General features: G+C 40.7%; 2 protein-coding genes across 4 annotated transcripts; both read left to right on the forward strand.

Annotated features, from left to right (window-relative positions):
• The first annotated feature begins 15,134 nt into the window (after nucleotides 1–15,134).
• Nucleotides 15,135–49,716, forward strand: nkd1 (NKD inhibitor of WNT signaling pathway 1). Its single transcript, XM_085448314.1, has 10 exons — nucleotides 15,135–15,373; nucleotides 15,496–15,528; nucleotides 15,758–15,897; nucleotides 36,094–36,151; nucleotides 40,553–40,656; nucleotides 40,782–40,877; nucleotides 42,509–42,656; nucleotides 43,511–43,592; nucleotides 44,043–44,170; nucleotides 45,541–49,716. Exons 1-10 carry the CDS (start codon nucleotides 15,349–15,351, stop codon nucleotides 46,071–46,073), a joined length of 1,347 nt encoding a protein of 448 aa, XP_085304440.1. The 5' UTR covers nucleotides 15,135–15,348; the 3' UTR covers nucleotides 46,074–49,716.
• Nucleotides 49,717–60,008: 10,292 nt separating this feature from the next.
• On the forward strand, nucleotides 60,009–65,914 carry nod2 (nucleotide-binding oligomerization domain containing 2). Of its 3 annotated transcripts, none has more exons than XM_085448419.1 (12): nucleotides 60,009–60,099; nucleotides 60,397–60,956; nucleotides 61,253–61,306; nucleotides 61,442–61,568; nucleotides 61,824–63,597; nucleotides 63,747–63,830; nucleotides 63,914–63,997; nucleotides 64,077–64,160; nucleotides 64,235–64,318; nucleotides 64,456–64,539; nucleotides 64,653–64,736; nucleotides 64,854–65,914. In XM_085448419.1, exons 2-12 carry the CDS (start codon nucleotides 60,471–60,473, stop codon nucleotides 64,924–64,926), a joined length of 3,018 nt encoding a protein of 1,005 aa, XP_085304545.1. In that variant the 5' UTR covers nucleotides 60,009–60,099; nucleotides 60,397–60,470; the 3' UTR covers nucleotides 64,927–65,914. The 3 variants fall into 3 exon arrangements, with proteins under 3 accessions (XP_085304545.1, XP_085304617.1, XP_085304658.1); XM_085448491.1 differs by having other exon boundaries at nucleotides 60,009–60,095; XM_085448532.1 differs by lacking the exon at nucleotides 61,253–61,306 and having other exon boundaries at nucleotides 60,010–60,099.
• Nucleotides 65,915–67,941: the final 2,027 nt, after the last annotated feature.

The raw sequence follows: 67,941 nt of genomic DNA on the forward strand, positions 1-67,941 counted from the left end.
TACAATAGCTGCGGTGCTTTATTTGAAATCTACAGCTGCAAAGAGCAAACAGAACTGAAATGTGTCTGCTTAAAAAGTGCTCATGTTTTCAAGTTATATTAGCAATACATATTTGTCTGTATTAGAAAACACAAACCTATATTTTTTCTTATGTTTTCTTTACTACTCACATGTATACATTGCATACATGTGCACTTGAATGATAAATGACAGAAGCGATATCTGTTACTTTATCAGAGGATTTACTGAAATCATCTTTCGTCTCAGTTCATTAGCAGAGGTAATTTCTGTTTTAACCTAGGCCGTGCTAATTCCAGCCTGGCCTTTGGTACATGCAAGGCAGCCCTTTAAAGATGGCTTTCTTTTGAAGCCTGCTGGTCGAGCTGTTCAAAGCTGCAGCTGTTTTTGGTGGCGTTTGACAGCTTTAATTGATGTTTATTTTGGCATCGAGTTTCATTCCTTTCATGCAAATGTCCTGCATGCAGCGAAATGGGTCAGGGCAGCACTAGGTGGGCACAGTTTGTGTGTACTAGGATAAGAGCAAAGTGCTCAACGAATTTACATTTTAGATCACAGAATCTCAACAAGCAGGGCACTACAAAAAGCAGTTACACTAAAGCTTAAAATGGGAAAAAAAAGCTTCACGAGTCTCTTTGATTAGATAATAGATGGTGAAAACATTGTGCAGCATATTAATATGTCTTGTGTTGCAAAGAAGCATTTTGCTTAGTTTCCAATACCATAAAGAGACCATAATTTCCATCATGGAAAGAAGAATCTATCTCATTAACACTACCCCAAAGATGCTTTTAATTAAGGATTTAAAAAAAAAAGGTTTATACACATTTGGTATCTGTGTGAATGCCTTGACTGTGTTTCGTAGTGGTGCTGATGCCAGTTGGCCCACCTGCAGATCTGCAAAGAATTGCCCACCTTTACTTAATACATGTATCTGCCCCAAACCCATCCCCTTAACCCCCTCCTCATCGCTCAGTCCTTTTCTCTACACCATGGCTGACATCACTCTGGAGGCACGCAGGGGCCTCCTCATCTGCTCCCAATTACAGCCTTGCAAACTTTGCAGTGGAAAAGACTTCAAACTGTGTTGAAACCAAGAGGAACAACCAGAGACATTGAGCAAACAAACCAGTGATGAGGTCTGCCACGTCAAGGTGTGGCTCTGTGTGCGATCTTCCAATGACAAAATGCTTTAAATTAAGGTGCTGCCAGGTCTTAGAAGATAATATTAGAGGCAATATTATGGGGATGTAGATGTGGACATGTAGATGTTCTGATGAAGGGGGAAAGATCTGTGTGAGCAGTAGTTAAACAAGAAAGAACAGAATATGAATAGGACATTGTTTGTTTTCCCATTCCATCTGAATTTGCGTGAGAGCAAATAATGTGACTGGCTGTATCTGGGGTTGTCCTGAGGTCAGAAATGGCCTTTTCATATTTGTTGCTTTTTTATCCTCACAGATTGATCCTTGGGCTGTTTCTCCGATTTTCAAAGCATTTAACTTTGATAGATGGAGGGAGATTTGTACTTTGTACTGAGAAAACATGCGTAATCTTGGATTAAGCTGCAATACCATTTTAAGGTCAGAGGTCTACTAGCAATAATCATGCCTCAAAGTCAGATACAGTAGAAACAACAGAGAAACCAAAGAAGCTCCTCTTTGATTCTGCTGTGCTGGAACAGACCAAGAGAAAAATACCAAGACGCGGTTGCAACAGCTAATTATTAATTATTACGCTTGTGTGTTAAGCTTTTATGTGTTTCTTCGACTTTATACACAAAAGCAATGATATTTTTTAAAGCTTAACTTTTTCTGTTTGTATTTTTTAATACTCAAAGATTTAGGTAACACCAGTGTGGAAAGTCATTGGCTAGTGTGGTGATGTAACCTATGGCAGCAGAGGACATCTGGTCTAGCCAGATTATTTGGATGGTGGATAATGGATATCCGGGCTTACAGAGATTTCCTTCTCCATGTTCTAGCCATTGTTTATAAACATAGAAGAAATTTTAAAAAGCTAAATTGTCTTCAGATGATAGCCAGTGATTTTAAGAGAGAGTTTGCATGTTCCAAAACTCTCTTTTGCTCAGCATGTCTACTGTTTAGTTGCACAACCAAAACCTGATAAAGCATAACTGGTCATAGAGTTTATACTACATGTGCATTAAAACAGAAACAAAAAAGCTTCTGCTGCCAGAAATATTTTTTCCTTGCCAAGAGATTTTGCATATTCAAATTCCTGTTAAGTTACAGCAATTGTATACATATCCCTATGTCAGACAAAAAAAAATTGCATGAATAATATTACTAAAAAAATAGCCTAAAAACTCTCTGAGATGTTAGCATGTGTTAAATCACTTGCATGTTTCCTTATGTGTTAAAAAAGGATCACTGAAAGGATTTGGTGCTTCTTTAGTCTGTAAGCCAGTGAACGTTTGAAACTTCCATACTAATAAGAGTCACTGAAATAGAGCATTATAAGGTACTTGGCACACAAATTTTTAACAGGTGATGGTGAAGGTCACTGACATTGAGAGTCTCACAGTCAGAGACTGTACTGTGACCCATACGCTTTCCAGATGTTTCCCAACATGCAAAGGGAGACAAACCTGACCCTGCTTCATCCTCCAAAACAAAGACTCATTAATAATGTAGTTGTAGAAATTAAACGAGGTTTTACCTGCATTTCAGCAGTTCAACTGAAGATGGAATCTATAAGCCATAATGGCATAATGGCAAAGTCAGAAAACAAAAACTTTTATCAACTATATTGTGAATTCAGATGCATTAAAACTCAGTATTTGATCATGGAGAGCTGGCAGATACTTCACTTATATTTAGCCTGGGGGATGGGGTCATGCTCTCTCTCTCTTCCTCTCTCTCTTTCTCTCAAATTCACTGACCCACAAAGTATTTGGATCGCTGGATGTAAAATAACGTTTGTACCAACTGTAAAGCATCATGATTTTGTTTATTTTTATCTTAAGCCAATAAACAATGTACCAATTCCAGTCCCTGCTCCTCTCTGAATTTCCTCCTGGTACCCAACTAAATAGGACAGCCTCCAGCAGAATGACATGACAAGCCTCTTTGGACCCTTCACCCCCTCTTCATTTACCTTCAACCCCACCCCCAACTTTGGAGTCAGTTGTTTGACTGCCAGACATCCAATGGGCCAGCCTTTCTCTCTCATGGGAAAAAGACTTCATTACAGAGAAGAATTGCGGCATTGTGAGTCCCCAACTGCCCCTTCTCACAGGAGAGGGTGGAGCCTGGCTGGACACTGGGGCATCATGGAGTGACCTGGCTTCAGGGGTCAGTTCACTCACTGTTTGGAAAGCATCTCACGTAACGCATCATTGAGTGATTGCCCCCTCTCCTCAATCCAGAACGCTTTCACAGCCAAACAAGCACCAGTGTACTGAGCAGCATTCCACATCTTTTGCAATACTTTATGAGTCACATGTACGTACTGAAATACTTTATCATTACCTGTGTGGCCAGTTTAGTTTCTTAGCAGAGGTGGTAAAAGCTTTAGTTTCTTTAATGACTCAAAGACTGTTTGAATTTTTTTTATTATTACATCTGAAAATGTAAATGTGAATTTAATTTTCACACTTTCAGTTTGACTTTGGCTTTACTCTTCAACATAACCCTAAAGGTATAACCTCCTCTCACGATGAAAGGAGCTTGTGGATGGTCATTTACTGCACCAGCTGCATTTGACATCTTTGATGGGTGTTTTTTTGCAGCCTAACAGCTGACCTTGATCATCACTCTGTAGGTAAGAGGACTATTTCTGTAGCCAGCTTTACTGACTGCGTATAGAAAATTTTTGCGTACTACAAAGTGAGCAGTAGTAATGCATACACCAACAGGGGACAAATAGCGGGCGAGTTAGGAAGTCTGGTTAATTTAAGAGCAGTTTATCAGCTGCTAGAGGGAGCTGCAGTTTCTTCTTCTCTGTAAAGGACACAGTCTGTATACAACATAAAATGCTCAAGCTGGTACATAGGCGTGTCTTGACAATAGAGTGACACAGAAGCTAACCAACTTCGGTGATTTCTCCTTGTGGTGAAAACTCTGGCTCAAGCCAAACTAAAAGACATTTTGGAAACAAGTAGACTTCTGCCAAAGAGAAAAAATTAAAACACAGCTGAATGTTTTTTTCTGACCTCCAGTGACATAACTTCTACCTTTTTCTCCAAGATACACAATATCAGTGCTTATCAGTATATCAGTGTCAGTATTTCCAGATTAAGCTGTACAGATGTTTAACAAACATAGGTGAGTTTGGTGTTAAACTAAGCGATCTAATCTTACCAATGTTAGAGTGCTGACATAAATAAGACAATAACCAAAGTACAGATAATACCAACTGAAAAATGTAAAAAAAAAAAGAGTTGGAACCACTGGCAACATAAGCTGGTAGCAACATTAGATTTTTGTCCCAGACAAAAAAAAATCCCATCAGAGAAGCCAATCAAAGCCGCTGCATGCCAGCATAACGGCAATGAGCCTCATTTGGATAGTAATTGGAGAAGTGACAGTATGTTGCCTGAATGATAAGTTTAATCAAACATAGAGTTAGTTTAGGCAGGGCACAGAGTGAAGCTCAGCATAATGGCTCAGCGCACAGCCTTGTACACATCTAGTTGAGTATCCTCTGTTGTGCATGCTATGTAAGCCTGCCTGTACAGCTCTAAGATACTTTGTGACCCATCTCCACCGCAGCTAAGCCCTTCATGCTGTCTTAATCAATATCATATCTGTTGTCACTGATGTATACTTGTTCTGCCTTGATGCTGCTCTCCCAGCAGGGTATGAAGGGTAGTGAGGTGTCCCATTGCTATGCTGCCAAATTATATATTACTGGAAATATCAGTCATGACTATAGTGGTTTGACTGACAAACAGTTTTTAGCTTTGTCACTGGGGGCTTTTTCCAATGGTGCTTAATTTCAAGCCCTGCTGTTCTATTTCACATAGCCAGTAGTGTGGCTATACATTCTTAATATTGTTACTCATGTTTCATGAGTGTACTTATAGTCATGTATCAAATCCGGTGATATACCCATGCATATATAAATATCCAGTGTAATTGCATATCTATTAAGACAATATTTTGTGAAAAAGCTGGGACCCTGCATTTTTTTTCTCAATACATTATTGATCAAAACTATGAATGTTGTTTTGAAAAAAGAACTCTGCTTAGACTTAAAAACTAAATGTCTAACTTTGTTCTGTCTCCACATTGTAACCATACAGTATTCTAGTTTAGAGGCTAAGACTTACAATTTAAATAGGTTTGGCTTGTGACTGAAATAGGACTATAAAAAGAATCAGTAATCTTTATTATTTATTTGTTCACTGTATTGTACAGTGGTTGAAACATTTTATGGAGATAGAAACCAACCAGTGAGGAATTAGTGTTGCTTTTATTGTTTTTCTTCTAACATTTCCTAATTGCTTTCTTGCTAAGAATCAACAGGCAGATTTCTGTGGTGTTAGCTGTGAGCCAGTTGAGAAATGTTTTATTGCTGTGGAAAATTTTTTTTAAGTACTTGCTTACAAAGCTGATGAGGCATGCCCGTTTCTGCTGACAGCACTCTGCAGCTTTTGTCTGGTTAAATGATGTGCTTTATGAGATTGTTTTTAAGTAAGGACATTAAAAAATACTTTGCTGCAAAATCCTCCTGATAGTTCTTCCATAGAGCATTTCATGTTATTGTATTATCCTCCAGCTTAATAAATTGATCATTTAGTGAATGTGAATAATTAAATGTTCATTGGACCTGTATTTACATAGCACTTATGGTTTTACTGACCCCTCAGAGCACTTTATCATTCAACTAGCACTGATGCATTGGGGGATTTGTTGGGTTCAGGATCTTCAGGATCCACTTTATCTCCTGAGCCACAGCCATGCACAAGTTTTTTAGTATTTTTAGATTGTTAATTAAGATGTTGCCATCATGTTTTGTCTTTGTCGGGAACATATTATAAAAGTCTCTAACTTCTCTAACTTTTCCTCAGTAGTAAATCTACATCTGCAAAGAAAATAATTGATTAAAAGAGGGCTTTACTCTCATTTTTATCCCCATGTGCTCATTCCTGGACACTACTGAGAAGTTTACATGACACCTTGTTCTAAATAGTCTTTATTTATATATATCCCACAGGTCCATCCATCCACTATCCAAAACAAGCTGTTTTAGATCCATTCAATTCTACTTTAATCCAGCTGCCTCTTGAAAAACAAAGGTTTGAAACAACAGTTTTAAACACTGTCTACACTCACAGCTGGAGCTGTGTGCCTGAGATGTCCATATTAAGAATATCTATCTAATATAAATGCCAACAAATAAACCAAAGACCGTATGAAAGAGAATATTTAACAGCCTGAAATCTGAACTTTTAGCTCACAAGCATTATCTTGTATAGCAGAAAAAAATGTTGAAAAAGTAAAGCATATAGGATAATCTCTTTTAAATTATTCAAAAAATAGTTTTTATTGAGATTAAACTCTCCCTTACAAGAGAGATTTTAAACACTGAAAAGAAAATCATCAGGTAGAAGCAACAGAAGAGATGCAAAAATGATAAAACAAAACAAAACAACCCCCAGTTTTTAAAGGGAGACAGTGCCTGAAACCATTTCTACCAAGCTTAGTTTGTGCATGAATATCTAAGGATTCAATTAATCATGCGCATTTAACAAGATTGAAATGAGAATAGAAGAGAGGTAGTTCAGAAGTTTAAACAATAGAGCTTCATAAATGAATAGCATGAGAAATATCAGTTTGATTACAACAACATTTGTATCAGTCCCAAAGGTACATGTATAACAGACATAAATACAATTATACGTACAATAATACTGCAATACAATACACTACAATAGAGCACCTGAGTTATTAACTTGTGTGTATTTGTACATGTGCAACATATGCTTTCTAGTGCAAAAGTGGCTATTAGTCAAGGTAAGTGTTTGGCAGAAAACTATGTGACAACCATGACAAGATGACCCTGGACTGTAAGGCCATCTAAACTTTTAATACAGAGCAATCATGTACTGCACAACGATAAACAGTGTTTAACTGTTTGAGTTTAGTTTGCACAGCACAACAATCCAAATTACAACTCAGTGGTTGGAGACTGATATGACGTGTGACTGCATATAGTTAGGAAAATATAGGCATCCACTAAATCTAACTCCATGCAGCAATTCTAATACTTTTTAAATTGTTTACAATGGAATACACAGGTGAACGACAAAATGGTCGAATTGATTGACTTTGATGGTTCCTACAGCTGTGTGGATTACCTTAATTTATTAAAAGGACCTGTGTTTGCTCCTGTGTTTCACAACACGGTACTAATGTGCAAATTTAATGACTTCTGGTGCCGTTACTGCTTCTCTCAGCAGGAGTCAGTATTTTGTTTGTCAGACTGTGTGTTTTCAACACTTGTATTACAGTGACTCAGTTCGTATTTGCAGAATTTAGAACACTGAGTTGCAGTGGTTGGATAGGGGATCTCAGTGTGAAAGGTTACAAGCCTGTGGACAGGAAGTCTTTCTGCAGAAAGAGCTTCACTGTGCCAAACCATGGGAGAAAGTGCTGCTAAATATTTGGGTATTATCCTACAACTGTTTACCTGTGTGGACCTCAGTTCTTGAGTTGAATGCTTTGAAGATGATATAACAGTCAGTGCAATTTGATCGTGGCTTCCATGATTGAACCCAAGCAGAGAGAGCAATTTCAAAGGCTGCTGAAACTTTTCAAAACACCAATGGCCTGTTAACAGCCCAGGATAATGAATTCCATAGCACCACAAGCCTCTATGTGTGGGAGACTTCGAGCTTAGCTAAATAAACCTTGTCTGACTGAGTGGCCCCACTGGTGCCCAGCCCTACGTGGACAAGAGCTGCTTGATTTCTCACAGTTCAATGGCTGGGCTCAGTCATAAGGACAGCCTCATTTAACCTAAACTTACCGTGACAACTGCTAGCAACGTCCCACAAGTCACACCTCCACTTTAGCCCCTTTTCCATTACTACCTTCTTGGATCAATGCGTATCCTGCTCGTCATTCGATGAGTCATGACAGCGTCTCGTTCACGAAAATTAAAATCTGGCAACGAGGGTCTGCTGAAAAGCCACAGACGGGCAGCAGGTATATTCTTGCCTCGACGTCCATCTTTTTTAGCGCTTGTGTCACATATTAATTACATCGTCGGACGCTCAAACGCATTGCTATGACGACAACCACACAGGTTAAGTGGTACAGGATTGTAATGTAAAACCAGTTGTTCTTAGTCGAGTAGTGGCGATCCGTGGCGATCCGTGGCGAGTTGATCTGAGGAGGTATTAATGGAAAAGGGGCTTATGTCTCTACGGATAGGTTACTGTTGGCAAGGCTTTTGTTAGTGGATCAGCTTGAGATGACAAACTGTGTCTCCAGAGGGTTCAAAGGAGTTGTGCTGGTTGAAGCTGATAGCAGAGATCACTAGCCTCTCCTGTGGTGGAAGTGACAGGCTGTGATTTTTTTTCTTCTCTCTTCATTAACTATTCACATTTGCACCTTATGTGCAGATCACCATCACCACTCGACATGAGTCCAAGGAGTTCAAAGGCAGAGTTGCTTGGAAGTGTGCGCGCCACCCCAGGAGTCGCCGGGCCTTGGACACCTGCAGAGTGGTGGGTGCTGAGAGCTTGGGCGTGTTTGGATCAGGGACTGAATTTTCCTCTGAAGATGAGGAAAAGGTTTATGGCACGCTCCCATGAGAGTGTCTCCTGCTCTTTGAAGCTCCTGTCTTGGTGGCTGCTCTTATCTTTAGGAACGGATTATTTTATCTCCTCCTGTTCCTTTCTTTTTCTTCTTCTTCATCTTCTCCTTGCTTTCCATCAAGACAGGTTTTGTATGGATCTTTTAGGAGATCTTCTCCGTACCCTTGCTCTTTCACTCCATTCATTTATATTTTCCCCCTTTCAGGGTACACCCAGCCTGCTTTCCACGACTACTACCCCCACTCTCTTCCTTTTGCTTCCTCTGTTGCACCCGACTCTCTTTCTCTTTTCCCCGTCTCCTCTATTCTAGCTTTCCAACACATGACAGACTGTGTAATTAATGAGCATCATAAACCTCTCTTTCTATTAGCTACCCATTAGTAAACCTGGCAAGCCTGTCATTTTGGACAAAAACACACAGCTCCTTCATTTGATCCCCACATCAAAGGGGGAACCCCACTGTTTTCGGCTGAATACACTAATTGTGTCCTCGTTCTGGATGGGGCTACACCCCCACCGCTTCAAAAAAGCAGCCAGTGTCTAGTACAGATAGTAAAGAGAAGTACAGAAGCAGAAAGTATTGATTATATTGGCCTAAATTTGGAGACTTTTTGACATCAGAAGAATTAGTAGTCATTCAGCGGTGCTCCTAAAAAAAAGGTCTGTTTCTGTGTGTTGCTTTGCACGCCACTTGCTCTCTTCATTGCTCGCTTTATGTAGACACATTTTACTAAAAAGAAATGTCAGCGAGCTTCAAGCCCCGTTAGAGGTGTTTTATGTGCTGCTGTTAAGATAAAAAGGAATTTTTAAGCGGGATGATAAGGATTCCCCTACTTTACACTACAAACCAATAATGTTAAGTACAGGATCAGCAGTCTTAGTATTAGAATGTGCTGTCTGCAACATGCACTTTTTCAAATTTATTGTTTCACTACCCAACACTAGGCAGCACGGTGGCATGGTGGTTAGCACTGTTGCCGCACAGCAAGAAGGTCCTGAGTTCAATTCCACCATCAGGCCGGGGTCTTTCTGTGTGGAGTTTGCATGTTCTCCCCGTGTTTGCGTGGGTTCCCTCCGGGTACTCCGGCTTCCTCCCACCGTCCAAAGACATGCAGCTTGTGGGGATAGGTTAATTGATTAATCCAAATTGTCACTAGGTGTGAATGTTTGAATGAATGTGAGTGCAAATGGTTGTCTGTCCCTGTGTGTTGGCCCTGCGACAGACTGGCAACCTGTCCAGGGTGTACCCCGCCTCTCGCCCTATGACAGCTGGGATAGGCTCCAGCGCCCCGCGTGACCCTGAAAAGGATAAGCGGAAGCGAATGGATGGATGGATGGACTACCCAATACTTATTTTTTGCATTTTGTACATTTTATGCTGCTGTAACAAAACTAGTTAGGACCAAACCAAGACTAGGAGTGTTGCTTTAAGTCTTCCAATATTTTGGATAATCTATATATAAACTACAAATGTTCCCATTAACATGTACACAACCCGTGGTTTTAATAGTAAATGTGTTTTTTGGGGGGGGTCTTCATAATTTCAAATGCAGGGAATTTGTTATCTTTTATTTTTCTTTTCAGTGCTTATTTCCAAGCTCTTAAAGAAACTTGTTGCAGTGTTGCAGTGTGTAGCTTCATGTGATTTAACACACTTTTACTCTACTTGCCTCAAAGACCAACTGACACCAAAGAGTCTAGAAATATTCAGAATCCAGGTTATTTCCATTACTTCCACCATGCAGAAAGGCGAACACATGCCAGGCTGTCGTTCCCCCCCTGCAGACCCTTTGCCTGACACATCGCATGCTGAGCCACTACAATGGGCTGAGTCACCACCACTGCAGGAATCAACACTGTACTTCAGTCTCGATTGTCTTCTGCCCTTTACAACATCCACGCCCTTTTGTTCCTCAAGATAAAGGCAACAGTCACATGTTTGAGCTTTAAGCGGCCAGCAGCTGCTCTTCTCTCCCTCTATATGCTTCACATCCCCCTCTTCACCACCAGGCAGCATTCCCTCCAGCGCTCTCTCCAGGCATCAGGCCCCTAACATTGTTACAAGGACATAAACACAGACAAACCATTAGATGCCCCTGAATTTAGCTGCCTCAATACCCCCCATTATGCTTGTTTCCTTGGAGAATGCCCAGTTTTATGATGGAATGAGCCAGAGCTGACCACCAAGGTAGGTGCTCCCCTAGGCAAATAAATACTTACATCAATCAGACAGGTGTCTAGAGAATTTAGCTTTGTTCTTATGAAGCATTTTTTTGCTATAATGGAAAAACAGAGCAATAATCAAGGGACTGGTTTCAACTCCATTTGACAAATGCCTCAATAGAAGCGAAATATTTACTCCATTTATTCTCTGATTTGATTGTGTGTCAGGCAAAAAATAAACTGTACCCCTGATAATGGGGATTGATTGGAGGTTTGGGGGTTCACGTTCAGGAGATGGCTCTAAATCCCCCCTCCACCTCCTCCTCTCTCACAGGCATCAAAGGGAAAGCTAGGAAATAGGGCCTGCAAAGCCATCTCTCCGTTGGCCTCTTCAAAGGACAGGAAGTGTGTCAGAGGGACAGGCCTTCTTTTCCACCGAATTCAGACGAGTTGCTATAATAACACGTTCATCTGTGTCTGTGGCAGACTAGTTCAAAGGGGAGTCTGATTCCTCTTAGTACAACACGTGACGATGGAGTCATGATGCGGAAAACATTGTGCATGTGGACCAGCCTAAGGACATGTGTCTACTGTACAGCCACATCCTGAAAGATGTGTCCTTCCTTAAAAATCGGGTCTGAGGCAGGATTAGAGTTTTGATATTAACAACTCTCCTCCAGGCAGAGGTGGTTATTACCTGCTTAACTACACAAGTTATAACTTCTTAAACTCCCATGCTGGTTAGACTTCAGTGAAAGTTAAACCTGTGAATGTAGAATATGTGGCTGATATTCGTCTCCGGTATATTTAAACCATACAAAACATCTAGTCTGATCACGTCTGTATGTTTCAGTGGGAGTGGAGATTGCCACAAAAGTATCAAAACTTTTGTGAAATTTGTGACAGATGGAATCGCAGGTGGCTTTCTAAAACTGTAAATCGGCAATGCTGAGCATTTGAAAGCTTCATTACATTTTGCATTTTACAAGCAAGTTTTTTGAGGCCCTTTCTCAAAAATGTAACGCTATCAACAACTGTGCTTTTTAAATGGGAATAGTCCTCAGGTGAATACAGTGGGATAAAGATCACATAAAATATGCACAAAAATGAAAATCAGCTTGGCTTCTAATTTAAACAAATAAACAACAGTCTGTAGGCTGCCAGCATGTGTGCTTCACATACTGGCAGCTAGGGCTGGGCGATATGACCCAAAATTCATATCTCGATATTTTTTAGCTGGATGGCGATATAAGATATATATCTCGATATATTTTTTTTAAGCCATAAAGTAAGAACAAAAAGAGAGTTCTAAGTCAAAGCTGTGTCCCAGATGTCACACAGGCACTTTTATTAACATACAGCACAGATGTACATGAAAAATTACTCAAAATTAAATTATGAGCATTCATTAAATAATAATGCTCCATAAATAAAAGAAAACAAGGTTGTTTTTGTGCTAAACAAAGAGCTCACAATTGTGCAGTCAAAATGTAAACTAAAAGACGCTGAGCGTAATAACAAAGACAGATTTCACAGCTGCTCTGTTCCCAAGTTTTACTGTGTGACTGATAGCCTGGAGTTTGAAATCCGCTTCATAACCACGTCTCTTACAGGTGCCATTTATGGTCCTTATACACACACAATACGGTAATATTACGTTGATGCACAGTACATATCACTCCGCGAAGCTCTTCGGTAGCCGTAATGCGCCGACAATCTATCAAGCGGTGCAGCTCCGTAGCTTACCAAAGTCGTACTCAAACATTTTTGACAGATTGCTGAGCGCCGTGTACTACATAAAATCAGTTCGCGGCCATCAAGCACAACCAGAATTCATACATAAGGCGCGCTATCAACTTTTGAGAGAATGAAAGGATTTTAGGGTTAGCGCTGTTAGCGCGGTTAGCTCGTTAGCATGTTTAGCTCGTTAGCACGTTGACGCCGTCCAGCCCCACGCATGGGGAGATGCGCAGTAACTCGTTAACGGAGATTTGCCGTGTCCGTCTTGTCGCTGCCTGCACGTGAAGCGATGGGGTAGGAGGGGGAGTTGTCTTCAGTGAAGGCGAGGCGGAGTAACGTTGTGTAGAGACAAAAGTGGACGAAAGAGAGGCAAACTTGCGGCTCCACAACTATAATTATAACGTAACATAGACTATATCGATATAAAGGATATTGTCACATCTTATATCTCGTATAAAAATATATCGATATGTTTTAAAAACTCGATATATCGCCCAGCTCTACTGGCAGCCTGTATGCTGGAGGCACACGGGTAAAGGCAATATGTAAACATAAAAACACAGTGTTGACTTCTTGACAGCAGGACCCAGTGATAGTATAGGAGTGATTAGCAGCACTGTAACAACATGGATTTGCATCCAAGGACATCAAATATTAAAATTGTCCTAAAATTGAACAAAGACTTCTGTTTTAAGATTTAAAGGGAGAGGAAAAAATTTCCATGACACAGAAACGACAAAAGAAGACTAAATTTAGACATCCAGCTCTAGGAAAACCATGCCAGCATTTTGCTGTTTGATTGAAAACGCACATGAAACATTACCTTTTATGCAATTCTCACGACCTGCGTTCAGGTGACAGTCCTCAGAAAACTTATGATTCAAATCCTCCTGTTATTTATAATATGTGTTTAAATGTGATGTGAAGTGTCAGGTGAAACATTTGTTCATAAAACCTAGCTACACCAAATAAAGGACACATGACTGATCGGATTAATTCAAATCAAAAAGGACATAATGGTTTGACTGAATTGAGAACTTAATACTTTAATTAGTTTTTTGTACAGTGTGAGTTCTTTGAGATTAAATCATACAAGAATCTGACGAAGAAAATGTTGTACAAGTGATAGGAAAAGATTTCTTTTATCTATTTCTTGAACCAAACACTCTAAAAAAATTCCACTTCACATAATGGATCAGGTTGGATTTGATGTGTTTCAGACCAAAAGAACACTGTGATTGAGCACTAATTGTAATGCTGCTAAAATTGGTGCCAAAAAATAAATAAATAAATCTAATATTCAATTCCTGTTCAAGCTCAGTCTTTCACTGGTGATGATTAGAGTATCGACTTTGCAGTGTTTTCTCAAAAGATGATGCCCACTGTGCGTTATATTACGTTCACACTGAGCTACTGGCAGCCTGGCATGAAATGGCACAGTGGCTTCTGTCTTATATCTGAAGACATCAAAAGAATCTTAGCCCGCTTTCATCTGCTGCCTCAGTCCACTAAGACCCTTATTTTCATATTAGAGACCCCAAAAAGACAGGCGGGCACTGACCACGGAGCCCCGTATGAAATGACTTTTACCCCTGGGAAGCCCATCTGAGAGGATAATGTTGATAAAAAGTGAAAAAGTAGTCAGAGGTCAAAAGAGAATACAAAGAGAATGTGTATTTAATGATTGCACGCTTCGTCAAAGGTAATTCAATCAAAATAATGAAAAAAAAAAGAAAAGATTTTACATACTTTGCGATGTGAGACGCAGAGAAATTATTCTGCCCGAGTAAGCAACCCAAACCCCAAGCCGAGGGAAATGTTTCACAGCTTGCCAGTGAATCTATTTTATGTTTTGCTTATTTGTATTTCATTTTAATATAAAAGCAAGCAAGCAAACAAACAAAAAACCCACAACAAACAGACGTTTCATACACGCTTGGATTTGAAATAACAGCTGAGGTCGCTGGTTTGGGATCATTTAGGATGCCACCAGACCCCAACTGGCAAAAATGAAACAGAGAAATTAATGTTTTGGCGTCACCTCGCGCGCGCTTGAAAGCCAGAGCCGAACGGGAGCGTAAAGGCAGACAGAAAATGTCACGACGCTCCGGAAAACCTGAGATGTAATTTTCATAATAAAAGCATTGTAAAGCACGAACATGGGTCACTGAGGGGTTCTGTTGTATGTGTGTGTGTGTGTGTGTGTGTGTGTGTGTGTGTGTGTTTTTTTTAACCCGTGGTGCACCTGTAACCAGATTAGGTTTGGTTTCTGGCTCTACGTCTTTAAGACTCTAAGAGTGTGCCGCATTGTAAATATTTGCTATTTTCAAAGTCAGAATGACATGCCCTTCTCTCGGTCCATTTTTACTTGAGCTATCGCCAGTCGCTTGTGCTTTAATCTGAAATCGGTGTAAGGAAGTCGCACAGCCTATTGTCTATCGCGCGTGTCGTCAGTGGCGGCGCTCTGGATCAAAGGCTCGTTTGGCTCCTTGGTTTTATGGTCCTGTTCTGAGCGCAGTCTGCTCTCGGTCTCCACGGACGCTCCTCTGTCTGGATAGCGCGTCTCTATTTTTTTGTTATTCCTTCTTTGGATTATATTCATCTGATGGTTTTCAACTCCAACTCGATGCATAGAAATGGGTAAACTGCACTCGAAACATGGTAAGACGTCTTATTCCCGAGAGAAAAATCACAGCTGTAGTTGCTGGGTGTTGCGATACTTTCGAGTTACACATTGATTGTCTCTTGTCTTTCTTTTTCTTTTTCTATCTCCTTCTCAAAAGCTGCTATTTGTAAACCGCGGGAGAGTCCAGAAGGTAAGCGCACTTATTCCCCTACATGATGCACTCAAACATTTTCTGAGCATTTCGGTCAGTTTGTGAACAGCGGAGCAGTTTCCAGAGTCCGTATCAGCCTCAGTTTATTGCAGCACGAAGACCCCGAGAGTCTTTGAAGGTTAACGCGCTTGTAGTGTGAACACACTAGAGAGAGAGAGGAAGAAAACGGTTTGTACTCACTGCTAATACTGCTGCTTTTGTGTTTCAGGCGACAGTTTTGTAGTGAATGCCTGTTTGGCGAGGAAGGGAATCGATGACTGGCTCGTGAAGCAGAAATACTACTGCACGAGCTCGCGCCTCGAGCAACAGGACTGTCACCACAAGAATAACTGCGGGTTAACTGCACGGGTGAGTGTGACTGTATACGTACACTCGGATATTCACAATGAAGTTTTGCTCCACGACTTCTTTTATTTGTAAAGTTTGTCTTGTAACTCAAGTATTGCGTGTCTCCTCGTACATGTTTCACACCTTAAGCAGTTTTTAAAAAAACATTTTATTTCATATTTTTTTAATGCCACTTCTACGATAGCACGCGAAGCTACATTTAACCTCAAGTGTTGTCAGTCTTTTTTGACTCTTTGGTGGATAAACTTTTAACAGTGGCTGTTCACGGTGAGTTAAATGTCGCTCATGACGGGATAAAAGGTAATTAAAGTAAACCAATCGCAATCTTACTTTTGTTTTCCCTGTGAGCAAAATAAGACCGTTGAGCTCACAAATGCGCAGCCGTATGCACTTGATTGAGGGATTATTTTCAGGTAACAATAGATCAAGCCTTGAAAGCAGCTCAGTGTGACAGTCCGGTGACAAGTGTGGATCGTAAGGGCTGGAGAGAGAAATGTTGGAGGTCATGCTTGTTTTGTATTTTGGCATTGCCGTAAACACGGTGCTGTTGTCAAGCGGGGAAATCCTTTGGAATTGCTTCAGAGGAGCGTTAAGCCTCTTTGGTTTGCCATGCCTTCCTCAAAGGCAGCATGTTTGAGGAATTGGAGCCCATCAAGAATTTAAAAAACAACAACAACCCCCCCCCCCCCCCCCCCAAAAGAAAAAAAGAAAAGAAAAGGAAAATCAGTCCCTCCACTCACAATCCAGACAGTTTGAGAAGAAATACATCAATTTATTAAATGCATCCCACAATCCAGGATATATCACACCTACTGTAATATTCTGTTGTGTTATTGCATGGCATGATTTTCCTTTTTAAAATACTCGACAGATCCTTTAGTGTTCAGTGTTCTTAAAGACTAGAATCCTATCATCAGCGACATGCAGCTCCGTGGCATCATTTTCATGCAGCAAGCTGAAACCATGTTATGCCCATGCTTTTGAACTGTAAATAACACAAGTGAGACAGAAATACACATGCAGATTATAATTCCTTAATGAACCACTAGTATGAGAAGTCATTGGCATACAACCCGAGAAAGTGTAAGGCAACAAAAAGGTCTGCTGATTCCCACCAAAGCCAAAGATAAAATCCGCTGTTGTTTTGTCTGCTGGTGCAAGAGTTCTTTGGTAGATTTGGTAAGCGGAGCTGTAGAATAAAGTGTAGGGAGCTTGGCATCTACATGAAAAATTGTTCATCCTGACATGTGCCCAGAGCTGCAGCAAACTTTATCATATGGTAACAGGATCACACTCACAGCAGGCACTGGGATGTATTTTGAAGAGGGGTTTTATGGAGGAAAAACAATCTGAATCCCATGTTTCTTTTTCAGAGCATGTAGCTGCTGCTGCTGCAAAAATCCATTCCATTTATTTAGCTGTTTATATGTTCAGCGGGGTTCATATGCTTCGGGCAATTTAAGCATTTAAAACCACATTATTATCATGCAATTACCATAAATTGTTACTGCAAAAACAAACATTCGTTACTTTTTTCCTCGACATATTCACATGCTGCTTTTCCCAGCAACAGTCATGTGTGAAGTTTTGGCTCAGGATGGATGAGGCCCCCGCCAAAAGGGTTGGATGTTTTTGAACAATTTAGAGTTCAGCTTGTATAAATAATTCAAGTCTCGGTGTCTAATAGCTTATTTTATAACTCAGAAGGAAAATGAATAAAAGAAGAAAAGTTGTTTCCACATCAATATTTATTTGAGCACTTTTCTCTTTTGTTTTGTGATTATAAAGTGGATTCTAAATCTGTAATGATTATTAAAGTTTAAAGCATTTATGTTTTTTTCCCCATTCTGTGCCAGGGCATGAAGCATAGTTTACATTTTTATAAAGACAAGACTTTGCAATCCCTCATGCTCTGTAGTGTACTGAGTTACTCATTTGCCTAATAAGCAAAAGATACTCAGTTTGATCCCGGGAAGAAACACAAATCCCGCGGGAGTTGCGTCAGGAAGGGCATTTGGCGTAAAAATATGCCAAGCTACCCGCATGCGGAAACCCCTTGTGAATAAGGGAGCGGTCGAATGTCGCCTTTGAATAAACATTCACATTAACCTAATCATTAATCAGAAGCAACGTGGTTTACAAGCTGTGTCGTGATGTGAAATAGCTTTCCGTAATTTCCCTACAGTCTTATATAACTGCATAGTCATACGTTTTATGTTTGGGTTGTGTGGCATAAGCACCGTGTGTTGCTTTTCTTCCCAGTATTGTTAAGAAGAGTTACACAAACCATACCAAGTCTCAACCTTTCCAGTGGATTTACGGAATAATTCCATGAGTGGAGGTCATTCCAAACCTGTTTCATTGACTCCATAAATAATGCATTATCTTAGTGATCATGAGTCGTTGTTAAAATGAAGTAGGTTTGCCTCTATTAAAGAGAATGCTTACCATATCATTTTAACTAAATTGAAAGACTTAATGATGTGTGAGAAGAAGTTTAAGAGGCTGGCCCTGCGGTGCTTTAAGCTTAAAATACAATAAAACAAAAATGGGAGCTAATCTTTTGTGCGAAAATACAAGTCTACTCTCTTTGCTTTAAAAGTTGTCCATATTGCGTAGAATACCTGGTGAGATAGTTATTTATACCCATTATTCTTTAAGCCCCCTCTCCATGCTGAAACAGGGTCCGGCAGAATGTGGGTCGGGTGTCAACAGTGGGGAGTCCATGCTTGGAATTCTTTTGAACCATTTTTTTTTTCAAACCATATTCCCCATCAGAACACTGCAGATTTTAAAGTGGTCATTGTTCAGTAGAGTGCCTCACATTGGCAGTTTTTCTTCATTTAATGGTTTTAGATTGAAATTGTGTTCGAGCACACACGGACACACTAAGGCTTGTACTTGAAAGCACTTGAAGACTTAATGATGATTCCACGCAGGCTCTACACCCATTCATGATTTGTGTTGTCAGATGTAAGGTTGCGGGAGCTTGGCAGACAGTGAGTGAGTGGTGTGGGCAGGTGGACCCGTTGGTCCTCAACACACGAGATCCAGGTCACGTGAGCCTTGGCACACTTTAGCCCGAGTGCACAGCATGGTGTCTGCACGTACCAATAAATCTGATATGTTATGTGCAGCCTGTAAAATTCTTTGCTGACAGAGACATTGATAGGGATTGAAGATTTTCACGACTTTTGGACTTGGAAGTTCAAGTTTCTGGTGACTACTTTCTGAGCTTACCTCATTTGGAACTGAGTGCCACTTGTCACTTGCCTTCTTCATAAGTTTTCCCTTTCAATTCTGAAATCCCCTTCCCCCTCTTTTGCTTCTCCCTTCTCCTCCTTTCTCCCTTCCTATCCTCCATCTGTTTGTTGCGCTCACCCTGTGGCCTTGTGTCAGTTGCGGCTGATGAAACGAGGCTGCATTTGAAGTGGGCCACGCTGGGGGGTGTTTTTAGTGACACTGATGGCCACTCCACCCTAAAGCCCTACCCTCTGTATAGAAAAAACCCCCTCCATGTCCAGTCTTGCCAAGCTACCACTCTCCAAAGCCTGGATTAGTTTTTTTCTTCAGCTGAACTTTCATCAGTTTGTGAGGAGCGCAGAAAAAAAGCAAAGGTACATCAGTCGACAAATGCAACTCAGAAGTGAATCACAGTGGAACTTCTGGCCCCAACTCCTCCTGTCTCACAGTTGGTTGCTAGGTCTTTGATTTGTTTTTGTTTTGTTTTTTTGAAAGTAGAAAGGTTTTTTTGGAAATAGGCCTAAAGCTTTTAAACGCATTCCCTCAGCCTCCAAGTCTGATAAAAGACATGGCAGGTTTTGCGCCCCCTTCATTTTTCGTTTTTCGCTTCTGCTGTTGTGCTTTTTCTTTCCTTGTCGTTTTCACAAAGCAAGGGCCCTTGTCTAGAAGCTGAAAGCACCTTTCAAATGCAGACTCCTCTTCCTCTTTCTCTCCTTCTTTCTGTTTTCTCCCTGTGCGTTTTCTTTTCCCACCGCTGCCCTCTTGTGCGTGCTGTGTGACGTATGCCCCTCTCCCATTGGGCTCTACCCCCTCTGTGCTCCCAAGGGACCAAGGGCCTGTTGTTGCTCTTTGAAGAGGCTGGGAGAAAAGTTTGGAGCCACACTCTAAAGAGAAGAAAAGCACTGGCCTTTGGGAGGAGGGGTACCACCTGGCCATGGAGGGGCTTGGCGATTTTCTTCTTATTTTCCCATGAGAAGATGCTGTAGAAGTCTTGGGCTGACATCAGCGTAGCTGGGGGACTGGGAGGTTCAAGGAAGTGGACGTGGCTTTAATGTCACATCAGGCATCATATGTCAAAAAGATTCCTGAAAGCTGGAAGAGTTTCTCCTGTGTGACAAAGCAGAGTGGATAACTCTCAGCTGTTGTGAATGGTGTCTTCTTTATGTCAAAGAATGTTGAGGTTTTGTGTAAGATTGAGCTCTAGTAGCATTTAGACACTTGATCAGGGTTACTTGTGTTTCTTTTTTATTAAATCTAATGAATCAATTTCCATATATTTCACCATATTATACCTACAACGGAATTTATTAAGACGTAGAAGTCTTTAACATATTCTTTGTGAAGGAACTGTCACTGTAGGTCTCAGTAGACATAAAATTATTAACATGTCATTAGCCAGAGTGAAATGCTCATGTATGTGCATATCTGTTCAAGCGTGTGCATGTAAGTGTGCAGTGTGTCTGGAGTCAGCTGTCCGGATGCACTTCACAGATCAAAGGCTTCCACGGGAATGTGCTCTGAATCTCAGGGGATTAGCAGCTGAGATTGTGCTTTGTTTTCCCAAATATATGCTCAGTACGGAGCAACGGATAGCTGTTGATCAAAGTGTCTTTCTGGCTGGAGAGTTTTGTTCCGCACTTGAGGGTGGCATTTATTTCACGACTCGAAAGAATGGATAGAGGATGTTCTCCTCTTTAGTCTCCCTGTGGATTGAAATGGCTGATAAGTAGTAAACAGTATGGATGGTGCGACTCTAATTACAGAGTTTCTTTAACTGACGTCATTATCTTTTTTGATGTGTTTCTGCATGGGACATGCTAAACTTATAAATGTTTTGCTTTTTACATTTTTGACAAGAAACATGAAGTTATAAATAAGAGTAATAAAATGTAAAACATGTAGATAGCTAGAAGTTTCTCGGAGCCAATTGCAAAATTTTGAAAATTGAGAGGAAGAGAAAGCTGTGGTCTGATATGTTGTAGTTATTTTTTCATGTTTTTCTTGCGTAAAGCGAATGCAAAACTAGACTTTCATACTTCCGGGATAGGCGGCGTTGTGTGCATGGGTCTGGGAGAAAACTCTAGGTGACTGGGGACCCTGCGGTGGTCCTGGGGTTTCTGTGGGATCTCAGTGCTCAATTTAATCACCCACTTAAAAGGCTCAGCTGAAGTGGGTGTTTAAGTGTTTAAACCCTGAATAATTCTCTGTTGTTTGTTTATCGGGTTCCCCTGCGGGTTGCGCTGTGGCCCATGCAGTAAGTGCTGAATAATTTGACTGAGCACTCAAACTGACTCTCATATAAGACAAGATTAACATCTGCATAAAACTGCGATCAAGCTCTCATGAGTGTGTAGTGAACATGCACACTTGTGGACCATGAAACGCAGAAGCACTCACTGATATACATACACGCACTATCCATGTGTTTATCCTGTTATGTGAATCTATTTATCACAGCTAATAGTCTCAGTGTGATTCTCTTCCGCATCTTTGTCTTACAAACTGGACCTAGGGAAATGCCACTGATGGAGTTCACAACTTCCTTGAACCCTGCTGGTGTATTTATCCTCCTTGTGTTTGTGCTCTTTGGTGACCAGGGCTCTAAGGCCACCTGAGGTGGAGGGAATGGAGGAAGTGGGTTTAGGTAAACAGAGGTGGGAGAGCATTGTGCCTCTTACTGACAGAGGTTCCAGGGCTCCTCAACTTTTCCTGTGGCGCCAGGGATGGAGGAGGTCTGGATTGTCTGTTAGGGGATGTTTTTAGTGGAAGGAAAGTTAAACAGAAGATCAACCCTGCTGAAAGGAAAGCTGTCCACCCCCGGTGTGTTTATTCTCCACAGGTGCCACAATCCAAGGAGGACCTCACCCTGTAGGCACTGAATGGAGAAGATCAGCCCTCTGCTCCCCAAAGAGCCATTTACCCTGTCTTTCAAACTCACAACTTCTTCGCTTAACTTTTTCATAGCAACAGAAATGTCCCACTCACATGTAAAAAAATTCTTAAATGTAGGATTTGTACGTCTTTAGGGACTGCAGTCTAATTTTCAAGCTCTTTAGACTTACAACATGGTCTGAAATGTAAATATAGGTTTGGCTGTGGGTTTATGAGAGATGATGTGCAAGTCTTATTACCATAGTTGTGTATTTAGAGTGTTAAAGTGTCCTGTTTTTTACCATCAAATATTTCCTCTTCATTTAGACAACTTTATATTTGGAACCCAATTCAAACAACATTAAATTAAATCCCCTTCTGTCTAAATTGAAACCTACATTTGTGTATATTACTCTGATCTTCTCATTGTCATTGTTCATAAAGGATGTTAATGCTTCCTGTATGCTATTTATGGCAATTACGATTCTGACACAATGCAGCTGGTCTATTAAACCATTAGGAATTTTATTTTTAATTTTATCTATGCTTTAATATGAACAATGTTAGTAAAATGTGGAAGCAGTTTGCAATTGTGTAACTACTCCACTGCAAGTTCATTATGGTGAGCAGTGACACAAGCCACTAATTCCAGTCAGCTATGAATAGAAACGTGCCTCTGGCACCAGCGCGCTTGTATATAGTAGTTGAAGTGTCTATTTCTGCTGCTATGTTTACTTGCTAAGTTGAAACACTCTCTGTAATTACAGAGATTATAAGTCCACAGTTAAAAGGTCAGATGTGAGCGATGTTTTGAGGTGGTGGCTTGTGGCTGGCAAGATGGCTGCTCCAAACATGCTGCGCGTTCATGTGTGTGTGAGTGCATGGGCATGAGTGTGCACAGGCAGAAAGGAAGAATTTGGCCACCTTGGTGTTGAGGTCAGTCCCATCTGGTCAGCATGCACATGTTAGAGGTTTTCATAACTGCCACCTACCACGCGGAGTCCCACTGTTTATTACAGTGACAAGGTTTAGTATTTGGCTTTGAATAAATGCACCAGCAACTGTCATTTGGGGGAACTTGATTACAAAGATCTGATTTTATGGCATTTAATCTACAGGTTGTTTTCTTGTGTATGGTGGCTGGAATGAGCCCAGAAGGCAGACCTAAAAGAGACCTTACAAAACTAGCTTAGTAGATGAAATATTTGGTGTGTGCCAGCTTTTAATCTGACATGTAGTATATCCAATAATGAAAAATTGCTCAAAAAGAGTCCTTTCTTAAAACATTACAAACTTACATACAAATTATGATTTTGTTCAGAAAATGTAAGATTTTAAAACATCGTGGAAACATCATCATCATGCATTTTATGCTATTTTGGAGCAAAAACTTTAAACTGTAGCCACTGGCATGTGAAGTTACTGGGGTGGATCTTCTCATTTGTCTTTGGTAAAAGGCTGAAGTGCCTGTCACTGTCTTGCTGCCCTCGAGGTAGACTTCTTGACTAAAACCCTTTTCCTCCCACACTTTGCAGTACTTGAGACTGGCGTCTGAAGCCACCCAGACGACTGAAGGACTGTCTCTCCTCAAAGAGAGCTTTGACTAATTACTAAAACCCTCTAGACACAATGTAACACATTGAGTCTTGCACTCAGACACGGAAGCAAGAGTGTTTCCAAGCATTTGTCTTAAATATATAATCCATCCTATTTTGCAGTAATGACTGACACATTTGGCAAATACCATATTCTGTTAAAATGCACAGCCTGGTTCTCCTGGAGAGCTACTAAAAGTAAACTAGCTAACCTAGAATGGTCTCTGAAATAACGTGTTAGTTACAAATGTGATGGACACAGAAACACCTTCACATTGGTGCTTTCCTCCACCGTACTTAACCTGGATCATACAGATCTTTACATCACTAGATTTGCCAGTCTTACATGATGAGAATCTCTGTCAGTTTACAACTCTTAGCTCTAGTGCAGCTCTTAAGTCAGATCAGTAAATAAAACAAAATAAAACAAAACAAGAAAAACCTCCACCAGATGATGACCTATGCCAATGCCCATATACTCAGAAGCTGCTTCAGCCTAGCAATGAAATTGTTCTTTATACAAATGCTGCTGAAGTTTTGACCTCTTCTTTACACCTTGGAAGTAGTTGTGCCAATATATTTGGCAAATTACCCAACCATAGTGCATGCATGCACTCGATAACCCCAGAAGAACTGCTCTGCCCTTTTTGCCAAGAAAGGTTCAAAATGGAACAAATTTCATGAGATATCTAACCACATACGCTTTTGGAGATGAGGTGTGTCATTTTGTGTAAGACACCCTCTCTTCTCTTTTAATCTGCTCCTATTCTCTTTTCCCTATTCTTTGGAACTGGGCTTGGCTCTGAATTCAGAGGGCCATAATGTTGTGATTTGTTACTTTTGGCAGTCGGGAACCACCTGTAAATCAAGGCCAAGCGACAGGCCGTCTCCATTCTCTTCCAAACTGTAGCTTTCACTTGAGAATTGACATTCCCAAAATGCAGTTCACTGGCTGGTTGAGAACATGTTATAAGGATTAACCTCTTGCTCATATCCCATTTAACTCTCTTGACTCCCAAAGAAAAAGTTTAAATAAAAACCTTGCTTTCTGTTCACATGTAATCTTTATGTCTGTCTGTGACTGTTCTCTATGAACTCTGTTAACTAGAAGTTCAACTGTAGACATCTCAGTAAAAGAAGACGCAGAATGACTACGGTTAACATGTTGGAGTGGTAACTGCTGTAAAGCATGCGTGCTAATAGTTTTGTTTACAGCTTTGGCAAAGTATATCTAATCCTGGCAGAGCTGGCTCTGTTATTTTTTAATACTCTACAATATCTCAAGTAGGGTTTGAACAAAGTAAGAAAAGTTTCCTAGATGAACCCCAATATTTCTCCCGTTGTAGGAAACGAAACAAACGTGATGAGTTGTCTAAATTGCTGTAGGGGCGATCATGGCGTTAGACTCTTGATCTTGACACCATGCTTCCCCCCTCTCCTCCTGTCTGGCAAGATGTGGCTTTGATAAACACTGTGATACATGTTAATCGCAGTGGTTACATATTTTTCAAAAGCTAATCAAGGTTGTTACCTCAAGTAACACGCAGGGTTTACTGCCCGAGGGGCTGGCTGAGTTGTAAAAGCTTATCTTTGCAGGTGTAAAAGTTTTGTAAATGGGTCATTAAAGTGTTGGCCAACTTCACACATAGAACACAAAAAAAGCGAGAGGGGGAGGGAGATTACTTTGGATCAGCATGTTTCTGAAGCATAGAGATGAGGGCTGTAAATCTCTGCTAATATTCCACTGAGCCTTTCAGGAGGCAGCCTTTGATGTGGGTGAGGTAATGTGACCAGCAGTGTTTGCAATGTTAATCTGACGTGGAGAAATGACTGGTGGCTGTGCACTATCGCTCCACAAAGGAAAGGCATCTAATCGCTGCCCTTGATGGTGGTGTAAAAAAACAAAAACAAAAAAGCAATAACAACAAATGAATTTGAAGAGAAAGCCAACACGTGTGCAAAATTTGCACTTTCACCACACGGACACGTGTCGTTTAATTTAACATACAACACACAGGGCAAGGTCTGCTGAGCCACACCATATGCAAGGATTTTTTTTACCCTGGTGTGTGTGTGTGTATGTTTGTGTGTGGAGAATCTCTCCATGACCTGTGTTGTGAACTGGAGTTAACACGGTAAGCCCTCCGGCATGTGCAGCCTCCTCAAACCCTTCCAGCTTTGTGTATTGCTGACCATGCACACTTTAATCATAGAGCTGCTTCCTCCAACCTGCCTGGTGATGGATCCAAACTCTGTGGCTATAATTTCCTTCCTGGGGTGCAGGAAGAGAGGTGGGTGTGCCGTGACTGAGGGGGTGTCAGGCATGGGGCCGCCGAGTCTGCGGAGAGTGTGTATGTCTTTGAAGCTCCCTCTGAGACGTCAAATTACACATTTAGCCCTGTTTAGTCGACAAAGTTTAAGGAGTTGCAATTGCTCAATTATTCTTTAGGTTTGTTATCCACTCAACTTAAGTGTTGCTCTTTCTGTAGAGGGGGTGAAAAATCAACGCAGACAAAGTGGTTGAGATGAAGGAGAGGAAACACTTTTTCATTGTGTAATCTGATTATAAGCCTTCTGTTGTGTTTTTGTTTCTCATTAAACCGGTAACAGTGTTGGTCAGCTGTGTAGTATGTTTACTATACAGTACGTCTAGCATACGCCAGATGTACCGTAAGGTGCTTCAGATTAAAAGCATCCACCAGATAGCAGTTATTTTGTGAAAGGGTGCATGTGAAAGGCTCAGCATCAAAAGATTTTCTTACTGTGACCCCTTGGAAAGGCATTGAGTTTCTTATCAAAGGCATAAAATTGCATTGTAAAACAGAGCAGATATGACTTCCTTTTGGCATTGCAGACTACTTATGAAATGTGTCTTACGCATTTGTTCAGAGTGCTGCAGTGCTCTGAAATTTTAGACAGCCTAAGCATCTGTTCTACTGGAGTGATTTCAGTAAACTACTTCATCATATCACGATAAGCCTGGTAGTCTCTTTGTAAAAACAAAAAAACAGATTTATCATGTTTGGCTGGAGAGAAATGCAGAGACATTAATTTGCCATGGCTCTCAGGCTGTAGGTGGTTTAAAAATTGGCCCCATCTTCCTACCCTCCATAAATGGGACCGTCTCACGTCAGCTTTGCTATGCTATATGATTATCTGAGATCTTTATTTCATGTGTGAAAACTGATCCCCTTTGAAGCCTCACTCAGAGGCAGTGCATTGCTTCACTACCTCACATCAACACCCTCTATCTTGGCTCCATCTCAGAGCGTCATGTTTTACTGCTATGTAGTGTTTTGAATGAGGCTGTTTAATGTTGCTGGAAGGTGAGGAGTAGAGCAGGGCGATATGGCCAAAAATATTTATCACGATATATATTTGAAAATTTGCGATAACGATATAACCGACGATATAATTGATGCGAGACAAAATACAACTCCACAACATTACTAGCGCAAAAAGACAACCTTCCATTTATTTTCACTTAAACAAGAAGCTGGTTTTTATGTACATTAAAGCTTTATAAAAATGTAACAGTGCAAATGCAAATTCCTTGCTGAAAGTTTAACCAAAAGGCATTTCCAGTAGAAATGGGCTGACATATCCTGAGCATAACCATGTATAATATCCACTGAAGTTAAAAAGAGGTGCTTTGCAACATTAAACTGCAGTGTGCAGTACGCATTTTTCGGACCATAAGGTGCACGGGATTATAAGGCACATTAAGCGAAACAAAGCAGTCAGATAAATCAAACTTTATTAAACTCATTCTTCTTGCTTCCTCCACTTCTGTACCATTGATTCATTAATGTTGAATTCTCTGGCAGCTGCTCTATTCCCATGTTGTTGCAGTATATTAATGACTAACCTCGTATTGTGGATGGATTATCTCAGTTGTTCTCCTGACTGAAGTTTGGTCCGTTTACAACATCCTGCCATGCGATTGCATTTGTCTCTAACCATGAAGAACCTTCACGTTAACTTTTATAAGTGGAAAAGTGTTAGTGTTCGTCCTCCAGCTTCACTGTTTATGTTATGCTAACATAGCTGTGTCGCTAGCGATCACATAGCACATCATTATATACCAGCTAGCCCAACTTCAGTAACCCTACAAACGTCACTGCTGTTTAGTTTCCTGTCTTCATTTATGTTGGAAGTGATAGCAGAGCTGTACGTTTGATTTTTTTCAGAAATCTCTCAGTCAGAACATGCAATATCATGCTTAGGTAACTAGCGAAACTAGCGAGCTAACTTCCGCTAGCTTCCTGCTAACTTCTAACTCCGTTAAATGTAATAACTTTTGTTTTCATGGATGCCTGGAAGTTAAACTTTATAGTTACACCTGGTAAAGCAGCAATGCTGATCGTTTTATTAAAGATGAAAGAATTTAGACAGTTTTTAACTCTAAGTGATGCTGCAGTGTTGTTTGACCTGAAGCATACGGAGTTTAGGACCCAGATTACTCCCAGATTTAAGAGCATCTTAGTCCGACAAATACGACAATAACAACGGCCGCTTGCATGTTCTGCAAAAAAAATGTGCTTTGTTGTGTATCTGACGGACAAACACCAAACCAGTTCCACATCACGGAAGTTGCACCATTTTTACAAACCAATTCTGGTTCATCTGTTTCACTCAACAATCGGCCATGTGCGTATGAAAAAAAGGCACTGCGCATGCGCGTTTACTCCCATTCTATCGCGATATTTCATTTTCCTATGTTGCCTAACATTATACCGGTATTACCGTGAACGGTATAATATGGCCCAGCCCTAGTGAGGAGCACTCCAGCATAAAGAGCTGAAAAAGAAGCTTGAATCCAGGTCTAAACTGTTTTTTGATGATTATTGGTGGTCCATTTTTTTCCTTCAGCGGCACCACCGTGACGCTTAGCATACATAGGATAGGTACTGCTCCAGATTCCAAGAGGTGTGTAGCTCAGTCCTTTGAAATTGCCTCACTTTACTTTTTAGGATGGTGAGGGGGGGAGGGGAGGGGGTCCTCTCTTGAGGTAACACTACACCTATAAGCTAATTTGCAGTTCTAAAACTAATAAGATTTTTTGTGGTTGTTTTACTCTTGGTTTTCAGCACTGGGGCTGTGTGTGTGTGCTTTGGAGCTTCGGAAAAATCCCCATGCTATACAGCTGTTTTCTCCATTAGTAATTCATGAACTTTCCTAATGGCTTCAGTCCAGGTTACTCGGAATCAGTCAAAATCATTCCGGTTGCCAAGTGGACTAGATTTATGGAAATATGTATAAATATATGGTGACAACTTCAGTGTGTCTTCACATACCTGGTATGAGGATGCGCAAGTCATATGTTTGTATTCTGTGATATGGCCTGTGAATTAACATATATAAATGCAAATATTGAACATGTTGTGGTTGCGAATCTTTTACAAGTGAGAGTAATCACTTCTCACTTTCTGCAGTACTCTTCTTCACCCCCTCCAGTGCCTGGTGGCTTTTATGTAAGTGTCAGTGCCCTCAGCCCTCCCGTGTTTGAAAGACTCAGGGAAGCAGCCATACTTGGAGAAGCATCGCTGCTATTTCCACTTTCTGCCTGTCTTGCCTGTTTGGCTAAATGGCTGTCTGTGTGCATTGCTCGCCGCTTCAAGTCCGCACCGCTGCTCAGAACTGTGCAGCTCTGAAGGTGTTTTCTTGCAACGGAGGGAGGGCCGCAGTTCTAATGAGATTTTTCCTGGGTTTTGATGGAGTGCCAGTAGTGCTGCCATTGCTCTCGAGGCCTGACTCCACTGAGCCCTGGCGCGCGATCAGGGAGAGCTGTCGTCAGTCGCATAAATTGTCAGCCTGTGTGGTGGGTCATGAAGGCAGACAGCATAGAGACCAAGAAGCCTTGTGGGACTTTCCCCACAATCACATACAAGTACATATTACTTGCACTTTAATGTACCCTTTTCCTTCAAACACAGACTTGAAGAAAAAGTGGCCCAGTGGGGTCCATGTCTGCAGTGCCTGTGTAAGAATGACACTAGAGGCAACTTTCTAACTTACCTCTGCAAGTTGGTTCTGTGCTGACATGTGCTCACTTTTTCACTTTTGCTGTCTCCTTGCTCTATCCAGGGAGGCAAGACCAAACCCACTCAGTTACTGGAAAAACAGTATATGAGGCAAAAACAGAGTTTGGATGATTGTAACAAGCTAGAATGTCAATATTTGATATGACCACAGTTGTTATTATTTTGAACTCCCTTAGACAAGCTTTCTTCTAAATTCTTTAAGTTGTCTTCTGGAATATGTTTACAGGCTTCTTGAAAGACATTCAAAGCTTTTCTTTGGATGTGGCTGCCTTTTGCTTCATTTTCTGTCAAGATGATCGTGCACTTCATCAATAATGTTGAGGCTCAGGCTCTGGGGAGGCCAATCCATGAGTGATAGTGTTCCACTGTGTGTTTCTCTATCCAGGTATGGTCAAAGGAGCTTGCAAAGAAAAGCGTATTGACTTTTTTAAGTTGCTTGAAGACGTTTCACCTCTCATCCGAGAAGCTTCTTCAGTTCTAAGGTCAAATGGCGGAGAGTCCCAGATTTAAACCTGATTTAAAGTCCAGACGCTTTTCTTTGCAAGCTCCTTTGACTACAATGACCTGGATGACTGAGAACCTTCACAGACCTATCCAGGTATGCTTTTACTGCCAGTGCAGTAAAAGCATACCTGGATATGCCTTTACTGCCTTGATATATGTTTGGGATTAGTGTCATGCTGAAAAATAAAACTGTTGCCAGTCAGACTTCCAGATGATTTTGCATGGTGGATATGATAGGCTGGTACAGAGCCTCCACTAGGTATTTTAAGACCTTTTATCTGGGTTAGGCTGGATAAAAGGTCTGTCCAGACATCACGAACTGCATCAGGGACTTATCTGATTATTTCAGGATTCAAATAAGGGATCCTTTGAGTCATTTATTTTTTACAATTTTCAGGTAGTAGTCTGGTGACCATGGGGATGGCTTCAAAAGGAAGATCCCTCACCTGCTTTCTTCGTTCCTTTCACGTCAGGAGCTCGGATACTCTCTGGTCGTCAGCCTTCGTTTGTCTCCATTGGTTCCATCAGTGCTGTCTCTCGTTTCACTCTGACATCCTGGTCTGTTCGTAACACCGATTCCTTTCCAAATCCGCCTTTAGCACTCCGGGTGTTACTAAAGTAAACTGTGTGCCCCTTCCTACCCATTGTCAGGTCTTTGCCACATTTGGATCTAGCCAAAACACAATCCATGTGTCTCACCCCGCACTGACATTAATCTCAGAAAATATTATTTTAACTGCCAACAAGGCCAACGTTTTAGTACCGTGAGGTTGTCTACCCGAAGCAAGATGAAAATAATTTGTAAAATGTGTTAATAGGACTGTGGCATTTTAATTAAATTTCCTTCAGAATGTGCTACAACAAATTATTTAGAATTAAATTGGCTTCGTATCAGGTTGGGCTATGACAAATATATCCATATTAGCTTTGATTCTGTCTCATGCACACTGCTATAAAAACTTTAAACAGTCTTCAGCCTGACAGCTCCATTGTACAAAGATGTCTGATTGCATCTGTGTGGGAACTGCCTAGTGAACTCACAGGGAGCTAGTGGTTTCATGTGTGTTGCCTCCTGCGAAGGCTACCCAGGCAGCTTTGTTTACAACAATGGGGGCGATCGTGGCTCAAGAGTTGGGAGTTCGCCTTGTAATCGGAAGGTTGCTGGTTCGAGCCCCGGCTTGGACAGTCTCTGTCGTGTATCCTTGGGCACAAGGACGGTGGTCAGAGGCCCCGGTGGCGCCACTGTCCGGCAGCTTCGCCTCTGTCAGTACAGCCCAGGGTGGCTGTGGCTACAATGTAGCTTGCCATCACCAGTGTGTGAATGGGTGGATGACTGGTTGTGTAAAGCGCTTTTGGGGTCCTTAGGGACTAGTAAAGCACTATACAAATACATACAATTTGTAAGGTAGTTGAAGTACATTGCTACGACGTTAATAAACAGTGACCTCATCATTTTCCCTTTAGTTAACAAATAAATATTGGAAATTTGTATCAGTCATCGTTTTTTTGTAGCTTGCTACCTTTGGATTTGGACTTTGCTATCTTACACATATTGCCAATTTAAATAAAATAGTGTGACGTTAACCTGCTTTTACCATTGACCCGCCCATTTTATGAGCACTCTCTTATTTTGTAATTTAACAGCCAAAATCACAAAATAAGTAGTAAATTATAAAACATCTTTAATAAAGAGTTAAACATGGACAAAGAGGTATGTAAACCCGCCATCTATGTCTAGACTATCTAAAGACACATTTTCTGACTAATGGGTTTTGGAAGGTTGAAATCTTTTCAACACAGTTTTAGCACCAGATAATATTTTATTTTTAGTTTGCTTTATACTAATGTAACCCCAATCAATGAAACAGATGATGTTAATTTGGCATTGTTTTTTATAACATCTAACAGCTGACAGTTTTGTTAATAAATAAGACAAATAAAAGACATTTAAAGTTGTAACACTGTATATGATGTTAGCACAATAAATATTATTAAACATTTCATCCGTCTTTGGCACTTCCAAATCCATATTTATAAAGTGTACCGTTGATGAGGTTTCCAAAACAGTTCCAATGGCCAAACTAAACAGGCCTTCAGACCAGTGAGCAATGTAGATGGGATGTTGTAATGGGACTGGCACACTGTGTTCTGTGTTACAGTCCAGTAATAAATCACTTTCTGGTGAAGGGGATTGAACAACTTTAAAGCACACAGGATTCACACGTGTACGCTTACACTAAAACGCTCGAAGAAGCTCTGAAAGAACGGGCTGCTATTGAAAGCGAAATGCTTTATGCTCTGGTTTCCACAGAACATTTAACATCATGTCAGGAAATTGTTTTAGCTGGTCCCAAGTCGAGAAAAAAATGTTTGTTTGTGCCCTGGAGGCTGCAGTTTGGGCTGAATCCCACAGAGACACTACTGGAAAGTAACTCCATGATTGAGTTTTCATAAAACTGCCTCAATGAGAAACAGGAGTGCAAACACCTAATGCTGTAACACCTATTGTATAACAGAGTCAGATCAACAGTGCGTCAGTGTGGATTTTATGTCATTATGGAGGTTTCAATTTTGTCTAAGCTGAGGTTGTGCTACTGTAGATGAGAGGGGTGAAAGGGCATCTTCTCTTTGAAGCGCTCTGTCACAGTGACCTCTGCCCTCTGAATTTACAAGAGTCCCATAGATGCCCATTACTGCCTCATTTCTTTTCCAAATAAGATTGATGGCTCTGTTGTGGTTACTGTTTTACATGCATTTTCAAGATTATTGCGGACACGCACTGTGTGTGAATTTAATGAGACATGGTCTTCTCGTTTGATAGCCCTGAGCATTCAGACTCATTACGTGTTTGTAAATGTTGCATCAGTCGAGCCTCGTCTCCACTCATTAGTTCAGAAATACATTTCAAGAGGATGACCAGCATCGCAGTTTAGGGCAAATCCATGTTGAGCTTTTTCATTTCAAATCCAACCAGCACGAATGAGTTCAAACTTTTATTTTTGTGGTTTTGAAAAATGTGACTTTTATATTTAAGATCAACTATAGCTGCTAGTATGTGATTTTAATTGCATTTTTTTATGTATTCATTATGTGCAAATGAGTATTTGTTGTTTCTATTTCAGGTGTTTTTTGGTGGAGTTTTTGACTCGTATTGCATCTAGAATTGGGTGATAAAATAACAAAAAAGGACATTTGTGTAGCTGAAAAGAAAAGATAACTAGAAACAATCATCTTTTATTTGGAATGACATAACAGTTGTGTTGAGGACGTTAAACAGGGACCTGTAATTCTTATTTCCAGCTCCACCTTTTTTTCTTCAATTATTCAGAATAATCTTGGCTATCTCATATTGGCCGTTTGTGAATTCCCTCAGCTCACTCTCTCCCTTTTAAGGCAACCCACTCATGAAGCCAACTTTCTTCTAATTGGCCGCCTGTTGCAAACAGAAGGTTTAAACAGCAGGTGGGTGGGGCTTTGGTTGTTACATCCATAGCAGCATGTTTGAGATGACCTTATAAAGACTGAAGAGCAGAGTCTAGTGAGGATTTGGCTGGTGAGAATTACTTGTATATATGCTGACCTCGTTATTTGGAAACTTTGACTGCATATTATATAAATAGGTCACATAAAACGCACAGATAATCCAAGAATCTTAGTTTTGCAGTAAAAATCTTCCCTTTTCTGTTGCTAAACAAAAAAATTGCTTTATTGTTCTTGTGACCAATTGAGTGGTGGGAAACCTTGAAGCAAACAATGTTTATTTTTAGAACTAAATGGCATTTTGGTGATTTGATCCATCATTGCCAAAGACAGAAGTTATGCTTCAAGGTAAAGTACTTTTGTAAGTCAGATTTAACCTTTATATCTTTATACTTGACAGCTTTACAACATGAAGTTTTTAATTAGACTGTCAAAAATAATCATTGACATGCTACATGGAAAAGGGAAATGCACTTTAGAGGAGAAATAAGGTTGTTCTGTTCCAGTTTTAGAATTATTTCTGTTTGGTCTTTTGGTATTTTCACATCTATTTGTGGTTAGAGAGTTTTGATCAGAGAAGAAGGCGAATGTGTTTGGATCTGCTTGTGTGTGGGTGTGTGCATGTGAAATTACAAAAAAAAAGAAAAAAATCCTGAGATATTTTCTTCTTAACACTGACCAGAGCAAATCCCAGAGAGTAACCCCAGCATGCTAATAATATAGCTCCCATCCATCACCACAGACAACAACCAATTAGTACATTCCTCTTCCCCCTTTTTCTCATGTTCTTGGCTAACCCCTCAATAATTCTGGATCATTCATCAAAAAACTGAAACACATTCAAGATGCTGTTTGTGTGCGTGCGTGAGGGTCTGTTTTTTGGTGCGTAAGGAATTAAAGGAATGTTTGTTGTGGATTGATTTTGTTTTTCTGGGGTTAAGTGACTGTGACAGTGTCTGTAAACCATTTGAATAGGTTCGCACACATCAACAGTCTCACTCCTTTGTGGCTTTTTCACTATCTGAGTTTAAAAATGAGGTGGAATTATGTATACTGATATAAAAAGAGAAGTCAATACTTTATCTAGTAATCATGCAGTGTTATTCTGTATTATTTTAGCACTTTAGTAGTGAGATATGTGTACTGTGGAAGGGAGTCTCTGTGACTGGGGCAAGTAGTGATTAACCGAACTCAGGCTGAATCATTTTCTTTAAAACAAGAGACTTTGTATAAGAAATTAAAACTTCCACTAGTAAACACTAGTATTATCAGACCTATAATGATACTTTATTTAAGATAACTGCAGCTTACTAGAACATTTACTGGAAATCCCAGGGATAAGTAACCTCAAAATCAAATTCGTATAATTTTCCTCTGGCCGATTCTCCTGTGAATCAGCCAGGTGTGAGTTGCCCAGATTTGCAGACATCTTCTGTAGAGCAGGGTCATGAAGCCAAGTTGGAATCTGTGTTGACCTACTCATACCAATAACAAACAGATTTTTCCCAGGTCTCTGCTTTGGGGTATTAGTCTATCAGCCCTTGTCCTGTGGTTAGTTGTATTCTCTTCCTCGGGCCACCCACGGTGTTGTAACCTAGCCAGTAGTAGACTGAGGAGAGTAGGATCAGCCAATTTGACCCTTTACCACACTGGAGTACTCAGAAATCTGCTCTCACACTGTAACACACCTGTCTTTCTCACATTTATGATCACAGAAGGCACAATAAACATGCACGTTGTTTTATAAAGTTCGTTAACAGTTGTCTGGGTTAATCATCGCCAGTGACAAGTCTGCTTTTTAACACATTTTGTGCAGTTTTAACAAGCTTTTCTTTTGCAGGGGTTTATGTGCAACGAAAAACATTCATGCATTTATATGCATTTGTCAGCCTGTGAGTAATGATTTTCAGCTGAACGAATGTGTTGCCACATGGATACCTGAGCCAGACTTTTCCATAGTAAACTCTAAGGATCACATATCCCTCCAGCCTCTGTGGTATGCACTAACAGTCTGAGCTTCCAGAAGAGGGGTCCCAGGTGAAAATGTCCCAGGATAAAAAGAAATCCCCAAGCCTGCTGCTGTAGTGAGAGTCTGACACTGAAATAGCCAACAGTCTTTCTCAGAACCCGCTGACGGGTCAGTGGTAGTAATTTAAAAATTTCTTTCATAGTCTCAAATCTGACTGCCAGTCTTTTGCTTAGTTTGTTTCAGTCCTGCAATTACCAACCTCTTAAACTTTCCGCTGCTGTTTAAGCTCAGCGCGCACTTGTCAAACTTTGTTCATATATAGATATATAAAAGCTGTAATTTCGATTCGGCCATGTCACTCTGCGTTGAAAAGCAGTGGTGTGGATTTGCATCGTTAAAGATGTTTGTTTTTATGTGACAAAAATATGACGACTTTTGCTTTATGTGACTTAAAACAATGATATATGCATCTTTTTCTTTCTCTGCTCAGGACTCCATGGATGAAGCATGTGCTGAGGGGATTGGCAATGAACACTATCGTTTAGAAGGTAGGTCTCTCCCAATCTTTTTCCTCTCTGTGGTGAAATTAGTTGGAGTACTGTTTCAGTTGAATGGAAAAAAAACCCTATCCCAAAAACACTATTTGGAATTGAACTTCAGGTATTTGTGTGGCTCTTTGATCCAGTGCTTCATCCCTTCCTCCTCTGCTCCACACCCATTCTCTAAGCCCCAGCAATGTGCTGATGAAGTCCCTTTTACTTTCCCTCCTGCCTTTTCACCTCCTCCATCTCTCATCCGCCCCTCCCCAGCGGTGCACTGCAAAGTGTCTCCATTCCCCCATGTTTTTTCCCTGATGTGATGTGATCCTGGATTAAGAGCTCTGGGAGGAGAAAGTCTCTCCCTCCCATTTAAAGACACGATTGGACGTGAGGTGCAGGCAAAAATGTAGGGTCGAATGAGACCAAGCCAGAATCTGGAGGCATGTCAGAAAATTCCGTTTTACTTCAGTTTCACTTCAGTGGATAATAGCAGAGAGACAAGAGATAATGTGACTGATAAATGGAGTTTGAAATGATTTTTAGCAACTGGGCTAAACTGTGTATGGGCCAAGCCTGTCCTCCCTTCAAGACAGATGTTGCTAATTAGAGTATGCTGCTCTCTTCATTCACTTTGATTAATAGCCACAGTTCAAGACAGCTTAATAAAAGATTTCATAGTTTATGTGTCAATATCTACATAGTACTGACCTCTAAAAAATGTTGTTTTTGTTTGAGAAACAGAGTAGTTACAGATCTTGCTTAGATCTCAGGTTGGGCAAAGCTGATTATAGCTTGAATTGTTAAAATATTTCTATAGGCATTTGATATGTTCATGTTGTCTGTTTTCAGTCTTGAATAAATTGACCTTTTGTAAACATAAAAATGGACTACTACTAAAAATGGACTACCCTAATACGAGTAGCTGTGGAAGTTTTATAGCATTAACTCCATTTAGTTTGATCAGATCCAGTATCTATAGATTTCACAAAGATGAGTACAGATAAAATGGGAAGAGAGAGAGAAGAAATGACAGCACGAACAACAAAGAGAAAGGGCTTCTTTTGTCTTAAGGAAGTAAGTTAAAGAAAACATGCAGCAAAAATTGAGAAGAGGAAAAAAAGCTCAGTGATGAAATTAGCTTAAGGATTATTTACATCTGTACTGCTAGGATTCAAGAAAACCTACCGTTGCAAACTTTTTTAATATACTCTTTAACCTTTTGTTGAAAAAGAGAAACAGTCCTTTCCATCATCACATCCTTTCACATCTGGCTCACGTGTTGGATACACAGCGATTACAGCTGGTCACAAAACTGCTGGAGGAAAAGTTACCTTTCAATACAAGAAGCATCCCATCCAGGCCTTCCCAAAATCATGCTGGTTCTGCCTGTACATATAGGGGAGGGAGTGGGGGGCTGCTATGTGTAATAAAGTATTTTAGCTAAGCCGACTGAGTGTGATTGCTCATAGTGTGTGGCAGCTTTCCCAACCTGCCTGTGATGCTCTCTCCGTGTGTGTGTGTGTGTGTGTGTTTGCATAACGCGTATGCATGCAAAGTGTAGTGCAGTCACTGGAACGGCCTTGGCATGGATGGTGCCAGACTCGACTGCCCCCATCTTGCCCCTCAGATCTGATGTGCAGCCAATCCCGTAGCGGCAGCTTCACTCATAAAGAGTGGGCTTATGTCTGTGATTGGGAGGGGGTCAGAGGGGGGGAGGAGGGTGATAACAGATTACTGTTACTCCTCCCGGCATTTCATTAGCCGTGAGATAAGCATCTCACCACCATATTGAGCCTGCTTCGGAACAGATTTGCCTTCGCACACAATGTTCCCTTTGAGCACCTCAGATGATCAAACAGCAGGACCCCAAATGCTGCTTCTCTCCAAAAAGTTGGTAAAAGCTCCCTGGGATGATGCCTTTCATTTCTGGCATTTTCCCCTACCCAGGGATGAGACAGGTCTGCTTTGATCTGCTTTGGATCAGGAGGAAAGAAATTGGGCTGTTGTGTCTGCTCTGTTGGCGAGCAAACAAACAGTGTTTCAGATTTGACTTGGCTTAATTAATTAGTGATTCTGTTTTACAGCCGGTCTGATCCTCTTCCAGAAGGTTTGAGAATGGAACTTCAAAGTGTGGTGGGAGGGGTTTGGGGAGGGTGGGGGTGAGGGGTGTGGCTTTATGGGTGGATACAGACTTTGTGGCTGTGATTGGGTGATGGGGATGGTGGAAGGGGAAACCTAAATGACCAGAGGTGAAACGTACTAGGGGCTACGGCTGAATACATCTGTGAGAATAAGGTAATGATGTGTCTGGGTAATTCATAGAGTTGTAAAGGTCCTGACTGGTACACCTCCTGATTCTCAGTTACATACTGTTTGTGTCTGTGGCATTGTGTTCTAAACAAATGCTTGATTTCAAAGCATAGAAGACAATTTTGGTTGCATTAGATCTGGGCTAACACGCAACACTGAAAGTTAGACTTTGAACTGAACAGCGACAGTTGAACCTTGTAATAGAGTAAAAAAACAACAACTCCTTCCTCAACTTTGACCTCATGTTTAAAGGCACTTCCACTTCACTCATTTCAAAGTCAAGGTTTATGAATTTATGTTTCTTTAGATACCAAAACATACAAAGAGTGGTTAACACCACTCTTTGATCATTTAAATACTCCACCGGTGAATTTCAGAGCTTTTATGTATCCCAGAAAAGGTGCTTGCTAATACAAGGTTAAACTAAACTAAACACGTTGTTGGAGACATTTAGCATCATCACACCAAATGAGATTAGAGATTAGTGGTGGTGGTGGTGCTGAAGTTGTCATGTTGTTTGTTCATAAGCTAATATTGCATTGTGACTTTTGGTAATTGCATATAATGTCACAACTGTCACAGCTGAATTAACTTGAGGAGAATATGTTTAAAATCATAAACAAATTTTCTCCAGTAAACCAAAAATCTTTGAAAAATCTCAATGGATTTTTTTCCCCAGGTAACCATGGCGATGCTTTCTTCCTGGTTGGCCTACAAAAACACATCATCCCTGAAGCACTCTATACAGACATTTGTGCCAACTGATTCATCAAAAGGCAGAGTCATGGAGCCAGTGCAGATGCATTCACATCAGTGGTAGATTTGCTTTCACACACAGTGTTCACTTTGAGCACCTCTGATCAAACAGCGGGACATAGCCTCACCTATGCTCACTGATTTGGGGTTGAAAGAACGCTTAGGTCTCGTGGTTTGTATTAGCACAACACTGTTACTTTGAACCCTGTCCAGGTGACTCTGTGTTCAGTAAAGAGGTGAATAACGATGTCATATTAATTGGTAAAATGTATGCGACACATTTTCCACAGACTGTCTAACCGTGAGCCTGGATGGTGATGTACGGTATATATCTTTCCAATAAAATGGTGAGCTCTGCAGCACTGAGCTGGGCTCGGGGGCCTCTTGGAGACCTTCAGCTCTGTCACTTCCACCATTTATATTCAAATGCTGGTTGCCATATTCTATCATGTTTTAGGCATGTTATGCCATTCAGTTTCATGTTTAACATCCCTTCTCAGGGTGAACCCACTGAGATGATATGCAATATATTGTAGCTAACGGCTTAAAACTATTACTATGTGTGTGGATGATGGAAGAGCTTTTGCCACCAGAGAATTAGGGCTGTCACAGTTTCAACGTTTCATCTCCCATCCTTGATTTTATTGTTTTGATTCTGTAGTACTTCTGCTCAATGGAATGATGAAGTAATGAACTCTTTGCCTAACTTCATGCAGAAAAATACAAAAGTGTTTTTTCAGTTTCTGGTAGAGGCTCCTTTAAATGTCTTTTAAAAAACAAGAATCACTTCCTTGTTTTTTTTTTATCGCTGTAGGGACTTGACCCCACACTGTCATGGATCAGTTTGTTCTGATTGCTAACATGAAATGTTCCAAAAAGCATTTTTGAACTGTGAGAACCAAACTGTGCTTTGATTTTCTGCAGCCTTTGAGCATGATCAAAAACAGTGTAAATAAAACCTACAACTTCAGTGCACCTCAGCAGCCCAGTGGAAAAAAAACCCCCCAACCAAACAGAAAATCCAACCTAATTTGCAAGTTGTTCCTAAGCTCATCAAAGTGCTGTTCTGCTTGCAAAATATATAACTGGGATCAAATAAATAGAAATACAATTTAATGATAAAAAGTGTAAGGCAAAAACGGTTAAGAGTTTGGCTGTGTTTTTACATCCAGGAGCGCTGGAATGGATGACATGTCTTAATTGTGGCTGCCAAACTCGGAAGTCAGAGCTTACAAGGCGCACTTGATTGCAACGACATATCCTCAGGTTGTGGCTGCACCCAATGCTGCCATCCTCAGGCTCTCTCTTTTATCTTTGTGTGTGTCTGTGTGTGTGCCATTGCAGTGGCTTTACCCCCGGAGAAGACAGACAGCTGCTGTGTGGAGGAGAAGATGCAGGAGAGGGACAGCCAATCTCCCGCAGGGCCACAGAAACAGCTCCAGTTTGAAGTGAGTGTCAACACAAAACAGGACATTTATTACTTCCCCCTCTGGATGAAACTAGGGCAATAGCAGGACACACAAATACACACTCACACACTGTATGGTACTGATTCAATGCTGGGCTGTTTCAGGAGTTGGAGTGCGCTGTGTCTGTGGAGGAGGATAACAGGCAGGAGTGGACCTTCACCCTCTACGACTTTGACAACAGCGGCAAAGTTACGCGAGAGGTAATCGCCTGCTTCAGTGGAAAAGCCTTTAATTGCCTAATGAATAAATAAAAGAAGACGTGATAATAAGACAGTGAATACATCCAAATAACTGCCAAAAACATGCACTAAATTTAAATTTAAATCCTTGAAACGTGAAATCTGTATTTGTTTATTCTCCTGCATGTTTCACACATTAAAGAGATTTGCACAGAAAAAGCCTGGCCGGCAGTTTGCTTATCCTGAATCATGTCCCACCTTAGGTTGGAATAAAAATCAATAACTTCCCTGTTCACTTCTTTTTGGTATCGCCACACCCGAAAGGGAAGCATGGATAGAAAAAGCCTGTAACCCAGTCTTACTTGTAAGAACTGAATCCAGCAAAGGTACGTGTTTCCGCTCCTGTGAGGCACCTTGTGGCTTGCGTCTGCCTGGTACAGATCTGAGAGAACATCGAGAAAGGCCCGTGTTTTTTGAGAACAACTTGAAACAGCGCAAAGAGACTGGAGCTGTCCTCTGTGTGGTTGGCTGTGCAGCTTTTTTGGCATTGCCTGTGGCTCCACGGCTCATGAGACAGCGGCTTGGAGGGGGGAAAGAAAAGCTTTCTTCTCCAGCTCTCTCTCTCTCTCTTTTTTTGTAATCCATTCACACAAATAAAAAGAAAAGGAAACCCAAAAATGACACGGGAAGCTTTTATTTTATTTTAATTGAAATTTTTTACATTTTGTCTGTGTCTGAAACCAGTATGTGGAACTGATCCCTGTAGAATTTATAATAGTCCTTTTTATGAGTCATAGTGGTATAGTGAGTAAAAATCATGCTTTTGCAGACTTGTGTGGTTCGGTCTTGATTCTTAGCAGTTATAGTGAAACCCTCTTACTTCCTAAAGACATCTGAGATGCAGCACATGATACGAGTCTGGACATTTTACTTCTGTACCCAGGAAAGAATCCATCATAGTTCCCGATACTTAAGCGGGAGTCATTAGTTCAGTGCAAAATATACCGATTAACGAGCCACAAGAGCTAGCACTATGTTACAATGTGTGGTCACTCAGCTTACTGCTATGTGAACATTTTTCATTTTAGAGTATTGACAACAAAAGTTATTTGTTTGTATAAACAGTTTTAGCTTTTCCCCTTTTCAGCATAGTATTTATCTGATCCTTGTTTGTATGTGTTACTATGCCTAGATGTTGCCGCTACTGTAGATGTGTATCTTCAACAAATTTAACAAATATAGAAAGTGCAGCGCTCACAGCTTAATACAACTCATATCAGGCCTGACAGGCTTCCGTGCCACTGACAAGACATTTGTTTTTATGAATTTATAACTTGTCTTTATACCCAACTTGATCGCTTCACTTGGAAAGCAGAAGTAACTGATGCCAGTTTCTCTGTTCACTGTTGTCTAAGACACTTCTGTAAATTCTTCGCTAGCATGATATTTATTATGCATGGTCTAAATGCTTAAAGCTTAAGATTCTTGGATTCAGAGTGTCGGCATAAGAATACTCTCCCATGTTCCATTTCTCTTGAAAATCTGTATTTGTACCAGTGTGACTAAGAATCTGCAAAATTGAACATTTAATTAATGAAAGATTAAAAAAACGCTCTCCAATTTAACAAATTCTCATCTTCTGTTTCCTGCAGGATATCACCAGCCTGCTGCACACCATCTACGAGGTTGTCGACGCTTCAGTCAACCATTCTCCTGGCAGCAGCAAGACATTACGTGTCAAGCTCTCTGTGGCTCCTGACTCCAGCCAGCGGTGGAGGAGCTGCACGCAGGGTGCCGCAGGTAAAGCTCGCATTAACGCAGTGGGTGGGAGCAGCGGAGAAGAGAGGGCATTTCGGGGTCCCCCTTGTGTTGCGTGCTGTCAGCTCATCCAGACATGTGTTTGTTGTCATGCAGAAAGGCGGCTTCTTCAGGCCTGTCAGCGCTTTGTTCCTTGCAGTTTCGGCGTCGCTCCATCTCTCCCACTCAATGGGGTTCATTTTTAATGATGGGGGGAGTGACAGAGCCAAGAGAGAGCCCCCTCCCTCAGCGCCTTCAAATACTCTGAAAGAAACCTTAAGAGATGTGCTGAGTCCTTTTGATAACCACAGCCATTTTTCTTTTCTCCAAAGTTCCCTTTTTTCCCCCCTGCTCCCCCTCTCTTCGTCCCCCCTTCTCAGAGCTGCTGGGAAAATATAGCTGCGTTCAACTTAACTTTTCTCACTGACGACTTGGTAAACAAGTCGTCAGGGAGAAATATCTCAAAGAGTATATATTCCTGTGTGTTTGCGTCCTATTGTTTCAGCTATAAATATCTGTCAAGAGATTGAGGCAGAGCATGCTTTGAAAAGATTGCTGGTTGACTTCATGCTAATTTCAAACCGCATCAGATCTCACGTCCTTAATAAACTATTTCTGAAGTCTGCATGTTTTTTTTTTTATTCCACGCCTTATAAAAGACTGGGAGTTGAAAATAGAATAAATGAAGCACTGTTGTTTTTCCTTTTCTATAGATCTTCAAAGTAAAACCCCAAAACAAAGGTTGCTTTCTTCTGAGGCTTGTGTGACTGTTGTCGTTCGTGCTTGGGTGCGTGTGTGTGTGGCAGCTCTGTGTTGCTCTCTTTGATAATAGCCTCCTGTCTTTCACACATACTCAGACTTACCCCACCCAAGAGAGAAAAATGACAAGTGCATTGAAGACCCCAAGAGTGCAGAGAAGAAGTCTCGAGCACTCCTAAGGTAAACCCATCTCTCTTGTACGTGTCTCAGTGTCTGCTGGTTGTAGTGTATACAGTTGTATATGAATAAGCAGCATGTTAAGGCTTGTGCCACTGATTTTTCAATCTAAAAGTAGAAACATTCCTACAAAACACGTCTAGGGGCAAAGTTTGTTTTAGGAGGACTTCTTACATGGCTTCTGTAATATTCCTTTACTCTCTAATTAGCTGTGCCCAGTGCATTGCAATGAGGAAGAATAAACAGCAGAGACACTTCACTCTCTGTGCTGTTCAAGTACTCCCAGTTGACATTCAAACCAGTGATTTTCCTATCACAATCTCACTTCTCTAACAATTACCGTGCCACAGGCTGATCATAAGGAACACTTGTTTTACTTTCTCCAAACATTACCATAGTGAACCTCAGTGGCCCAAACTGCTACCTAATGAGCGGTGCCGCTTGTGTCCACAGGCGCCACCACAGTGACCACCACACCCAGCCTGGCTGCCAGCGCCACTGTGTGGATGAGAACCTGGAACGCAGGAACCACTACTTGGACCTGGCAGGCATCGAAAACTACACGTCCCGCTTCGGAGCCGGTGAGTGGACAGGGGCCAGTGGAAGGGGAGGGGAGGGAGAAATGCAGACGGTGGCCCTTTGAAGCTGCATCCAGGGGCCCTCATTACTGCGGCACCTGCTTGGAGCCATTAGATGGAACTAGCAGCCCACTGCACTCCTCGCCAGTACAAACATGTGGGCTCAGGCAAGCACAATACATCAAGTGTTCAAGGCTAGAGCCCATCAACAGAGTGGCCTGTTGTTAAGTGAAGTATTAGGTGTAATGAGCAACAGCCTTGATCTGATGGTTAGTGATGACGTGATTATTTTAATGTTAGCTCTGTCAGGAAAGTGCTAACAGAGATCTGCTCTCTGTCAAGTTGTTTCAGGGTTATCTGCACGGAGAAAGAACCTGACACGTGGCTGCCAGAATCCTACCGTCAAACCTTAAGACAAAATTTATTAGAAAGCTGGTCACACAGCATTTTTTACACTGTGGTTCACTTTACTTTTATCAAATTCTTCTTTTGCCATTTGCTATTGTTAAGATAGCAGAGTTGGAATAGATGGGAAATTTGGGTAAAGAGAGCAGGGGAATGAGATGCCACAGACTGGGAGGTTATACCATTCTTTGCCACACAATATGCTTTCTGTCATGGTCCTGGGCCATGTTGGCCCAGTGTTCTTAGTTTTCTTGTATGTTTGTATTTTGTTCCCTGTTTAGGCTCTGTTTCCTGAGTTGCCCTGTTGTGTTGTTCACTGAGTGCTTTCCCTTTGTGACTCTCACCCCCTGTGTGCCCCTCTGTGTATTCATGAGCCCTCGTCCCCTTTCGTGTTTATTCCGTGTCTCCCCTGCCCGTTATGTTGGTGTTCTCCCCGTGCTCTCTCTCCTCCTGTCTGAACCTCTGTACTTCCTGTTTCACCTCTACCGTCAGTGTTGTGTTCACTCCTGCCATGTCCCGTGATTATTATCAGTGTCACCTGTGTTCCCCGTGTGCTCCCACTTCCCTCGTTAACCCTCTGTGTATTTATGTCTGCGTCTCCCTCAGTTCTGTGTCGCGTTCTCCCTCATGTTGTGTGTGTTCCTCCCTGTGTTTCTTGGCGAGCTTTGTATTTAGTTTTCCCAGTTTAGTTTCGTATTTCCTACGTTCTGCCTCTCCAGCATTAAAGCTGTAATTTTTGAGTTCATCCCCGTGTCTGTGAGTTTTGCATTTTGGGTCCTCCTCCTGCCTGCCACACAGCGATCCATGACACTTTCTAACCACTCGGTCATTGAGTTGCTCCATTTTCTCTGATTTTATTACTGAATTTAAAGGGCCCACTTCACTTTGAATGTCAGTTCTGTGACCCCATCATAGTTTGTAGTTGTTTGCAGTTGTTTAAAATAAACATTTTTGTCTCTCCTTCACAGCCCCTGCTGCAGAGATGACTAAAGCAGAGCCTCAGGCCAGGTCATCTAACCAGACTCGTTCTCGCTCCCATGAACCAGAAAATGGTCACTCCCATCCCCATCACCGCCGCTTACAGACTGTTGTGGACACCGTTGCTCCAGACAACCTCCACTCTGCCCGGCTGCGAGGCCAAGACTCAGGGAAACATGCCCTCCGTTCTCCAAAGACACACAGCCGTACACCTCCTGCGCAGATCAATGGCAGAGTGATGAGGAGCCGAGGTATTCCCCCTCCTCCAGCTCTACCCAGTCAGACTCCTCCTCATCAGTCTACAGCTCCGTACCGCAAACACAAGCAACGATCCAAAGAGAGCCAGGGCTACAGAGCCTTAGGCCCTCTACCAGCACCTGGGCCAGTGGTGGAGAAGGAGCAGGTGAGAGACCTACCTAGCGTGCTGCTCTATGAGGGGGGTCTGGCGCAAGTTGTGCAGCGGCATGAGCATCACCATCACCACGAACACCATCACCACTACCACCATTTTTACCAGTCCTGAATTTCCATCCTGCCTGGAACAGCTCAGCACTCCTGTAAGGCCACAAAACCCATCCCGGTCAGCAGACACAGAGTGCAGGCTGCTCCCTCCTAAAACTCTGGGCAGTTACCCATGTAGTGGCATGCTGATAGACATTGAGGTGGAGAGGAGGATCATGGGACGGGTGCACATACTGACATGTTGTTAATCAGTATTATTAAAGAGGTTGCCAAACATAGAGAAGGTTGGGTATGCAGCAGGAGGCCACAGTACAGTAATATAAGACTAAGGAGCTTGAAGGTGGGGGGTTGAGAGGAAGCAAAGAGGAGCTGCTCACTTGTTCCTCTCGCCCTGGTTCTCTGATCCTCTACTGGATGAACTGTACAACTCCAAACCAGCACCACAATCCTTCCAGACCACTAAGCCAAAAGGTTTTCAAGGAAAAGAGGGACAAGAGGAAGAGTGACATTAAGATGAAAACATATGAAGGAATTTAAGTGATTGCAGAGCAGGGTGCAGTGTGTGTGTGAGAGAGCGAAATTTTGTGTGAATGCATGGGTAAACAAGGGTCTGCGTGTGCGTGTCTGAGTGTCACAACACCGCTGTCTGCTGAAAACCACTTGAAGTGCACTCGTTTGTGTGTGAGTATTTAATGTAGGCTGTAGAGATGATTATGAAGATTCTGATTTAAGCATACAACGCCCCGTCAGCAAAAATGGGAAGGAAAATGTTGAAATGTTCTAAAGTGAAAAAGAAGAGCGATCCTAAATCCGCTGCTACCTCTAATTTTATCCTAATTGTTGTTGTAAAGGTGACTTTGACTAAGTATTCAGAGGTTATTTTCAATGTACTTAAACATTTTTGTCACAATCTGCAGTACTGAAATGTTGAATAGCTCCTTACATTTATTAACTAACATTTGCTGTACATAAAGTAAATATTGTTGTCAATTTTATAAGCTTTATTGATAATGTGATATCTTTGTATTCACTATCTGAAGCTCTGTGTTTTCCTTCACAACTGCATTTTTATTAAGACCACTAGCAGCCTCATTTTTTCTATCAAACTCTGTTAGTGATCCAGTGTCACACACTCCTTCACACTGACTTTCAACTCTCACCCAAATGTAACCTGTAATTATGGCAAGTGACTAAAATCCCAACCCTCAACAGTGCTGTTCAGAAGCTCCAACTCATGACACAAGCAAAACTCAGTTGCCAGTGTTTTTAAAATGTTATGTTATTTTATGTTATGTCCTGTGATTTTTTTTCAGACAGCAGTTAGCTTTTAGAATATATCTGGTGTAAAGATCTTGATGCGCTCCAAGAAGCTCTTTCTTTATTTAAATATTTAAAATGTTAGAGATAAATCACATAGCTTTAGTGGCATGTTTGCATAAATTGAAACCTTGTTACCAGCACAAGGTGGGTGTGTTCATTCATCACAGTGCAGTGTGGCCTTTAACAAGACTTATTTACAGTTTATTATTTATGCAGCAAAAATGCTTTGCTGAGCATGCATGCAATATTTCCGAAGTGTTGTGTTTCGGCTATTAGCAGAGACACATATTCACACTCCCAGAATTTGTCCACAGTTTTGCGCACTCTGGTTTTCTGTTTCCAAGTCTAGTTCTTTCCCCAATTGGTAGCAGCTTTGTCATCCTTGCCCAGGGTCACACGGCTTCTCCCTCTGTTTCCATGGCATCTTCCTGTCCCTCAGCTGTCAGCAGGTCTTTCACCGTGCCGCCATGTGGCCTCAGCGCTCAGCCAACAAGGCTCTGTTTGTGGTGCTCTTTCAGCTGTCTCATTCCTCTGGTGCTGGATGACATGGGGCCCTGCAGTCTCCACTGCAGCCATAATTTACCGCTCACTGCTGCTGTCCTGCCAGCACCGGGACTGTCTATTCATATTGTCCCCTGATGCTCGAGGGGACTAGCATCACCATACCTGTGCCATCTCAGCTCTGACAGAAGCAGTAACCTACTAGCTGCTGGTATGAGAGTGCTGATTTCCTTAATTCTAGGCAAGCACTTTTCAGTGTCACACTGAAAAGAACTTGCCCCTGTGCAGCTGTAGTTTTCTGTGTTTAAGTGCCTTGTGCAATGGAAATCTACATTCAGAGGAAGGGCGTTTTCACCATATGGCTTTTGCAAATCAGGCCCCAGGGCTCATAATTGTCCACAATGCATCCACTTGAAGTACATTGAAAGGATTGTTTTTGATTGTCTTAGTTTGTCGTAAGGGTGTGTGTGTGTGATTGTAATACACAGGAATGCAGCGTATGCCAGTCTTGCCCTTAGCCCTGTGGTGTTGTCTCACAGCTGTAGCCTGTTTTCAGCAGAAGCACCGGTCAGACGGGCCATCTCGTGGGACCTGGTGGCAATGACGGCCTCATTTTCAGGCTGGGGTCACAGCTGTGCTCCATGCCTTAGCTTTCTCACCTCTTACTGTTTTTCCTAGATAAAAAGTCATTTCTACTGGAGCCCTCTCAGCGCTGTAGGTTTGTAGATACTAGTTTCCAAATACGAGTGTGAAAATGGTTCTCCTGTGGTAATGGACAGTGAGCAGGCGACTGTAGGGTGGTCTCATTTGTCATGGTGGACGAGAGCTTCTGAAGAAATTTGAGTGACTCAGACCAAAAGCCAGGTTGGAATTTTTAAAATTTCTTTTAACCCTGAAAGTGTTTGACTGAACACACAGAGCTCTCTCTTCATTTGAATTTTTTTAATGCCCTGCTTCACATTCATAGACTAATCTTCACTAAAAACCTCAAATGTTCTTGATAGCGTGTGCCTCAACAGCATTTGTTAAGGGTTGGGAAAGCAGTTGCGTTTCTGGTTTGTCGAGCAGACTTTCTTTGAGGGAGCGTACCTCAACCTCTAAGAAAACTTGTGTTCTTACAACCTCCCTCTCTAACCAGCACTGTTGCTATCCCTATTGTTTCTTTTATCACACCAAGGTAACGGAGTTATATTTTGTGAGGAAGAAAACTCAGATTTTTTGTTGTTGTTTCGTTTCTTAGCAGCCAAGTCCTCAGCTGTCCCTCAAAATCTAACAAAATGTATTTTTTATTACTCTTTTTGGCAGATTGTTATGTGGGCATGAGTGTAACATGAATTTCAATGTATGAATGCCGCTTTTCAAACATAACATTTTAATCTGTGTCACACAAACTGCTTTTGATGCACCTACTTTGGTCCTGTTGAACTGTCAGTATTCTGAGTCACAGTAGTATCTAATGCACCAGTAATTTGCTTTATAAGATTTATGTATCATCACTGTTTTTAACCTGATGTATATATTGGACTGCAGAAAGGTTAAACCAGCATCATATATAAAGATAGGGTTTTTTATAGTTAAATAACTGTCAAGGTTTTTCATTTTCCTGCTGTCCCATAGTATCCACAGTGACCGTCCCACTTATCTGGAAGGAAATCTGTCTGTTCACCCACAGAGATATACACTTTCACTTGCTGTTTGCTGTAAACCTGTTTAGCTCTAGCTGTCTTTTCGCATCTTCCATGGTCATCTAATGTTTTTTTTCTATTTCCATGACATTTAGTTTATATTAGATTGTATTTGATTAATTGCTTTATTTATTTGATAGCAGATCTGTGCCAAGGGAAAATACCCTTTTATTAAAGTATGAACCTGTTCCTATTAAACTGCATGACTTCTGGAGTTACTTAAGAATATTTTCTGTTTAATGTTTTAAAAATTATGCACAGGACATACAATATCAGAGATCAATATGGAAAGCTGTGTCAATTTCCTCTTTTTTGACTACATGTCAGATTCTTTTGAAACTATAGCAATGTCTTCATTAAGTAGTCATTAAGCACTCATAAAAACTTTACACTTTGTCTTATGTACACTTTGTGCATTGAAATATAAGAAACCAGTTGGGATGTATAGATATGTTATCATGGGTTTTTTTGTTCTTTTTTCAGTGTATATAGATTGCTACTACTCTTCCTCCTCCATAGTGATGCACAATTTCTGTAGACTGTAAGAACTGTAGACTGTATCAATATCCCTATAGATACAATCTACATGACTGTACCTCCTAGGGGAAATTACTGGACCTCAAGGTAACTGCATGTCAAAATATCTATTGTCAGAATACTAAACCCTGAGTATATCCATCAAAGTGTGTCTGAAGTAGTGTGGATGCTAGATTTAAAAAAAGAGCTTGTATGAGAGTGTGCGTGTAATTGGGTGAATGAGGGTTGGACTAATAGTGTGTTGAATGGTCAATCAGAATGAAAAAGCACAATATAATCACCAGCCCTTCATCCATGTTCAGAAAAGGTAAAATGTATATATTACCAAGGCGCCATAATGAGCATGTACAAAAACAAAATAGTCGAATGATTTAATGTTACTCTAATTTTAGGTTCTACAGTTTCCTTGCTTATAGTGAGAACCCACACAAACACAGGGATAACCTGAAACTCCACGCAAAAAGGCCACAGCCAGAGCTGAGCTCAGGGTCTTCTGTGGTGTGGTGGTTAGCACAACCACACCACCATGCAGCCCTGTTGAATTCAGAATTGAATTTTAAATCCCTCTGCTCACATTCAAAGTCTCGAATAATCAGGCCCCATCACATCTTAAAGTGCTCAGTTCCATATTGTCTCAATAGACTGCTTCTAATTAATTAAATATCTCGTGTAATTTGCTCTTCTTTTTGGTGGATTGACTTTTTTTTATTTTCCAAGAATTAAACTGGACTGATGAAAAAGGGTGTGGGTGAAATGTATACAGTAAATCCTCCACTCCACTGTATCTTAACTGGTGGTGTCACAGAGGGCTCCCAAATCAGGCTGACCACAGACAGCTGCTCACCATGCCACACTCTCGACATGTACATGCACTTTCATCTGAAGCTTAGCAGCTTATCTCTGGTCGTGGCAACTGCAGAGAGTCTGCCTCTTGGCAATGTGATATGGCTTCCTCTCACGAACATGGCTATTTGTGTGAGCGAGCCAGTGTAACCCGCAGAACTTGTATGTATCATCATTACAAATGGTTTCTATCCTAAAACAGCTTACCAGGTTACTGTTACTACTGCTTTAAAGATTGGCTATTAAAAGCATCAGACATCCAATAAGAGGTAAGTAGTAAGTGGTTACAGTTGTTACAGCGTGATCACTTAAATGGAAAGCATGAGCTATGTCTAGCTTTAACTACATAAAACATACCACAGAAATACTTTTTGTTTTTCGATGGAAACACATATATTTAGTATTATGAAGCTAATTTTCGGCTAATGTTTAACATGTTTCCTGCATAAGGTTAAGGAGGAAAAACATACATAGGAAGATATACATAACAGTATTTGTTTGAACTCACATGTTTGTAGCCATCAACAGATCACACGAAAAGTTTTAACCTTCCAAGTGTTAAGATTTTGAGAAATCTCCACATGGTCATCCATTTATATCAGATGCACTTTTAGTCACCACCTGGGATAAGACAGGCTTACTTGTACTTATCCTAGTGATTTTTAAATTTCAAAGATGGAAAGGAAAGTATAGTCCTGGCCTGAGGTGTATCATTAGGTGCATACAAACTAAAGAAACGCTCTCGAACTCAAAGCGGTCATCCTCTGAAAGCAATTCTGAAGTATAATAAAGAGCATAATAGTTCCTGCAGAGCTGTAGTTTGTTAGCCACAAGCTTTTAATCACATTGTATACAGATAAAAAATTCTGAAGTGATTTAAAGATTACGCAAGTGAGCATCACGGAGAGCATTGCTCATCATAAACAGAAATCTTTTGTAAGATCCTGGCAAAGCTAATAAATGCCATAATTGCCCTGTGTAAAGCTGCATTGTCCATAACTAATGAAAACCAAGAGAGCAGAGCAATCAGTAAAAGAAACACCAGCTGACCATTTTTGACTGGAGCTTTCAGGCCCTTTATTAAAATTCGCAAACCACCAACTGCAATTTATTCTAGACATGTGAATTTCAGACCGGGTTCATAGATGGATGTTTTGTTACATGAACCCTGAAATTCTTTTCTCAAAAGAAGAAGAAGAAGTGTTCAAAAACTTACAGTCCATACATCTACATTGCGAGTCTCAGATGCCATATAGCTGAAAGTGTCATTTCTTACTGTATCCTACTGCATCATCTTTTCTCTGTAGCCTGGCATGAGGCTGCTTCTTCTTTTTTTCTGACATTTTCTTCTTCTTCTTTTTTTTTTTTTTACTGACTTTGATCTCCACTCCTTTCAACTCTTCACATATGTTGGTAATAGCCTTGGTGTTCATGGAGATTTTCTCCTCCAGTGCAGAGTAACGGTTGGATAATGCATTCACGCCTTTTGAAATGACGGCACTGGAGACAGTGCCTTCTTCCCATCTGTAAGCCTGTCTGTGCTGCTCAATCTCTTTGGTTCAGGACACTTCATAAGTGTGGCAGGTAAAAGTGTTAAGGATGTAGAACATGCTTTGCAAGTTCCAAATTTGGAGGTCTTAAGAAAGGTGATCTACTACTGACTGTTCATTTCAACTTTGTTAACCTCTACAGATCTGAACATCCACGATTTTTTTGTCATTTCATAAAGAACTTTAACTGAAATGATCTCTGTGTATAAGCCTTATAAGCCTATAACTTGAAGTTGTACCATTTCTCAGCTCTTGGAGTTATAGTCAACAAGCAGATCTAGATATGGTTTTCCACATGCAATGACTTCCCCTTTTTATTACGCTCTCATTGTTCTTCTTCTACTGATTTATCATCCAGCCAAGCAAAAAAAATATGTGGTCTTACATTTGCCACCTTTGTTCTTTTGCAGTTCTTTTTCTTTTTCTTTCTTTCTTTCTTTATAAGCTCGTTAGTACAGACGGACATTGTTTTTTTTGTTTTTTTTCATTTTACAATGCTGCCCACTGTGCTTTTTATGAAACTCTCGCCTCTTCTGTTGAGCCCAATAATTGCCCTGCAGTTAAAAAAAGGCTTTGGATTCACTCACATGGGCTGGGGACTACTATCATGTGACTTCCAAAAAAGCCAAACTTGAAACAGATATCATTATATCATTATTCTTAGCTTAGCTGATATGGGCTTTGTGTCATATGACAATTGGAAATATAAGATTTTTTCCATTGTGAGACGCAATCCAGATGTCTAGTTTTCCAACAGTTTTTTTTTTTAAACAACTAGCAACTTGTTATTGTCTGCAAGCAGACATAGCAAGAATTATTTTAAGGTGTCAGGAGATATCAGTATTGATTTCCATTACTACTAATTGGCAAGTTGTAATAGACTTTAATTGTCCTTTTTGAGGATGATGATGAGTTACTGCTGAGCTTATGTGGTTCTTTAAAAACTGTTGGGCAAATTAAGATAAATTACAATAAATAGGAAGGTCTACCAACCAGATTCATTACATTTTCATCCACCTGAAAAGTGTTTTTGTGTGCTGTTAAACCATAATGTTATAATTCAGTTGTTATTACTATTATTGTTTATAGCAATAGTAGTAGCATTTTATTAATTGCTAGAGTTGCAATCAGGTCTTCTCTATCCTTGAATGCTATATGCTGTGCAAACTCGAGTGCCGATATGAGTTTAAAGTCTAGTTAATAAAAATAGTCAATATAAATACGTGCAAATGATCTAGAGGTACTGATGGATGGAAGGTCAACTTCTGGCTTACACCATAGATAGAAAGTCTGAGCATGTGGCACAGAGTCAGTTATACATAAACTCTACTTCTTTTTTTTTTTTTTTTTGGGCCTGTCCCGTTTGGTTCTTTTGCCATCAGAATTATCGTCTAAAGGCCAAGAAAGATGCCCAATGGATTTACTTTACCAAATGGACCATCCCTTGCCGTATTGGTCCATTTGATTGACCTTTGTTTTTATTATTTATTTTATTTTATTTTCACTTGCTACACACGGGACAGACATGACTGGGGGAAAGAAAAGGGAGAAAGAAAGAGAGGTAGGGAAAGAAAAACAGCGGGGAAGAGGAACGGTGATAAAGGGCAAAAAACAAAAACAAACAAAAACAAACAAACAAACAAAAAATACATATATCAATCACCTGGATCACCTGTTGAGAAAGAAAAAAGAGAATACAAGCAAAAAAAGAGAGCAATATAATGAACAACATCATCGCGATAATCTATGTGAATATAACAGTAAATACTAAATGTTGAATATTATTGTGCAGCACGTAAGATCGACAGCGCAGTGTGCTTTGAGGTAGGAGCCAAAAAGGGTGTAGTTTGTGTCTGTGAGCACTCGTGTGTATACCTGTGAGCATGAGCGTGCTTGTATTCAAAAGGTTCCTTCATGTAATGATCTGCTAGAGGGTGTGGGGAGCCACAGCCCCGTCCTCCAGGGCATGAAGCAGGTATGGAGGAGATCCAGGCTCCAGACATCCAGAGGCCCTCAGAGCACAGGCTCACTCCTGGTTGCTGCTTGTCGAGGCCTGGAGCCTGGGGCTCGTTCAGGTCCCTTCGGGGGGTGGGGTGCCCTCGGCCTCTGGGCCTGGGGCTCGGTCACTCTGGCACAGCTGGCTGCCGGCGGAGCTCACCGGCTTCTGCTCCGCGGCTGCTGAGTGACCCCTCATCTGGGGCTCTCCTCAGCTCTTTCCGGGAGAGTGGCACGGTTGTCCCTCTGTTGGTCTTCCTTGGTCTCCGGTGCGTACCTGAACGCTCATCCCCGGACACCAAGAACCACCAACGCACCAATGTCTGAGGGTGTCTGCCACTGGCAGGGGGAGTGGTGGGAGCAGATAGGCCTCCATACCTAACCTCTGCTAACAGCAATTACAGTGAACAATTACCAAGAAAAGCAGCTTACAGAAGAAAATAAAGAGCTGCACTCTCTCAGCACTGCACATCATAAAGGTATTTAAGTGTGCTGTTGGCTAAGAGGATATTATTGAAAGTGACAGTTGCTTAGTGTAATTAAAGGTGAGGAGCTCAGCACAGCAGAGTTTACTTCCTAATAGTGACACAGTGATTTTTCTAAACCTTGATTATTTTTTTATGTTTAGTTTAAAGTCATTACTGAGATAATAACCATGTGTGTGGTTATTCCATATTTAAGGCTATGAAGAGTCTGGTGACTGTCATGGAAAAAATCCACATTAGCTGGGACTATAATAGGATAAACAGCTGCTGTGAATGTGTACCGTGTTATATTTGAGTTGTTAGGAGACATGGGTTAGAAGGAATGGTCTTTTAGAAATACCCCATCTCTGTGATACCACTGGCAAGACGCAATGATATTGACTTAAATATGGGGAAATGAGAGGCTGCCATAAGATGTCCTCTGTGCTTTGTTTCCAGCAGATAGGCAAAAAGCTTTGAAGTGTGGATTGGCACAGCAGGGTGCTAGCTTCTGTAAAGGGAAGATGCTAAACGCTAAAGGATGAGAAGGACATGAGGTAGTCTATTACCAATAAAGGAGCAAAGAGAGGGGGAAAGGCAAATCCAATGATAATGTACATCTGTTCCAGTGAATTTATGAGCTTTGAACATTTTTTCATGTGGGATAAGTGGTTCTTTTTTCTTACAGAATCTCAGAACTTCAAAGCAGATTTGCTTTGGATAATGCAAATGATCGGAATATGCCGGTCCCAGCCTCCTCAAGAGCATGAAAAGAAAAGGGGAAAATAGAGAATTAAAGCTAATTGCCATGGCAGTCTTTTATGTGTCTAAAGAAGGGCAAAAATAAAACACTTCAATTATTGTCAAGTTCATTCAATTAGGAAAGACGCTGACAAAGTGTTAAAGTTCAGTGTGACTGACCCAGAACTCATTTTCATTAAATGCCACTTTTCATTTTGGACAATTCCTTTGTTATAGCTGATGAAATCATAATTAGAAGGATTTAATTCATCCTGTAATTACTAAGATGGCAATGACTTTGTTTAGCTCTGGTGCTGTGGTGGCTCGTGCATAGGACTGAAAGTTATTTTTCCACTAGTCCAGTATTTCTTATATATCATAACTCCAGAACAATGTGAACATTTTAAGCAAACACAATCTGTTTATTAAGTTATTATTATGTTATTTAGTATTGGGTATAAAAAAAACAACAACAAACACAGGATCACAGTTTAATTTTGTCTTGTATATTCTGATCCCTATGTTTTTGAAGAACTTGGTCAAATGAATGGCAGAAGTAAAGAACAATGTTCTATGCATCCTTTATTTTACCTTTGCCAAGCAAAAGAGATTGTGAGGCTATACGGTGAGTCCATTTTAAAAAGTTAAAATAGATTGTTTTGCATCTACAGCAGTCTGCATGAGAGGTTTAAGAGGATCCGTGATATTGATATGTGGCCTGATCTTTGCAGTTTTATTGCATGAACTGATGTAATAACACAGAGAGCAAAGTTGTTTTGCCATTTTACATACATTTATATCTAAACTCAGTCTTAATCCGCTTTAACTTATGAATTAAATAGCTCACCATAAGATATAAACCCTGCCACAACAACAACACAAAAGGCAGCAGACTGTTCCTTTTCACGCCATTCTGCAAATTGCACTGTCCAACTTTTTCAAAGTCCAAATCTGTCTGGACTTCCAGAGGCTGACTCCAGACTTCTCGAGATAGCAAATGAATAAAACAAGGCTCCAGAAAGTTGCATTGGTTTTTAGTAGATCATTGGAGCTCTTTCTTTTTGCAACATCAAAGGCAGCCGCAGCTCTTTGATGTGGCAGCATGCTGTTTAAGGTACAGACTGAATGGAGAGGTGTCAAGCTGCAAGGTGCCTCTGTAGTTTACGTTGAGTGCTGCAAAGAGCTGCAGATGAAAGGCGCAAACAGAGTTTGATAATGAATGTCCAACAAGTAGGACCCATCTCAGACAGCGCACACTCAGCAGGGTGCTTGCGCTAACCTTGAGCACAGCACCCTAAACCTCGGGCAGATGCCGGAGACCAGACTCCTTCAACTTGGCTGCTCCTGCAAAAAGGGAGCTCTCAGATGTGAGCTTTAATCTTCCTGTCAATTAAATCCTGATTGACACACACACCCATACACACATCATCATGGACACATGCTCCTCTTAACCCGTCAGCTCCGAAAGCGACGCCATCCACTTCCTCTGCTGAATACTTGTCTTTCTGGCTTGAAGAGGCTATTTCTAATTATACATAAATCCTTCCAATATAAAAGGCATTTTATGGCTTATATTTATGCATGCTGCACTAGTTGTCCTCCAACTTTAACTTTAGAAATTGAATGAGGTAATTCACTCAGCCATTCTCTCAGTGGAAAGCAATATTACAGCATGTCAATATACCACACACTCAGCTTTTTAACCTGCAATACCACAGATAACATGGCTGCCTTGTTGTTTTTAGTTTGCAACCTGTTAAAATAAAAGTTTTACTGCTTGTGTAAACAAGCACACTGGGAAGAATGCTTTTTTTTGCATCACTGGTTTGAAGTTCTCTGTATTTTGATTAAAACATCTCTAATATTCCATCTTATTTATGTTTCCTAGAGAATTATGTCTAGGAGTTATGGGAACTGATCTCTGAAACAAATATTAAACTTTTAATTATAAAAAAAGATATGACTGTTTTCCAAAGTCTTTTTGACAAAGTGCCACTATAATTTCAGTAACCTGCTAAGGAAGCACTATCTCATACAAAAACATAAACTGTTAGCTGACTGATTTTAAGTCAATGCATTTTAACAATAATGCAAATCGGTGTGCTCATGTTTGTGGTGTCATTGTACCGAATTTCCCTGACAGTGATCAATTACAGCTTCTGATTATTTGACTGTTTGATTTCGTCATATCATGTTATGTTATGTTATTTTTTTTGCAATATAGTAGTTTCAAAGTTCACTACATATGTTTTAAAAACAAGCAAACTTTGTGTAACTGTAAGATTACACTAAAATGAAACATGCCGGCTTGCTTCTGGGAGTTCTGAATCTCTGGTAAAGCAATCAGTACACAAACAGCCCATCAGTGCACCTGGCTTAACACTGAGCTCACAACATGTGCTTTTGATATCTGCACAGAAAGAATGCACAGTGATAAAATGGCTGCAGCCAAAGTATTCCATCTCTGTTACAGGAGTGAGAAGGATCCAGCCCCGAGCTGCACTCTTACTCATAGACATGCAGTTTAAAGCTGATTTAGTGGGTGAGGTTATTTAGTGCTGGGTGGGTCAAGACTTAACACTCATGTCCAATAAAGTCCAAGATAGGGATTAGATCCTGTGGTTCAAGCGTAATTTGATGCCATTTGCGATTTCAAGCTTGTCATGAAAAATAAATAAATAAATAACATACACAAACACGCATACACATACAGAGGAAGACAGCCATAGGGATAGAAGTAGCTATACTGAATGACAGAGACATCAGGTAGAAAGAACATGTGAAGCTGAAAAAGTACCAAAGGCTAAGAGAAGAGCTCAATAAGATGTGGAGGATGAAGGCAACGGTAGTCTTAGTGGTAATCCCAGCATTTGGTGGCGTGACCACCAAGCTCCAGCACATCCCAAGAGCAACATCTCTGTCCAGAAGAGCGCAGTCCCAGGAACAGCTAAGATACTGTGCAGGACCATCAAGCTCCCAGGCCTCTGGCAGAGGACCTCTACTTGAAGGATAAAGAATTTTTTTTATATATATATATAGTTGTCTTTAAAGTGATTGAACAACAAAACAGCTCCTAATAATATAAAAATAATACTAATAATGAAGAATATTATATAGTCCAAACAAATGAAGTGGAGTTACATATTTTTCCTGCAATAAAAAAAGTGTTTGGAACTGTCTCTAAACAGAGCACAGAAATATACAGCTATGTCTTTTGGGACCGTGTGTGTATTTTATTTTTTTATTTTCGACATTATTTTACCCTTTTTCTTATGTGTTGAAACTTCTCTCGACCCCCCTGCTGTGATTTGGATAACAGAACTCCACCTTAAAGCTTCAAGTAAGATGCCTGACAGAGAGCACTCTGCATTACACTCCCCTTGGTGGAGTTGCCTGTTTTCAGACAAGAAGAACAAGCAAAAGAAGAAGAGAAACTCCCGTTTGAAAGTTTTACTCCAGTTTGTCTTTGATTACTCCTGCCCTTGAGTGTTTGAGGATTTTCTCGAACAGGGCACAGCGAACACACACAATAAGCTAATCATGTTACTCAGGAGGGAGCTGTAATAATGAAAATGATAAATATATGACTGCCCGAAAAGTCACTCTTGCACCTATTTTATCTCAGCTTCAAAGAATGCAGAGGGAGTAAGGAGCATTATGTGCGGTTTTAGGGTTGGGTTTTTTTGAAGTTTAGATCAGATGCACAGCATGCAGCCTACACTGCAGGTTCTCAGTTTCTGTTCTAACATTGTAAAACTGATACCGTAGCAAGATGATTTCCTACAACCTCTTTATGAATCTGCTGGGATTTTCTGCTTGATTTCTAATTGAACCGCAGTATCTTGTGCCCACAGACACAGTTTGAGCTCTGATTGAATTGATTCGAAGAAGACAGCTTTAGTGATACAAAAAGAAACTGTTAAAAGTGGAAAATCTGTGCCGACACCATGTTGTTTTCTTATGCAATAGTTCCATCAAGTGGTTGCAACACCAAACTGCGATGGGGATTGGAAATACCTAAGACCCGTAAAAGTTTCCGCCACTTTCTTTAAAAGAAGAGAGAAAAAAAATCCCACCCCAAATTACCCTTTCTATTCAACCTTCTGCTTTTTTAAAAACTGCAGTTCCTCTTTGCGGTCTGAAGAATGCAGTATCTTGCAAACGAGACAAGAGGATGTGGAAGTCTCAGTGAAATGTAAGCGCTTGAGTGTGGCAAGCTATATTTAACCAACCTTAAGTATCAAGTCACCATTGTTTGCTCTGGAAAGCACCAGGGAAGTTGACCATTGCGTCTATGCCACATCTCCGCCTGTATTTAGCTACCATATTATGGGAGGGACTTGGAATCAGGGCAAGTTTCACTTTCAGCTGCAGAATAGGGAAGAGGTAGGACCCTATAACTCTACAGCGGCTCTGTTCGTATGACAGAGGGAGGAAAGAAAGCCAAGTAAGTAAGTGTTCTTTTTTGTGGTTTTATTTTGTGTTACTTACGTCTGCAATTGAGGTCGCTTAGTCGGCTATTCCGTACTTGTACATGTTTTAAAGGGACCAGCAACACATTTGATGTGTATGTAATGGTAGCCATATATTCTTTTCATTCTGGTTTAACTTTTTGTTATGGCTTAAGAGAAAGACGCACAAAATGACATGTACTGCTGTATGGTATTTAAAACAGAGTTAGAAAAGAAAGAAGGAAGCTCTAGTTGGCCCATAGTAACATGTTGACATTTGGCCATTTGCTGTGACAGGTTTTCACACCACAAGAAGCAGAAGTAACCACAAACTGAATGTCCCTGAGCATGGGCACTGATATGGAGAAAGAATGCTTGCTGAGGAACTAGTGCTTAAACAAAGGACGAAGATACTGCATGCACTGTGCAGCAGTGGGTCAGCTGAGCATCTGGAGAGGGTTCTGGATATACTGCTTGCCCAGGGGGCGCTCATATGGGAGGACTACCAGAACATACAGGTACCAGGAAGAACACTGTATACCAATGCAAGACAGCTGCTTGATCTGGTCTATACAAAGGGTGTGGACACATGTGGGCTCTTTCTACATGCTCTCAAACTGGTTTTGCCTGAAGCACAGGCAGTGGGGCTCTCTTTCTCCGAATCCTGCTCAAATCTAGAAGAAAACGATGAACGTCAGAGCACTTCTAATCAAACTCTTCTGGCTCAACGACCGAGCCTTGTCCACAAGCTTCAGGGCTGTGTTGATGGTGTTCTAGAAGCTCTGCTGGATTCGGGTCACTTTTCTTCAGCTGATTGTGATGAAGTGCGGTTACCTATATATACTCCCACCCAACAGGTACTGTAAGCACCTGAATGTCACATTGTTAAAATGTGGTTTGACAACTTCATGCAATTGTTCTTTACCTTTAAACTGTCTTGGAATGAAGCTTGTCATTATTTCTGAATTCCTGATACTTAGATGTCATACAGACAGAAGTGCTGGAGTATTTTTGTTACTTTTTATGTTACTTTATCAGTCAATACTATACTTTAAATAGATCTAATACTATTCTGATATTCCTGAGTAATTATACAAGTAATATAAAATAATATAAAGAAAACTGGTAAACATATCTTGCTGCCTTTGTATAGATCCAGGCAAGGTTTTTACCACTTGGTGCCTGTCTTTGTGCTAAGCTAAGCAAGGTAAAGCTCTTTCTGCTGTTGCATTATTAGATTATGAATATGTAAGTTGGTCTTTTATATAACTCTGCAACAATCCAAATAACTGTCAAAAATAAACTTTTTATTATTTTCATCCATGTCCATGTGATCAATCAGGCAAGGCGTCTGCTTGACCATGTTAGATCCAGAGGTGATTTAGCAGCATCGGTTCTCCTGCAGTACATTCACCAAAAACAAGAACCTGGATTGCCACTTAACCAGAGGGAACTGACTCCTCCCAAAGGTCTGTTACTGTAAAAAGCAATGTTTAAAATCGCAGCAATATGTATTGTTTTTATGAGTAAAGCTATCCTTGATCACCCTCATGGGAATAATGTCCGAAATACAGAAGGTTTCTGGTTATACTTTGAAACACAAAATTGGCAGATTATATTACAAGATTATGCATGTTCCACATTTTACCAAAGAGATACAGGATGTATGAAATGATGACTTGTTCACTCATTCCATCTGTTCTTCACAAATTTTTCTTTCACAGAGTTTTTAAAGTACCAGAAGAAGCTGAGCAGCTCTGTGTCTGCTCAGGCCTGCTTTCTCAGCACTTATGGGGGAACTAGCCATATGTCTCTTGATGACATTTACACTGACGGCGAGCTGGAACTAGCTGAAGTTAATGCCCATGGACCTTTGGGATTGGAAGACATCGTTGGTTTGGCGGGTATAGTGAATGAGGAGGCCGACACAGTGCTAGTATCTGGGGAGGCAGGCAGTGGAAAAAGCACCCTTCTCCAGAGGCTGCACTTGCTTTGGGCTCGAGGGTTAGCCCTTCAAGACTTTCTCCTTCTATTTCCATTCAGCTGTCGTAGGTTGAATTCAGAGCACAATGAACTGTCAGTCCAGGAGTTGTTGTTTCAGCACTGCTGCTGGCCAGACCGGAATCAAGAAGAAATTTTCCAGTTCATCTTGGACCACCCGCATCAAATCCTGTTCACTTTTGATGGCCTGGATGAGCTCAAGCAGAGCTTTACAGATGAACACAGAGTTTGCTGCCCCACCCAGCGTGCACCTGTTCATGTATTATTGTTCAACTTAATCCAGGGTTCCCTCATGAAGGGGGTGCAGAAAGTGGTCACTAGCCGTTCAGAAGCAGTGAGCCCATTGTTAAAGAAGCACCTACGCAAAGAGGTTGTCCTGAAAGGGTTTTGCCCAGCTGGGATTGACTGTTTTGTACGGAAACATCACAGGGACCCCACTGTAGCCGCTAAGGTTTTAGAGTCAATGCAGGCGAACACAGCTTTACTTGGACTCTGTCACAGTCCAGTTCTCTGCTGGATAGTTTCACAGTGCCACAAGGAGCTGCTGGGCTGTGGAGAAGGCAGCCCCAAAACAATTACAGATGTTTACCTGATGATCTTACAGCACTTTCTCCAGCACCAAAGTCCTCTGAAGAGCACGATGGGTTTAGGCTGGCTACAGGAGCACCTAAAAACAGTCCTTCTTCTTGGACAGCTTGCATTTGAGGGGATAAGATCCACCTGTTATATTTTTTCAGGTACAGACCTTGAAGCATGTGGTGTAACTGAAAAGGATATCTGCATGGTTTTTCTCATAAAAAGCAAAGATATGTCCTCTACCCACTCCAAGTGCTATGAATTCAGTCATGTGACATTGCAATGTTTCTTTGCTGCTCTCTTCATTGTTTTGTCAAGTAACACTAACCGTTCAGTTATCCCAAAGCTCTTTGAGCTAGAGAACATGAGGGAGACAGGTCTGACCCGTGTCTGCTTTGGAGCCTGCTTGCCTTCCAGTGATCAACAACAGCAAGCTTCAGAGAAGGAAAGTAAAGCAGCAGAGACACCAAATCTGCAAATCACAGCCATGTTTGTGTCTGGACTATTGTCCCAGCGCCATCAAAATCTGTGGCTCCACTGCTGCCCCAGCGCTGCGGTGGAAAAAAAGGCCAGACAGGTGGCAAAATGCCTTTCCAAAGGCATTCAGAAACACTTTAGGTCCATTCCCCAACCTGTACAAGGGGAAAAGAAGAGCATGCATGCAATGCCCGACTTTGTGTGGCTTATAAAATGCCTCTATGAGATGCAGGAGAGTCAGATAGCTAAAGATGCTATGAGCAAGTTGGAGGTGGACCATCTGAAATTGACATACTGTAATATCGGACCTGTAGAGTGCACTGCGCTTGCTTATGTGCTCCAGCACTTAAGAAATCCTGTAGGCCTCCAGCTGGACAACAACTCTGTGGGTGATGTTGGAGTGGAACAGCTTCTCCCCTGCATGCACATTTGCAATTCCCTTTAGTAAGTGGAAATTACACATTTCTCTTTTGTTAAATTTCCTTGGTTAATAGATTGAACGCCAATTCATTAGAGTGAACAAACTCTCTAACTGCTTTCACTCTAAGAGAGGAGCAGTTTTTATTCTGAAATGCCTATTGTTCCTTCCTTAGCCTCAGAAATAACAACATTACAGATGAGGGCATCCGCAAACTGATTGCTAAAGTCATCCAGTGTGACAGCTTTCAGAAAATTGCGTATGTATTATCAAGATGATTAATACTGCCAGTTAAATTAAATTTTATCAGCCAACTTTCAAAATCTTTTTGTTTCTTTCCAGGCTCTTCAACAACAAATTAACTGATGCTTGCATGCAGGATTTTTCTTATTTATTGAAGACCAAGCAGGTCTTCATTTCTTTAAGGTCAGCGTTTGTCATCAAATGTGACTCTACTGTTGGCCCAATGACCAAAAGATTAACAAATAACCTTCTTCTCTTCAAGGCTAGGCAACAATAACATAACAGCAGAAGGAGCAAAGCAGCTGGCAGAGGGACTGAAAGTCAATCAAACCTTGGCGTACTTAGGGTAAGTGTTTCCCATAAAATGTCATGTTTCATTGTTGATGAATTTTCATTTACAGTATTTCTTTGCATTTCCAGGTTATGGGGCAATAGGATAGGTGATGCAGGAACTGAGGCCCTTGCTAGTAGTCTTGAGAAAAGCAACTCTCTGGTGTGGCTAAGGTAAGATTTGCAATAATTCTGGAACATGTTTGCTTAACTTTCACATTATGAAAACCATGAATGTGCTATTTACATGATATGTTAGGATGCTTTATCAGTTGTTTTTGAAAACGCATCCCTGCACATTTTGCTTACAGCCTGGTAGGCAATGGTGTAGGGAGTGCAGGAGCATGTGCCCTCGCTAATCTCATCAGGAAGAGCACATCACTGCAGGAACTTTGGTAAGTGTTAGACACAAGTTGTATGCAGATTACCAATAGCAGTCTGGTTTGATGGTAACCACTGCTTGCACAGCAGTGCTTAAAATGCTCCACCCTCTTATTTCCTGTTAAAGGTTGACAGAAAACTGCATAACCAGAACAGGGGTTGAATGTCTGATTCAAGCCCTTAAACACAATACATATGTGACATCGGTATGGTATGTAATGCTCAGCAAGCCTGACACTCATGAATAGAATATTCTTTTTCTTTGTTTTTGTTCCCATGTCTCCTGTTCATTTATTTACTACTACTGTCTCTTCTTTTTGCATTATAGGTTAAGAAACAATGATCTCAGTTTGGAGGATGTAGAAGAAATGAAGCAACTGGAATCAAGACTGATCTTCTGATTTGTATTACAGTGGCAAAGGACTTTACTTTGCAAGAAAATTTATTTTATTTATTACAGGAATAGTTTCTATTTTTATTTGAGATTTAAAATATGTGTAATAGGGTTTAAAAAAATTTGGATCAGTGTTTTTTCAAGGTTGCAAAATACATACACCTCTTTATTGGGTTTTTATAGGTGGAAGTGGTGTGGCATTGCTTTATACCATAACAAATACTACCTTTTACATCACCAACACAACTTCTACTACTCATAGTAACAGCAGAAGTGTTATTTTTATTTTTTGTTTCTTTATTTTATTTTGTAGTTGTTAGTGGAAAGAGGTGTGAAATTTTACTACAGAATGTAAGACTGTATAGTCTGTGGTTACCGTTATGGAAGAGTTGTAACACCTTCATATCCTTCAGTCAGAAACAGCTACACATGTCCAGTTACATTGTCTTAAGGTTACAAAAAATGTTACATTTGAAGTTTGCATAGAAGGGCAGAGGCAAATATGCTGTTTTGGAGTGGGAAAAAAAGAAAAACAATTTTCTGTATCAGATCAGATGTATGTTTTTACTGTACTGATACAGAAAACTGTCTGGGACATTTACAAAGAGTATTCTTACAGTCCTTGTTGTGCAAGTTAAAAGGAGAAATTACTGACATGACAAGTTTCAATTTTTGTTTATTAAAACTTATCACAGCAGAAAAGTTTATAGAGCACATTTTGTTGGATGTTTTTTTTCTGGTTGTTTATTGTAGGAATGAGTTTACAACTCTGTGGAATGTTTGGTGGAAATTGGGTGTATTCTGTTTTACACTATATACTATATTTATGCTGTCTATGTTACCTGTTTTTGTCATGTGTGTAAACTGGTTTCTATTTTCTGTCTTTTAATATAATGCTCATTAAGCAGATATGTAATTAAAAAAACATCCTATAAAAAGATAATTCCCATTCTGTTAATCCTGATTGAATAAATGCAGCTAAAGTACTTGAATCAGATTCACATAAGGTGAGAACATTTATTTATTTATTTATTTTATTTAGGACAGTGCATGTTAATGAACATAAATGTAAAAAAAAAATTACATGAATGTAAACATGCCAGATTACAGCCAAAGGCTAATTTCCATCTGTTGTCCTTAAACATAAAAAATAGACATAATAATTCATAAAAATTCATCATACATTCATAATAAAAACTCCATCACCAAACTTACACATACACACCATTCTGTTCCCAAATAAAACATTAAAACTATACAACTCATACATGATCACACACTTGATTTGTCCATAACCAGTTTTTAACCTTTGCCTTAAACAAATTGAATGTCGAGCATTCTCTAATGGGTTGAGAAAGACTGTTCCACAGATGGCCACCCTTAACAGAGAGGACGTTCTGCCCAAATGCTGTCCGTCTGTGGGGTATAAACAAGTCTCCTTGGATTGAAGCTCGAGTGGTCCTGTCTGAGCTTTCTTTATGCCTAATGAACTGCTTTAGTGGTGGTGGAGCAAGGGAGTGTAAGACTTTATATATTAAACACACTCTTTTAAGTTTCACTAAGTTATTGAAGTTCAGTAATTTATGTTTTTTTAACACATGACAGTGGTGGTGGGAAGTTGGTTTTTTGTCAAGTAGTTTTAAACTTCTTTTATAAATGTTTTCAATAGTTTTAAGTGTTGTTGGACAAGCAAGTGACCAGGACGTCAAACAATAGTCCATATGAGAGATGATCATTGAGTAAAAGTAAGTTTTTGCAACATTCATATTTAAATTATTACGTATATGATTAAAATTTCGATCATTAAATTTAAGTACCTGGGACACTTTATTTATGTGACTCTTGAAGGATAATGTTGGGTCTATAATGACCCCAAGATATTTAAATTCTGGAGCTAATTCAACCTCTACTGGCATAGTAGGGTGGTTGACTTGTTATATGGTCTCAGTCAAAGAAGGGAAACAGAGAGAAAGAACTGAGTTATGCCAGAATATAAAAACCTGGACTAAAAATGTGTAAAACAGGTCTTATGGACTGATCAAACCAAATGTATTTTTTAAATTTCAAATCAGCAACAGTATATATGCATGAAAAGAGATACGGAGGGAAAGAGGTATAACAGTGAATCTCTACAGCCATCTGTAAACCTTTGCGAAAGCTGTGTTTCAGAGACAGCTGCATTTGAACCAGTGATGTTGGGCATTTTGTCAAAAATGATTATATAAAGAAAACAGAAAAATACTGTCAGATTTAAAATAATGCACTACAATGATCACACGACAATGATCTCAAGCACATTGGCAATGCAGTAAAAGCAGACCTAGATAGAATAACACACCATCAGTCATGGATTGGCCTTCCCAGAGCCCTACTGAAGCATTGAGGGATCAGCTTGACACAAAAGGCAGCCAATATCCAAAGAAGAGCTTTGAATGTCCTTCAAGAAGCCTGGAGAGTTATTCCAAAAGACTGCTTAAAAAACTACAAGAAAGCTGCTTCGGAGAGTTCACCTTGTACTAATTGTAAAACAAAAGTAGTCATGCTGTGTAGGTTAGTCATTTTCTTTAAAAAAAAATGAATGGTCACAATACTGTGAATAGTAATAGTTGAAACTGAGTAATTCTATATTTTAGAAATATAGTAACAAGTAGTCAGTCCAAAAAGCAATGAATACAAAAAAAGCCATAACTGGAGCTCAAACTACTGATCTGAGACATGCTTTTCACCCTAAGATGACATGACAAGCAAAATATTTTTAATGGTATGATCTAAGAGTTGTATCTTATTTTGGTTACTGTTTCATGAACAGGCCCCAGACAGTAGTGCAAACACTTGAAATTGCAGCAGCACATCATTCCCCCTTTGTTTTATAGAAATATAGATTTAGGTCACATACTGAACAAACTTGATGGTGCCAAGAGGGAACTGTGGTACTGTATGAGAAAGTCGGCAGTGGCCAAGAAGTATGTATGAAGACAGTAAGACACTAATGAGGTGTGCGGTAGGAGAGACAGATGTGTTT

Source organism: Copadichromis virginalis, linkage group LG1 (assembly GCF_057382275.1).
Source record: "Copadichromis virginalis isolate Kocher_CV1m ecotype Utaka linkage group LG1, C_Virginalis_male_GT1.1, whole genome shotgun sequence".
In the NCBI taxonomy this organism is placed as follows: domain Eukaryota; kingdom Metazoa; phylum Chordata; class Actinopteri; order Cichliformes; family Cichlidae; genus Copadichromis; species Copadichromis virginalis.

Excerpts from the sequence above, each read along its gene's own strand:
- nkd1 (XM_085448314.1), top strand. The coding sequence starts at position 15,349 with ATGGGTAAACTGCACTCGAAACATG. Across the intron at positions 15,529-15,757 it reads ACCGCGGGAGAGTCCAGAAG|GCGACAGTTTTGTAGTGAAT; the intron begins GTAAGCGCACTT and ends TTTGTGTTTCAG. Across the intron at positions 43,593-44,042 it reads AAGTCTCGAGCACTCCTAAG|GCGCCACCACAGTGACCACC; the intron begins GTAAACCCATCT and ends TTGTGTCCACAG.
- nod2 (XM_085448419.1), top strand. The coding sequence starts at position 60,471 with ATGCTTGCTGAGGAACTAGTGCTTAAACAAAGGACGAAGATACTGCAT. Across the intron at positions 63,998-64,076 it reads CAGGTCTTCATTTCTTTAAG|GCTAGGCAACAATAACATAA; the intron begins GTCAGCGTTTGT and ends CTTCTCTTCAAG. Across the intron at positions 64,540-64,652 it reads ACATCACTGCAGGAACTTTG|GTTGACAGAAAACTGCATAA; the intron begins GTAAGTGTTAGA and ends TTCCTGTTAAAG.